Source organism: Echinops telfairi, unplaced genomic scaffold (genome assembly GCF_000313985.2).
Source record: "Echinops telfairi isolate 266 unplaced genomic scaffold, ASM31398v2 ScPeMD7_41;HRSCAF=154, whole genome shotgun sequence".
NCBI lineage: Eukaryota > Metazoa > Chordata > Mammalia > Afrosoricida > Tenrecidae > Echinops > Echinops telfairi.
Window position 1 is genome coordinate 1,219,978 of NW_022103939.1, and position 72,089 is coordinate 1,292,066.

A 72,089-nucleotide genomic window follows, 5' to 3' on the forward strand; every position below is an offset into this window, starting at 1 on the left:
CTACAGAAACTTGAACCTTTGGAAAAAGAATTTGAAGAAAAATAATTGTCCTGAATATTTTTCAAAAGAAGAATACAGGTGCTCTGAAGATACATATTCAGGGAGAAAAATCAGAAGTGCTAGCCAGGGGCAGCAGTTACTAGCCTTTACCAGTATTTCCAGTTCTCGTTTCCTTCCAGGAACTTGACAGGAGCATGCATGTGCAGCCTTATGTAGGTAGGTGAAGGGAGACGCCGGGCAGTGTAATATAAGATATAATAATAATTTATAAATTATCAAGGGTGCATGGGGGAGGGGGGAGGAGGAAGGGATGGGGAGAGGAATAAAGGAAAATGAGCTGATTCCGGGAACCCAAGAGGCAAGCGAATTTGGGGAATGATGAGGGCAACAAATGTATAGATGCGCTTTACACAATTGATCTATGTATTGTGATGAATTGTATGAGCCCCAATAAATTGATTTAAAAAATAATAATAATCATTATCCAAAAAAAAAACAAACAACATCTTTAATTTGAAATTGATGAAAATGCAATTAAGAGGCATTGATCATTACTGGCTATTGGAAAGTAAAATTCAGCAAGAAAAAGGTCCTCCCTGAGATGGATTGACCCAGTGCCTGCCACAGAGAGCTCAAACAGACCAATTGTGAGGATAGCTTTCGTTATTCTAAAATTTTAGTTTGAGTGTATTTTGTTGTGCAAGGTCCTAATGTCATTGGCTCCCAGGAAGAGGTTATTTCACCATTTAAAATAATATTTCATCATCTTAAAGGATTTATTACTTGTGGATTGTGATGAAGAACAGAGTCCTTCTTGTGTCTCTATTTTTCAGAAATGTGAGGTTAGAACAAATAGATTATTAAAGTTTCTTGAGAGGATAAAGAATGAGAACGTGTAACTTAGGGGGGCTTCCTGGGTTGTGCACTGAGCTACTAACCGCTAAGGCAGCAGTTGCAATCCACCAGTCACTGCCTGGAGAAAGAATGAGCTGTCTACCTCTTTAAAGATTTAAAGTCTCAGGAACCCAAAGGGCACTTTTACTCCGTCTTATAGGGTCACTACGAACTGGAATTTACTCAGTGGCATTGAGTTTTGAATCGCAACAGAGTAATTAGATCGATGAACTGAATAAAGGTTAAAGGTTTGAGAGTAACCAAAAGCCCAGTGAGTAAAGGGTGCATTTGGACAGCATCCTAGCAATCGGGTTGTTAGAGGGTTGGGGTTCTATCAGAGCATCTTTATTGGGAGGACAGAGATGGGGGCTGTGGTCTAGATGAATGGAATTCATTTATTTAGGAATCAATAGCTGCTCTGTTTTCTATTTTGTATATGAGTAGCAAGAGGTATAATACACTGAACACTGTCTTGTAAAATTAATGTTTAAATTTATATGTTTTTATTATGACTTTTAATATTGTCCTCTCTTTAGTGACAAGGGTGATAGTAGAAGAAATAATGATGAACATGATTTTCAGATTAGGCACAAAATGATAAATAATTTGAATTGTTTTAAAATAAAGTGGATCTCTGGTGTTTGTTGCAAGAATAGGAAGAAGAAATATGTAATATGGAGAATTCTGTCAGTAACTTTAAAATTCCACAGTACTTTAAGTGTTTGTCAGTATATCAAATTAATGGACATTTCTGTGTTAAGGCAAATTACATTCTATTGAATTTTTGAATTCAATAGAGGATAAGTTCTTGTTTCAATAAAAAGAGTCAGATATCTTAACCTATCAAAACCATACAAAAACACAAATATTAAAGTAAAACAGTAAAATATATGTGTACAATGATGACGTGTTAACAAGTAGGTGAAGGGAGAAAGATAAGCTCCATTGAAAATATGCTCCTGTCTAAAAAGAGCATGAACATGGCCAGGGACTGTTCACTACTTTCCAGTGACTCTTTTTCTTCTGTATGTTTAAAAAAGTCAAAATAAATCATCTAATATTTCTCATATATAATCGCCAATTATGATTATTCAATATCATCACATTATCAAAGGGACCAGGGCAGTGTGTATAACTAACTCTGGATTTGAAGGGAAGAACTCCATCACACGGTTACTTTTTTCCTGCGACACATTTAACAGGCAGACTGGAATTAACCAGGTTATCACGGCCTAAGAGTAGTGATAAGAAATGAAATCATTTGTTCTCTGAAAGTCATCCAATATGAGAGTGGTCTTCCCTCTCTCAGTAAAGTTCTCAATAACCCAGGTACTTGGATTCTCAATAACCCAGGGGCCACCTTCCTCTGCTGTCACCCAGGAATGCTTTTTCATTAGACCTGCTCTTCTCTTATCCACATTTCATTCTCACTTGAAGAGATACATGGCAGCCCACTTCACCCTGAAGTCCTGAGGCAGAGGAGCAAGGTAGCAATGAGGAAGGCCTGCCACACACGCTAGTTCTGGTTCTTAGTCTAACCTTGACAATGTACTCTGTTGACAATGTATTCTGTTACTAGTTTTGCGTTGTTTGTTCTTTTTTTATTTAGCTTTATTTTGTACTTTTAATACGATGGGCAATAAATACCAAAGATTTTTACTCCCAGGAATAAATATAATTTATCAAATTTAAACTATTTTATTTGCCAAGTAAATATTTTTAATATCACAGATACTGGTTAAGTGTCAAATGAAGGGGTTTTTCATGTAAAAGGTGACAAATTATTGTGACTATTTTTTCTACTCCTGAAGCTTACTCTTATGTACCCAGAAAGGCTCCTTGGTGCCAGGTTTTTTCTTTAAGTGAAAGCACCTTTAATGTTACAATGGTACCTCCTGTGAATCAGAATGTTAGAGAGGCTTTTAGGTGTGCTTATAGTATGTGAAAAATAATGGGACTTATTCCAGAAGTAAATTACCAGACTAGATTGACACTATGTGCTTCCATTTTGGTTTACTTAGAAATTAATACATTGCTAATAAATACTGATTTTTTTACACTGTCCAATTTGAAATACATAAATTATCAAAAACTTAAATGTAGTGAATTTGTTTAACCATGCACTGTTGAGAATGTATATTTATTTAAATTTTATTCTCTTATCAAGAGCATTATATAAACTAAAACTTTTGTAACTGTCACTTGGAATAACTAAAATAAATTACAAGAATCTTGTCTATTCTTTAAAAGAAAATATGAAAAAAGGTCTATTTTACTTGAGTATACATTTACTCATATTTCTAGTCATATAAATAATCTTTAAATGATGCTTCTAAAATATATAATATAGAACTAACATGACAACCTATCATAGTTTATCAAAGAGATGACAAAGTTGGCAACTTTTTCTTTGTTGTAATTAAATGTTTCCAAAAAGTTAGGGTCTAACACAGAATGCTGTTTAGATAACCTTGTCTAATGCTCAAATACTGATTCATTCCTTATGAAATAGTCTCCTTAACTTCTTATGTAGAAATTAAAATTTTTAAAAGAAGGGAAATGGGAGGAAACATCATCTTCTGGATTTAAAGAAAAACACATTAATTTTGGTATGTTTGTTTTTATTCTATATGCATCGAATTGATGAGGGAACTAAAGATTCCTTCAAATGAGCGTAGTGCTGAAAGTCTATTGCCAGAATTTCCCCAACACACAGAGCTCTGTAGTCATGGCTTATCCTTCCTGTAACTGGGAATTCTAGGACTTGACAACGTGTAGCTCTGGCCTAGCTTTCCATTTGGTCCAGTATGTCTTATCACATATTTAGGAGCATCGTCATCCTCTTGGTGACCCACACTAAGCATAGCCCAGGTTCTATTAACGGCTGAGCTGGGCCTACCCACTGCCACAGTCCCCCCAATGCTATTGAGGCATCTTGTCTTGGCCTCAACAAGATTACCTTTGGGGCTGCTCACCTCAAATGTTCTTTATAGACTTATTTGTAGGTACGGAGGGGTTAATGCTTGTAGCTATGATCTCTGTGTTGTAGTCTGCCACCCTCTCCGATACAATATAATCCTCACAAGAAAATGGTATCTGGTGTAGTAGGAATTCAGAGTAAAGTTGTTCTGTTTATTCCGTTGGTGTTTCTTTCTTCTTGTGAGACTCATTCTGTGGGCATTTTGTTACCCCCCCACTGACTACAAACCCATGAGCATTATGCATTTGGTTTATGTCAGTATGAGGTCCAACATTATTGACATCAATTCTTAGTTAAATCTTTTTGTATTATTTTGATTGCTGTCACCTATATGAAGGGTCTGCATACTGTCAAGTTCCCGTCCTTGGATACTAGGCATACAGATTTCAATACTGTGGTTCCCGTATATGTGTGCTATTTTGGCTCTGTTTACTCCAACAATGTTCTCTTTTGTAATTCATCAATTTGGTAATAATGTCTTGTATTATAGCCATATCCTCTTTCTAATTCATAGGTAATCATCTCCCCTTCTCTTAACCTCATTATTTACGTATTCAGAAGCAAGCCTCTCTGATATTGAGGGAAGATTGGGTGGGATAATCTTCCTCTCTAAAGAAGCACTTAATTTGGAGATTCTACCACTCTCATTCTTGTTTTTTGGCTCCCTTAAAAATGGGGGGTTTAAGTTCCTATGGATTAAATACTTTGTAGAATAAGTTGTTAAACAAGATGTTTCCTTTTGGTGTGAAGTATTGGGATAACTAATCTCTAATGCCAGGTCTGATTGATAATGTGGATGACTGATGGTAAAACTGTAATGGCAATTTCAGTGTGTTGGGGGACGTCCACGGACATGATGACTGCACTTAAGCTAAGCAGGCATTCTCCTTCTCTCCTTGGCCCCCTTGGAGTCCTCCCCATCACAGGCAGCCGAGGACAGCAGCATAGTCAGAGGTATCATGAATGCTTCTTTCTCTGCCCTCTCACCATCGGTCTGATATTGCATACAATAGTGTTGACCCATTAGCATCTACCTAATAGTGAGGTTTGAGTACAATAGCATCATGGTATAAATGGTTTCAGTAGCTCATCTCAGAATTTAATCAGTATAATAACACGTACTTTTTTCTCATTATCAATTTTTTAAGTGTGTGTGTGTGTGTGTGTGAGAGAGAGAGAGAGAGAGAAGGTAAGTATATTGGATACATAATTTTTGTCTGAAATCTCTTGTGAATGAAGCAAAATATCTGTATTAAAATTGGAACTGGTTAGAACTTAATCATGGGCTCTCGACCCACCTCTTCATCCGATTAAAAATTGAAATATAATCCAAATAAGATACAGCCTGACATTATATTTGATTTTTGGAACCTTTGTACTGCATGATACCCATTGCCATTGAGTTGATTATGAAAGGATGAGTCAACCAGGGCCCAGCCTAGCACCAATGAAACACACAATACTCCTCTGATTCTTTGAGGTTTCCTCATGTTCCACTATCACGACCTCAGCTCTGCCTTTCACTTAGGGCTAGACACTAGTACAAATAAGAGCTCAGGACACATGGGATCCAGGTCAGATACCTCCCTCAGGAACAGAAATGGGAATAGCGATACCAGGAGGATATGTGGAAGGTGGGGACAGGAGGAAAGGAGGGAGGAGAAGAGGAAGAGGAACCCAATCACAATGATTGACACATAACCACAACCCCCACCACCCCGGCTGAAGGGGAACAACAACAGAAACCAGGGGTTAAGGAAGGCAGAAGTCAGTATAAAATGTGAAAATAATAATTATTTATAAAGTATCAAGGGGTCATGAAGGTGGGAGGGGGAGGGATGGAGAAAAGAGGGGCTCAAATAGAAAGTAAATATTTAGAAAATAATGATGGCAACATACAAATATACTTGATATAATTGATGTATGGATTGTTATAAAAGCTGTAAGAGCCCTCAATAAAATGATCTTAAAATAAAATAAAATAAAATAAAATAAAGAGACCATATAAAAGCTCAACATTTTCAGCCAAAACAAGGTAAGAGGCCTAATCTGCAACAGGTCATCAATTGCTCATCTGCAAGTTCAGAGGGAAGCTGAAGAAAATTAAAATAAGTCCAATGAGCCACAAATACAACTTTTCGTATATCATACTTGAATTTAGAGACTGTCTCATGAACAGATTGGACACATTGAACACTGATTACCAAAGACTTCGGCTGCTGGGGTGACCTCAAGAACATCAGACACGAAGAAAGCAAAACTGATAGTATTGAAGGAAGAAGTCCCAGCTTCACTAGAGACTTTAGTGAAAGACAGTACTTCAGGGATTGAACTATCCAATCGAATGTCCAATAAAGTGATAACAGACCTGGAAGCACTTATTTGAACGCCAAGGCATTTGGAAGAGAGAGGCAGAAAAACGACACGTACCTTTCACAACAAAAACACGAGATACGAAATGAAATGAAATCGACACAGATGATAATATTGAAGCCAAGGGCTTCAGAAGTAGGTTATGCATTGGGTTCACAACAAGATCAACTGTTCAAAATCATCTGCTGCGGTGAGGGGGAAAGATGAAGCTGTCTACTCCCATAGTTAGTCTTGGAAACCAAAGGGACCAGTTCTGCTCTGTCTTATTGGGTCCCTGTAAATGAGACTAGGCTTGATGGCAGTGAGAGTTTGTTTGTTTGTTTGTTTGTTTGTTTCAGCTTTGGGGCTTCAGGAATGCATAGAATGGTGTATTGAATATCAACTAGGAGAATAAGTTGATCAGAAGGGCCAAGAATTCAAGAAGCTGAATTGTTGACTAGTCTGATATGGTGCAATCATCTAAAATTTTTGCAAGTAGCCTTCTCTCAAGCTAGTGTCCTAATAGCAAAAACACCCCAGTGGCTGGTGACAAGAAAAGTTACATCCTCCCTTGTTTCTCAAACCTTCATTGTTATCTGAGTGTGGCCAGTTCTCAGCCTCACCCACCTAGTGGTCTGTGACCCCAGCATGGTCTTCTAAACAGCCCCTGCTCTGTCTGATCAGAGTTGCATTCGCATGAACTGGGGTCCTAGTGTACTGCTATGCCTGTGTCTGTAGGATTGTGAACTCCATCCATCTGACCAGCATGATGCATAGTGCTAGATTCATGGCCACCCTTAGATAAAAAGAAACTCCTTCCATAACTAGCCACCCTGCCCCCAGAAGCCTTCAAGTCCAGAAAGACTTCCTTCTGGGAACAAACTCTCTGACCTCCAATACCCTCTGAAGTCAGCATGAACTACTTCCTGATCAGATGCTCTGACCTCACATAATATCCCAGCCAGTAGGATCTCCATAGATAACTAGTTGTCCCACTCCTTTATTCTCCTCCCACTCCCCAAATCATGTACTCTTTGCCTATTAGAAACAGAATATGAAACTATCAAGCAATATAATTAGTATTATATGCAAATACTTTTTTGTTAAAGGCTATTCAAAAATATTTGCAGCAGTATATAGACAAGGAGCTGCATAAATTTGAGCCAGATTCAGATTAGGACATGGAATGAAGGATATCATTGCTAAGGTCAAAAGGAACTTGGATGAAAACAGGAATACCAGAAAGACACTTGGATTTTATTGGCTACTAACTATCCAAAGGTATTAGAATGTGGATTATATTACACTATGGATGATTTTTCAAAGAATGGGAATTCTGGAATATTTATTTATGATCTTGTAGAACCTATATATAGGCCGTTTTTTGAACAAAACAAGACAATACTGAATGGGTTAATATTAGAAAAGGTGTACATTATGGATCTATCCTTTCACCATCTTATTCAAATTGTATTCTAAGCAAAGAATCTGAGAAGCATCTTTCTGGTGTTTTCTGCTTTTAGCTAACTTCCATCTGACATCAGGAATGATATCCCTTGTTCCAGGTCCTCTTCTGAATGAGGTCTGAATGTCTGGCATTTCCCTGTTAATATTCTGCTGCAATGATCTTCAATATATGACTGGAATATACTACTTCAATGATCTTCAGTATACTATTGTTGAATATCTTCAGTAAAATTTTATTTGCATGTGCCATCAATGATATTGTTCTATAATTGGAGCATTCTGTTGGGTCACCTTTCCTTGGAATGGATAGAAATAGGTAACTGTTCTTGTCAGTTGACCAAGTAACTGTCTCCCAAATTTATTGGCATAGATGAGTGTTTCCAGTGCTTCATCAGGATGTTTAAATATTTAGTTGGTATCCCAACAATTTCCAGTGTCTTGTTTTGGATAATGCTTTTAGCTAATGCTTTCAGCGCAGCTTAACTTTGTCCTTCAGCACCATTGGCTTTTGCTCATATGTTACTTCCTGAAATGATTGAATGTCGACAAGTTCTTTTCTTGGTACAGTGATTCTGTGTATTCTTTCCATTTTCTTTGGATGCTTCCTGCATCCTTCAATATGTTGCTCATAGAATCTTTGAGTACTGCAACTTTAGGCTTGATTTATTCTTCAGTTCTTTAAGTTTAAGATATGCTTAGTGTGTTCTTCCCTTTTGGTTTTCGAACTCTAAGTCTTTCCATATTTCATTATAGTATTTTATTTTGTCTTCTTAAACTGCCCTCTCAATTTTTTTGTTCAGATCTTTGATTTCATCAGTTCTTCAATTTGCTTTAGCTACTCCTGATTAAGAGCAAGTTTCAGAGTCTCTTCTGACATTCACTTTGATCTTTTCTTTCTATCTTCTCTTTTTAATGAACTTTCCTCATGAATGATCTTCTTGATGTCCTTCCACAGCTCATGGCTCTTCTCTTATTAGTGTTTGATGCAAAAAATCTGTTCCTGAGATATTCTTGAAATTCAGTTGGGATATACTCACAGTCATATATTGGCTTTCATGGGTTATTTACACTTTCTTGAGCTTCAACCTAAACTGACATATGAGAAATTGATAGTCTGTTCTACAGTCAATCCTGACCTGGTTTTAGCTGCTGAAATTGACATCTGTGGAAAAAGACAATGGGTTCTCCATTGTCTTTTCCCACAGATGTAGTCAACTTGATTTATGTGTATACCATCTGAAGAAGTGCATAGTTGCCCTTTGTGTTGTTATAAAAAGGTGTTTGTTATGAACAGGTTGTTGGCCTTGCAAATATTTATCATTGATCTCCAGCTTAATTTGTATGCCCAGCACCATACATTACAATTGCTGTTCCTCCTCTTTGTGTCCACCTTTTGCATTCAAATTGCCAATATTAATCAATCCATCTTGATTGTATGTTTGATAAATTTGGACTAAAGATGTTAGTTGAATTCTACAACTTCTTCATCATTGGCTTTGAGATTGAGACATGATTTTGAATAATAGCTGTATTGGTTGGATTTCCTCAAAAGTAGATAGATATACTCTTATCACAGAAATCATTGTACTTCAGAATAGATCTTAAAATGTATCTTTTGATAATGAATGCAGTGCCTTTCCTCTTGATATTGTCATTCCCAGCACAATAAGTTTTAGTGTCGAATGGATCGCTGAAGACAAATGGGTGCATAAGCAAATGTGGCGAAGAAAGCTGATGGTGCCCGGCTATCAAAAATTATAGCGTCTGGGGTTTTAAAGGCTTGAAGGTAATCAAGCGGCCATCAAGCTCAGAAGCAACAATGCCCACATGGAAGAAGTATATCAGCCTGTGTGATCATGAGGTGTCAAAGGGATCAGGTATAAGGCATCATCAGAACAAAAAATCTTACCATAGAGAGTGATGGGGGGAGTACAGAGTGGAGACCCAAAGCCCATTTGTAGGACACTGGAGATCCCCTTACAGAGGGGTCTCAGGAAGGAAACGAGCCAGTCAGGGTGCGATGTAGCAATGATGAAAATACAACTTTCGTCTAGTTCCTAAATGCTTCCTCCTCACCCCACTATCATGATCCGAACTCTACCTTGCAAGTCTAGCTAGATCAGAGGATGTACACTGGTGCAGATAGGAACTGGAAACACAGGGAATCCAGGTCGGATGATCCCTTCAGGACCAGTGGTGTGAGTGGTGATACTGGGAGGGTAGAGGGATAGTGGGTTGGAAAGAGGAAATCTATTATAAGGAACTATATGTGACCCCCTCCCTGGGGGATGGACAACAGAAAAGTGGGTGAAGGGAGACGTCGGGCAGGGAAAGATATGACAAAATAATAAATTATAAATTATCAAGGGCTCATGGGTGGGGGGAGTGGGGAGGGAGGGGAAAAATGAGGACCTGATGCTGGGGACTTAAGTGGAGAGGAAATGTTTTGAGAATGATGAGGGCAATGAATATGCAAATGTGCTTTACACAATTGATGTATGTATGGATTGTGATAAGAGTTGTATGAGCCTGTAATAAAACACTTTAAAAAAAAAGATATTTCCAGGGTTGTGTTGCACCCAGGTAAACTATGATCCATCATTGAGGAGGTTGCTAAGGTGTGTTTCTTCTAAGTGGCATATTAATTGGTCCTATTTATTATACAATATAAATATTTACACAATGTAAATATAAATATCTCTATTTTTTGACCTGTGCATTCAATCCTTTACATTCAGTGTCATTATTGATAGATATACAATCATTATTGTCATTTTGCTTTCCCTCTGTGTGTATGTGTGTTGGTTTCTTTGTTCCTCATAATTTTCTATGCTGATTTAATTTATTTCTTTTCATTTTCTTCTTTGATGTAATTTTATTGTCTACTAGGTTTTTGTGATTTTCCTCTTTTTCATTTTGATGAGGTTTTTCTGTTTACTTTGAGGTTGTTTTGTGATTTATTATTTATTTATTATTATTCCCAATTTTCTCTCTTGCAAACTATTTCACCTCCTCTCCCTTAGAATATTTTCTCTCTTACATCATTCCTGCTATTATTTTTTCAGACATCATGCAATTCAATATTTCAGTCATATCAAGAATTGTACAATTTCTACCACAGTACCCAAATGACCAATAACCATAAGAAATCAAAGCTTTAGTCAAAATACTAACAGACCACTTGAATCCAAGTTTCCATTACCCTGAGGCCACAAAAACTAGATGGGGCCCAGCTACTACATTTGACTGCTCTGACAGGGATCATATTAGAAGTTTCTGTGTAGAGTGAGAGAAAAATGTGAAATAAAACTCAAAGCCTTGAAAAAGGCCAGGCTTACTAGTAAGATAGAGACCAGCAGAATCCTGAGACTATGGCTCCTAGTTACCTTCCAAGTTTGGAAATGAACTCACCCATAGCTTATTTTTCAGCCAAACTGAAGGCAGATAGGTCTACACCATGAAGAGTAACACTAATAAAGTATGTATTTCTCTGTATACTAGTCAACAATTTGACACAAGAGGCAGCATTTGACCAAGGCCAATATTCAGAACACAGAAACATGTCAGAACAAGAGGTGGAATGAAAATGGGGAACCCACGTAAGAAGTGGAATAAATTATATTGCATTGTGGGGATTGTAATCAATGACAAAAAATGTTTGAATAGTTTAATACAAAACTGATTTTCTCTGTCACCTGCTATGCAAACCACCAAAGCAAATGAAACAACAAATTAGAAAAAGGTTCATATCATCATTAGAGATCAAGGAACTGCATATTAAAACTATAGCAAGTTAACATTACATTCCCACTACAATGGAAACAACTAAACATATACACATCAACACAAGCAAATACATACACTTACACAAAATTTCTAGTACTGATGAAAGTGTGCAGCTGTTGAAACATTTAACTATTATTGGTAGAACTGGAGAAAAATATACCCATTGTGACAACTGTTTGGCACTTTTCACTAAAGCTAATAATGTACCCTTCCTCTCACCTAGCAATTTTGTCCTTAGGAAATATAATTGATTGCAAATGTCTTCCTAATGATATGTACAAGAATATCCTTAATAGTGTTATTTATACTAGTTTAAAAACAGATAAAATCTAAATATCACCCAAAATATCTAAAATTGATGTATCCATACAATGAAATATAATATTATAAAATGTAGGAAACTATGTCTGTTTTGGGGGTGAGTAAAAAAGTATTACTACAAAATCATAGAAGTCTTTATTAAACAAAATATAAAAATATAAAATCATGAAGCCACTCTTTCTTCACAAATCCTCCATCTAGGTCTAGAAACTTCTGTATTTCTGTAGTATTTCTAGTTATCTAAGCCTTCTCCAAAGAATTTTATACCTTTCAATATAAACCATGTTAAACATATAGATTTGGCATCCTTGTGCAACTGAAATCATGTTACTTTAAAAGAATTTTTGAGTCTTTGGAACAAAAATAAGTCTGAGGGAGTAAATTTAGGGCAGCAGAGTTGATGAGGTAAGGTTTCTTAATGAAATTCTCATTGGGCAGTCTTTGATATTAAGCATTGTCGTGATGAGGGAACATTTTTTGTGCTATTTCCATGGTCTTTTGCTCATTAATGCTGTTCTCAAGCTTCTTAAAACTTCTTCATAATATGCCCCTGTGGTTGTTCTGTGTCCTACTAGAAAATCTGTCACTGTGTAGATTCCCACTCACAGTCACCCTAGGGGACAGAGTAAAATACATCCTGTGGTTGTCTAAGACTGTAAATCTTTACAGGAATAGAAAGTCTCATATTTCTCCCGGGAGTTGCTGGTGGTATTGAACTGCTGACCTTGTGGTCAGTTCCCCAACACTATGTTACTAGGGCTCCCTTTGAGAGCCCAAGAAACCTTTTCCATACCCCTCTGAACTGACCTCTCTGTCTTGAGTTTAACTGGCCCAGTAAGTAAATCGCAGGATCTACTGTTTTCCTTGGACCCTATGCTCTGGGTCATATCAGTAAGTTCAAGGCTCACCCCCTATTTTAAATTCATTTCATAAAATTGGTACATATTTCTCTGAATATCCAATTGTCTTCTTTAGTTTCAATCTTACTTAAGATTGACAGGAAGATAAAGCCATTGATCTAGCTGATCTTCATGCAACACTTTTGTACCCATTGACTTGAAAGCTGGCTCTGGCCAAACTGTTTGCAAAAAATTAAAAATGATGAATCATGTGAGATGACCACTACAGTAGTTTGCACGACAGTGGTAACTATATGGTCTTCTACCAGTTTCTGGATTTCAGGCACAGTTTCTTCATTTCTTGAGCTTGATAATCATCCCAATCTTCCTTTAAACATTTGATCCATCTTATAACTCTCATTTTATGGGCAATGTTCTCAGAATTTGAAAAGCTTCAAATATTTGGGAAGATACCCACTTGACTTTTGTTTAAATTTATTATTAGCCCTGACTTCAAAATACTTTTCTTCCATGGTATTTAGTTTTTAATACATCATAATGAAACAAAGATAAATGTGAAGCTGATAATATTTGGCTTTAGTCATCCACATATTGCCAATATAAATATATATATATATATAAACTGGAACTATAGTAGCAATAAAATTTGATTTACCCCTATGATTCTCAAAGTGATTATATGACTGATTTTCCAAGTATAGTTCTAATGCAAAGATACCAATCAAAAATATTACATATTGTGTTATTTAAATTATACAACAAACCAATCTGTAGTAATAAAATGAGAAAAATGATAACCTTGGAGACATGGAGGCTTCTTCAGGATTATTGGTAATGTCACAGTTTGGTCTGAGTGATGTTATAGTTACCCCAAATTAGCATTCCAGCACTATCTGGCAACCAAATCTTTAACAATTCCATTCAATATATACTATACTAGCCAATGGAGCGCTCTACTTTTTCAGGCCACTTTTCTAGAATAACCTCCATGCAAAAAGACCCTGGATGACTCCACAGGTGTTGGTCTTATACCTCTTTGAGATATCTGCTCAACCATGTGGATTCAGAGTTGAGGGATGGGTAACTTCCAAAACAGAGGACTGAGGGAACAAGCAAGGACAAAGATCAAGTGAGTCTCTGTCCAGACTCAGAGTTCCTTGCCCAAATTTAAGTTACCTCAGCCAAATAGCCTTCCCTTCATGAACCAGCTCTAGTCACTGGAAGAAAATTTAGGAACTATCAAGAAAGTTCAGGATCCTGTTTCTCTGGTAATGCATAAGTTTATATACTTGTAAAAATGTATAAGTGGTCCAATAAAATTCTTGTACTTTTATACATATATATGCTAAACTTAAATTTTGAAAAGGAAAAAAATCAATTAAGCACATACAGTGTGAATAACAAGGTAAACACTAACCAAATTACTAACATTTGATAGGATATTGAGATTCACCTGATAAATGAAAAGGAAGAAGTGCACATTTAGAAAGCACTGGATTTTAGCAGACACTTAATACTCAGAATGAATGAACAGAAAAAGGAAGGTTGTGAGCCTGTGAACAACGGCTATCTAGAACATTACACTTGGCTTGGAGAAGGCAATAGAAAGGTATAGAAATTTACCTCTTTGAGAGTGTACTGAAACATCTTAAATTCCAAATCATGTTGATGTTTCTATCAGGTTCTCAGTAATCCTTAGCACACACACAGAAGAATTCACTTTGAACAATTGCCTAATTATGGAAAAGTCTGCATATCTGTGACAAACCAGAAACATTCCATATAATGCTGATTGTCAAGGAAATTTCTCCAAATTCCTCTCTCCTTTTTATATTAGTCTTATTAGTTTCTGCCATAGAATACAGTATTAATTGAAATTTATAGATAAAAACAAGTAAGCAATCAAAAAAGAAATAAGAGACTCTGTGAAAAGCATTTAAAAAACACCTTGTCTTCCCTGATTCTTATAATATACATCAATTTGAAAATGTGGCCAACAGAGTTAACTATCTGTAAATAAAAGGAAGCATTTTGTTCGACATAATAATCTCTACTACATCTTGTTCTTTAGAAGTTAAACATAAACAAGCAAACAAACAAAAAACCAATCCTAAAGAAACCTTGTAAATAAATGACCTCAGACTTTATTATTCCAGGAAACTTCACTGTGATTTTTCTGATATTCATCACATTGTGTGGCTTGTAGTGTATTGTTTGTGGTTGCAAGATTCTGGAGTGGACAAATGATCTCGTTTCCACATTACTTTTGCATATTTATGAGATAATTTATGTTAGTCTTTTTTTGAAAAAGACACTTGAAACCCGCTCCCGAATCTGCTTGGTCCTGACCCCATAAATAACAGGATTGAGGGCCGGTGGAACAACAACATACAAATTGGCCAGAAGAATGTGAATATATTTGGGGACATTCCTGCCAAAACGGTGGGTCATGAAGGAAAAGAAAGCAGGTATGAAGAAGACCAGGATCACACAGATGTGAGAGCCACAAGTATGAAGCGCCTTTAGCCTGGCTTCTCGAGAAGGAAGACAGAAGACAGCCCGGAGAATTCTCACATAGGACATGGCAATCAGAATCACATCCACGAGCACCATCGATATAAGAATTAAGCCAAAGATCATGTTTACCTTTATGTTGGCGCAGGCCAGCCTAGCAATGCCCATGTGCTCACAATATGTGTGGGAGATTATATAGTGTCCACAGAAAGGAAGCCTCAGGATAAGAAAGACCATAGGGATGACCAAAATGAAATTGACGCCAAACACCACCACCAGGACAAGACCAATAGTTTTGTTAGTGAGGATCAGGCTGTACCGGAGAGGGTTGCAGATGGCAACATAGCGATCAAAGGCCATGGTAACCAACACAACAGTCTCCATTGCCGTGAATATGTGGATAAAGAACATCTGGGTGACACAGCCCCCAAAGCTAATCTCTCTTAAATTAAACCAGAAGATGCCCAACATTTTGGGGATTGTGGATGTGGACAGTCCAAGATCAATGGAAGCTAACATAGCCAAGAAGTAAAACATGGGTTGATGAAGGCTATTTTCAGTCTGGATCACAAACAAGATAGTGATGTTCCCCACGAGGGCAATCAGGTACACAGAACAAAAAGGGAGCCCAATCCAAACGTGCATCTCTTCAAGGCCTGGAACTCCTAGCAGGAGGAAGAAGGAGGGGTGGAACTTGGTTTCATTTGACTCAACCATCCCTTCTTTGGTTTGTGGTACCTGAGAGAAAACAAGCACATTGACAAAGAATTTAAACGTTCAAATGACATAAAATAAAGTACAATGCATTTATAGCGGCAATTAGCAGGAAATCATGAAGGAGAATATTTGCTAGTCTTTGAATTATGAATTCATTTAAACATTCAAAGTTAAATTTATTTTCTAATAAAAAAGCCAGGCAAACTTTCAAATTTAATTTTATCCTATTTTGTTGGTGTGAGACAAACTGTATTTAAATAAACAAAAAAGTAAATATAAATATGCATGTGTATTGTCTGTGTACATGCATATCAAGTAAGTAAAACAGCCTTAGAGTAAAATAAAGCTTAACATCAGACAATGATTCTGAACCTGGGGCCAATTTAAATACAGGCATCAGGGAAGTAGTTTCCAACAAACAAAGTCATATTTAAGTAGAAACATGAATGTAGGATGGGGATGATTTATCTTAAATGTGTTAATGAGAATGAACTTTGTTTTAGATCTAGGTTTACATTCCTGAAAGAGCACTCTTGAAGTGAATACAGCATGGAGTGAAAGTCGTGACAATTAACAGAGCCGTGATGGTGAACTGGTTATGTGAAGTGAGCCACCGGTCCAAGGGAGAGATGCGGCTTCCTGCTCCTGTGATAGTTACACAGTCTCAGAAATGCACTGGGACAGTTTTAACCTGTCCGGGTTGCCGCGAGTCAGAATGGACTTGATGTCAGTGAGTAGCAGCAGTAGTAAGGGTATGGACTAAGCATTGGACTGACTGCTCACCATAAGATCAGTAGTTCAATCTCAGTAGCTGCTCTGGAGGAGAAAGATGAGGCAGTCTGCTCCCATCAATTTTACGTTCTCATAAACCCAACATAGGGACAAAGGTACCTTCTCTCTGGCAAATGAAGAAACAGGCTTGTGAGAAGTATAGGAGGGAATAGAACTCTTCAACTTGCTATTATTTTTTTTTCTTTTTTCTTAATAAGCAGCTGGTACAATAAGTGGCTGCTCTTTGAGGTGTACCCTGAGATTTTAGACTCAGGGAAGCTTGAGTGAAATAGATGGATCAAGGAATTATTCACTCCCAAAAGTTTTATCAAGATTTCAATGGAGATTTCTATAGACATTTACTCCAAAATTTTCTCTAGGAAACATGTACCATGTATTAACAACATTCTTCGGTGTGTGATTTTAAGAAACCTGAAATTAAGAAGAAACAGGTCAAGAGACTTTCTCCCTACCAAAAACATTCAACACCTACCTGATGGCGCTGCTACATGATATGAAGTACTGTGGCTCATTACATCCCAAACTTATTCCAGAATAATCTTGGTTTGACCTTCTGTTTCTGCTTCTCATTTCTGATGCCTGACCTCCCGAGCCCCATCTTGAACAGCATCACTTACCTTAGTCATGATCATACTCCTACAGTATCTCTCCTGACTTCATTCTACTTGTCCACTCAACAAAGGAAAGTTTATACTTGTACTGCTGCAGGCTTTTCACTTCCGGCCCAACTCCCACACAACCACTCATCCCTAGGGTCGAGGAAGAAGTTCCTCTTCTTTGCAAAGAACAGTTAAGCCTCTTGTGACTTTATTTCTGAACCTTGGGATATAATTCTAATGTATTCCATTAATCTTCTCTAACCATCCTCACAGGTCTATACCAGAACTTCACTTTCGCCTAATAGAATTAAAATCTTTTTCAAATGTTGGCTTTGAGTTACAATTAGTGAACATAATTGGAATTGTATGATACAACCTAGCGAAATGTGTATAAAATAAGAAGTATAAAATCAATGGAATTTCTAAATGTTAGTAACTAGTAGTGACTGTGAGGCTTTCAAGATTTTCCGTGACCCACAACTCTGGGATTATAGGACACATGACCAGTTATGACCTTTTTAAAATGTTCTAGAAATTTGTTAGCTATTAGAAATTCACATATCCTGGGAAGAGCAATAGACTTTCCAGTCACCTATTATATATTGTGGAGGGAGACCAGGCTTTCTACTGCTATAAAGAGTTACTGTCTTGGAAACCCCTAAGAGCAGTTCTACCTTGATCTATAGAGGAGCTCTGAGTAGGAATTGATTTGATGGCAGTGAGTTTATGTTTTTAATTTTTTTTATTTTACATATTGCACTCTGAAATCATACAGAGCCTCTACCATCCCCTCTTCTAGGAACTATGAGAAGAGTGGCCTGTGAGAAGCAGCCCTACTCTACTGTGTCAGTATTTGGAGCTCATATATTTCTTCCCTTGTACTTTTCCTTCAGACAAATATAGATTAGTTTCCTACAGTGTAGACCAGGGGTTGGCATGTCTTTAAGATGGCAGAGCCAATCCTGTCCCTGACAACAATTTAAAAGTTATTTGAAAGCCATAAATATAGTTTTACAAACCAATGAAATCACTATTATCTGAATAAGATGGTATAAAATTTTTCAGTTGTATTCAGAGTCACGTTCACGTAGAACGAGCCTCATATGGCTCAAGTCACAGATTGAAAACCCCTGTTCTACACCATGGGAAACGAATCTATATTTGTGAATAGATGAACTAGTTTACCAAACTGCACAACAGAGGGGTTGGTGTACACCAAAACTGAAAACCAAACCCACTGCCCTAATGTGATTATGACTCACAGGACAGATTATGAGTGCAGGAGAGAGAAGAACTGCTCCTTTGGTTTTCTGACACTTTTCACGGGAGTAGAAGCCTCACCTTTCCTGATTCATGAACAGAGGCTGGGAATTCTCACAGAAAGAGTTGACCCACGTTAGTAAATGCAATAGAAACTGAGAAGCCTGTGACAAATACAAGGATAAGACAAATGGAACAAATACTAGAGAATTTAATCTTTTTCTGCCATGTCGGTTATAATTAGTCTGGTCTACTCTGTCATCATTCTTCCAGTATTGGTTGGACTTGTAACTCATTTGTTGCCAATTTTCATAGTATGCTGTAGGAAACAAAGTATTTCTCTGAGTTCCCAACCTACTGGTAATCTTAAAGGCTAACTCTAATTTATCATTCTGACCATTACCCCAAGAAGTGACCTCCATCAGGAACTCAAAACTTTTAAATTCTTACAGTTGAAAACCTTGCCATGGATATTAGAGATGACACTAGTGGATAGTTAACAATGAAGTGGTGACTACTTCCGTGGTACAATCTACAAAGGATAGTTTTACTCGAGGTGTGTATAAGACAAGTTGATCACTCAAACTGTCAGAAAAAAGAAGTGAACAGAAACACACAATGTGTCTTTGTGTCAGCCTTTCCAATGTTCTCCTGTTCCCAATATCTGTTCTAATGGAGATATAAAAATAGGTAGCTTTAACACAGAAAAAATTATTTTCTCACAAGTATTGTTGGTGTTGTTAGGTGCTATTGTGTTGGTTCCGACAGATGATGACCCAATATACAACAGAACAAAACACTTCCAGTCCTGTCCCATCCTCATAATTATCTATTCCTACGTTTAAGCCAACTGCGGCAGCCACTTTGTCAATCCATCTCATCAGGGCTCCTCTTTTCCACTGACTCTCTACTTTCTCAAACATGATCTCATGTCCAAAGTAGGGGACGCGGAAGTATTGCAGTCCTCACTTGTAATGAGCATTCGGTTGTACTTCCTTCAAGAGAGAATCGTACAATCTTGTAGCAGTATTTTCAATATTCTTCTTCAACACAATCATTCCAATGCATCAAATCTTATCTGGTCTTCACTTTTAATTTTCCAATTTAGACATGTGTATGAAGTGATTGGAAATATCATGGCTTGATGTGGCTAGTCTCCAAAGTGACAGCTTTGCAAGTTAAAGAGTTATTTTGAAGCAGATTTGCACAGTAAAATACATTGTTTGTTTAATTGACTGCTGCTTCCATGTGTGTTGATTGTGGATACAAGGAAAAATAAATCTTTGACAGCTTCAATATTTTCCCAATTTAATCAAATTATGTCTCCAGTCTAGGACTTGTGGGCAGAAAGCTGAAAGTTCAACTTCAGAGGGCCAGCTCTAAAGGAAGGCTTTCTCTCTCTCTGTCTCTGTCTCTGTCTCTCTCTCTCTCTCTCTCTCTCTCTCTCTCTCTCTCTCTCTCTCTCAGCTTTGTCAAAAGTCCTTGTCACTTTTGAATGTGTGTTCCTTGGCAATTTTCTTGTAGCTTTGCATCTATTACCCTTCATTTCTCCTTACGTCTTCGTTCTATCTATTTTTTTATGCCTCAAGATAGAGTGATTTAAAGAAAATGTTTTGGAAATGTTGATGGAACTTACATACAAATGTGTTCAATACAATTAAATGTTGGATTGTTATAAGGTTTGTAAGAGCCCCCCCCAATAAAATAATTAGTTAAAAAAAACATACTCTACACTACAGGTGATTCATTAACATAACAATGATGATCAATTCCCAAATTACATTGTAACATTAATTTTACTGGTTTGGATGTTCAACACATATTTTAGGGGGATATAATTCAACCCATAACAGATAAATTATTAGACAAATAAGCAACTTGCCCGACTCACTTCTGATTAGTTTGGAAACAGAAAATAAAGTCATTGCGATTGAGTCAATACCGACTCCTAGCGACTCAGCACAGGGTAGAACTGCTCCTGTGAGTTTCTGAGACGTTCACTCTTTACAGGAATTGAAAGTCCTGCCTTTCCCCTGTGGAGCAGCTGGTAGTTCCAAACTGCTGATCTTAGGGTTAGCAGCCTAACGAATAACCACCACACCACTAGGACTCCTTTTAGTTTGAAAAGGTCACATTTAAATGGAACAGTACTGCTAGGATGGTAATTAATCTCATTAAACATAAGTTGCTTCCAGCTTATGTTTAGAAGGAAACACTGTCCAGTTTGGTGCCATCTGCCCGATTGTTATGTATGGGTCAATTGTTGTCACTACTTTGCCAATTCATCTTGAATTGGATTGAAGAGAGATCCTTAAAGAGGCTCTTTCTCTTTGTCACTCTAGCACACACCACGTCCTTTTCTTGGTATTGATCTCTCCTCATAACACATCCAAAGTATGCAAGACAAAGTCTCATCATCCTTCCTTCTAAGGAGCTTTCTGACAGTACTTCTTCCAGGACACATTTGTTTGTCCTCCTGGCAGGCCATGAAACTTTCAGCATTCTTCCCAATACCATACTTGAAAACCATCAGCTCTTCCATTGTCCTCCTTATTACTTGTCCATCAGTGAAGACTTATCCTGTACCATCCATGTGAGACCTGACCTCCCTGTCTTCCCTGATCCATCATGATGTTCTTAACTTCCAGGGTGAATAAGGGAGATCATGGATCTAACAGGTGGAATTCTCTAGTTAAGGGAAATGTGTAATGAGCTTTATTGCATTGCAAACTGTACTTTATGGGGAAAAGCATGGGATGCAGAGACGCTCCCAGTGATTGTGGAATTGTTTGATACTCATGCACTGATCATTTATTACCTTCCATAGAACAGGCCCTGGAGAAGATGAAGACAATCAGTATTGCAAAAAAAATGTGCTTCTTCCTATGATTTTGGCATAATTGAGTAATTAATCCACAGCTGTGGCATTTGGATAATTATAAGTTAAACCCCCCTTGCCACCTTGAAGCCACCTGATAACTTGGATATCAAGTCACAGGTATTGGCTTCCAATTTTCCACATTATTGCATAACAGTTCAAGCATTAGAAAGATAGTGCTTTATTACTATTTTATTGGGGGATCATACATCTCTTATCACAATCTATGCATACATCAATTGTGTCATGCACCTTTGTACATTTGTTGCCATCGTCATTTTCAAATATTTTCTTTCTATATGAGCCCTTTACATCAGCTCATTTTTCCCTCCCTCCCCGACCCTCTCTCCCTCATGACCCTCAATAACATAAATTATTATTATTTTTCTATGTCTTACACTGACCACTGTCTCCCTTCACCCACTTTTCTGTTGTCCAGCCCACTAGGAGGGGATTATAGGTAGATCATGGTAATTGGTTCCAACTTTCTCTCCCCACCTTTTCCTTACCCTCATGGTATCACTACTCCCATTATTGGTCCTGATAGGTTGCTTATCCGTCCTGAATTCCCTGTGTTTCTAGCTCTTATCTGTACCTGTGTACATGCTCTGGTCTAGCCAGATTTGTAAGGTAGAATTGGGGTCATGATAGTGGGGTGGAGGGAGCATTAAAGAAGTAGAGGAAAGGGAAACAGGATTGTTGCAGACACAGTTGGGTTAAAATTTAGTACCCTGTCAATTGAGTTCCCTTATCATCCTTTTAAATTTCTTCTAGTTTTTAATGTTTTCTGCTTTCTTTTCAATTGAAGTTATGGTCTGTTTCACTTTGTTATTGTTGTTAGTTTTTAAATGTTTTTCTGTATATGAAATCCAAGATAGATAAAATATAGAGACAGCAATTGGATTACTGGTTCCTTGTGGGTGTGGCAGGGGAGGTTGGGGACAAAGGGAGAGTTAATGATAAGTACAAGAATGAAGAGAATTTTCTAAAGCTGCTTGTGGTGATGCTTGTATAACACTTCTTGATATGATTGAATTCTTGAATTTTATGTTATGTAAATTATATGCCAATAAACCTGTTTCAAAAAAAAAAGAAAACAAATGACATGTTTCATTGGGCAAATATGCTGCACAAAATCTCTTTAAAACGTTAAAGGACAAAAATGTCACTTTGGTTGCTAAAGTGTGCCTGACCCAAGCCAGACTCTTTCCCATTGCTTTTCTGCATAGGAAAGTCTGTACAATGACCAAGGAGAATTGAAGATTTCATTCTTGGTACAGAAAAGGGTCAGCAAAATAGAGGAAGAGCTTCTAGGACATGAACTGACACAGGGGAAGCCAGTGGGCTCAAACATGACAATGATGATGATGGGGGAGCAGGAGAGGACAGTGTTTCCCTCTGTGGTATGCTGGGTCTCTATGAGTCGGAGCTGACTTGCTAGGAACTAGCAAGGATAGCGGCAATGCCTGTCAGAATCCCACACTCTCTCTGTCTGTTGTAGTGCAGTGTCTTCTGTGTGATTGTGATGCTGGAAGCTGTGCCACTGGCATAAGAAATGTCATCAGGGTCACTCGTGGTAAATGGGTTTCAGTGAAGCTTCCAGACTAAGCATAGACTGGAGGGGGGGAACACATAAGGTGATAGATTTCTGAAGTATTAGCTACTGAAACTTTATGGAAATCAGCTGAACAATGTCTGATATAGTGTCAGATGATAAGCCACTCAGGTTGGAAGCCCCTCAAAATATTTTAAGCATCAAGTCACTGTTATGCACAACTCACCTATTGTCTTAACACTGAGCTGCCGATTTATTCTGCCTTTAAACTCTGCCCCAGTTCAGGGGTATCTTCAATAGAATCGATCTGTCTTGGGCAACTCCTTCCAATACCATTAACAAGAACTCTGGAATACTCTCCCTGTTTACTAGAGATCCATTAATAGGACATTTCAAGCATTTGAATTACAAGACACCACCCTCTTCATTTCAAATCTTGACTTTGGCTTTGGTTCATGCCAATAAATGGTTTCTATTTTTAGTCTACTAAATTCTGCAGCCATTAGTTGTTCAACTACAGATAATTAATGTATGGTGTGATAAACATTAACTGTATTTAAATTATTTTTAAAGGTACTATCACCAATTTTAAAAATTAAGGTTTGCTCTTTGTATTCTATAATACTATGGGTTTTTTAACTTTTCAAATTAAAATTTTTTATTGTGAATTAGGGAAACATTTGCAGATGATCAGTTTTACATTCAACAATTCACACACATTTTATTTCAACTCATCCATTGCAATCCTCTTAATGTATCTTCATTTATTCCATTTCCTCCGTGTTTACCATTTCTTTTCCTTTTTCTTTCCTAACCCTCTGACCTTTGTCCTTATTTAAATAATGGTCCTTTTATTTTTAAATGATTGATTAATCGAACACTTGGGTGAATTCATTTTCAGAACTGGAAGGTTACAAAAGGTCACAATCTTGAACATCTCAGCACTTTCTATCTCACTGGAAAGCACACTCTGTTCTATGATTTTTGAGTTATGTTCCACATTTGTCTCCCATTCTATCCCAGACATACTAATATAATACTTTTCAGAGCAATTGGCAGTGGTAGCTGGGCACCTTCTTGGTCTTATGACTTCAAGGTTGTGTAGACCGATATGTTTGTGATACTTCAGTCCACTGAACCAATTGTTTCCATGTGTCTTTTGATTTCATCAATTGTCTTTTTTCCAGGTGCAGAGAGACCAGTAGATGTGCATTAGGTGGCTGATCACAAGCTTTCAAGACTCCAGCTGCTACTCACCAAAGTAGGTTGTAAACCGTTGTCTCATGAACTACCATACTAATTAACTCAAGGTGTCCCCTGAGACTTTCATTTTAATCTCCCAGGTCCAGCAACTCATTCCTTCAAAGGGTTCGGTATGTCTTAATGTATTCATAAGTTTGCCTCCTACACATTCCACCACCCTCAAGGATATATTTGTAACAAAGGTAAATACACACCTACAAATATTATTTGTCAAATAGTTATATTTGTTGTATCACTTTTTTAACAAAAATCATCACATGCACAGTTCAATGACACTAATTATGAAGACAGTAAATTAGATGAAGGAATAGGCATGTGCTTATTGAGTGTTATTAAATACTGCTAGCTTGGTGGAGGCATCTATAACAAGTGAAGTTTTGAATGATCCTTGAAGCACGTAGTTTAGAAAGAGATTTTCAAAAGGTAGGGTGGAGAGAATGTCAAATGAAAATTACCAAAAAAGGAACATGTCTGGCATTTTTGAAATATAATGTTGGCATCTAAGTGACTTGGTAGCCTAAGGAAATGGTAGAGCATAATATTCGTGAGGAAAGCGGGGTTCACACCCTGTGGCACACGGTAAGGATATTCCTTTAACTCTCAATGAAGTGATAAAGCAGTTGAGTGTTTGAAGCTTTGGAATAGCCTGCCTGACTCATTTTAGCTGCTCTGTGAGAAAAGGGGAAAATAAAATTAGTTCGAAGGTTTTGTTCACAATGGTTTCGGAGCGCTCACCATGATCATGTTTGGGGTATTGAGAATTGGTCAGGTTGGGTATATATTGAAGATTAAGCTAACACAATTTTTTTAACTACTGAATGTGAATATGAGGGGGCACAATTCTTATCCAGAAATTTAGAGTTACTTTTTACTGAAATGAGAAATGCTATGAAAAAGCAGTTTCAGTGGAAAGTTCATTTTAAGTACATGAAATGTTCAATCTACATCAAGACAAAGATGTGGAGCATCTCTCTACGCAAAGAGTGAGATCTGAGGAAGGCTGAAGGTTGGAGGTATGAAGAGATGCAGAGCGTACTTCTGGTTATCAAATCGATGAGGCTTCAACGGGAGTGAGTATAGGTGCCACAGAGAAACATGTTGGCATGGGTCAAGGTACAACACAATCATGGAATGGAGCAGAAAAAGCAGCATACGATGACTAGCAGTGACCAGTAAGGAAGGACGATTAAAAGAACTCCAGCACGTAAATGAAAACATTTATCGGTAGTTAACAAGGAAAACGAGATTAACTTGGTCAAATACCGCAGTTGGATAAGAAATCCAGCTTGACCACCTTCAAGAGTTCTGAGCTCACAGTCCCTTACGAAGTTCTTCTGGAGAAATGGGCCATGAAACCCTGAGTCGAATGGGTTTTGGAGAAGTGTAAACTTTGAGTACTCAAAATATTTTTGTGAATTTCTGTTTCAAAAAGAAGTAGAGTTATATCAATCTGGAGGAGGAAGTGAAAGTGTGATTTTGTTACTGCTTCATTTGGTCATTTTAATTATAGTCAGAGCTATTGAATGACTATGTACTGAACAGAATGATGTTGATCAAGGGGAAATGAACACAGGAATGAGATAGCAATTAAATGTTTTCAAGAATATGTATAGTCAAGGATTTATGGAATAAACCACACCATTTCAAGGAGTGATTTTGTTAGCACAGGTGTGATTTATTCACAGAGTGATTACTGTTGTTATGAGTTACTGTCAATTTTGATTCGGACAGCCCCATATGTTGCACAATAGTCCTGTTCCTTGAAATTTCTTGGCTGCATTCTTACCATAGGACATTGATCTGACTTTTCTCCTGCACTATCTCTGGGGTTAGTTTGAGGTACCAACCTTTCAGTTAGTAATCGAGATCAAACTTTTTATACCACTTGGAATCCTTAGCAGGAGCATACACATTAAGTATATTTGGAAGGGACAAATGAATTATTACTGTAATGACTTCTGAAAAGCAGAAGGGTTGGAAGTAATAATATTTTCATGTGATTCTTTACATTATTTGATGCCTTTTAAAATAACCATTGATTACTATTAAAATTATAAACATTGAAATTATGCCTCAGATGTCTGTTTTAAATACTCTTGAACATTTGGAATCACCAAATATAATATAAAAATAAATAAAACAGCAAGAAAAATAAGAAATAGTTGTGAAACCATCCACATTGAATGTGCAAAGTCTCTCTAATAACAAAAAATAAAGTCCAAAGTCACAAGCCAAAGGATAAGAGAAAGGCTTACAGATTTTACTGAATATAAAAGAATGGTATAGATGGACAAGGAGAGAATACTTCTATAAATATGGAGGTCAGAAAATAGAGAATCAAGGACAAATGACCCCTTCAGGACCAGTGGTGAGAGTGGCGATACTGGGGGGGAGAGGGGAGGGGGGTTAGGAAGGGGGAACCTATTACAAGGATCTACATATAACCTCCTTCCTGGGGGACATACAACAGAAAAGTGGGTTAAGGGAGATGTCGGACAGTGTAAGATATGACAAAATAATAATAATTTAGAAATTATCCAGGGTTCATGAGGGAGGGGGGAGTGGTGAGGAAGGGAGAAAGTGAGGAGCTGATAGCAAGGGCTCAAGTAGAAAGCAAATGTTTTGAGAATGATGATGGCAACAAATGTACAAATGTGCTTGACACATGGATGTATGTGTGGATTGTGTTAAGAATTGTACAAGCCCCCCAAAAAAATGATTTGGAAAAAAAGAAAACAAGCTTTAAAGAGTTTTAACCGTGCAAACTGCCCAACATGAGAGACGTCATGAATAGCTCTTTGCACTACTCATGGGTCTGGAACGCAGGGGCTGGCCAAACAAAATTCTCTGTTTTAGCTTGATGTTGCGTCCCGGCCTGCGGGACGCACGAGCAAGGCCCTGCGGGGAAAGGCGAACCTGGATGGAGAAAAAAGACACTGGGACGTGGAGCAAGACAAAACTCTGATCAAGCTCATTTATTTGGGCAAAGCTGGGGTATATAAAAGGGGGAACTGGGAGGTGCATATTTTAATAAGGTGTGCGACACAGCATCCAATCCAACAGGTACATTAATGAAGCTCCAATGAGCGCCTGGCATTATTAACCAATGGGTGAAAAGGTCAACTTTACAACTGCCCATGCTACAGAGCACGTAGCTAGGAACGCGGAGGCAGGGTTGGGCAGGGATTTCAGGCAGGGCCAGTTCCCACAGATTTAGCAAATGAAAGACACACTTAACAACCAGGAAGCAGCCAAGTTCGGCTCGTGGCTGAGGCTAAGGCCTTAAAGGCCACCGGCTCCCAACAGCTTGACATGAGGAAAAATCAAGGAGCTTGGGTAAATGAAGAAAGTCCAGAAAATCCATATATTTAGAAGTGTGTTTGTATATCATGTAGGGTAGAAAAGAGTTTCTATTGTGAAAGTATTGAAGCAATAGAGCACCTTGACAATGAACACTAAAGGCTGCAATATTCATCATGGGTTTGACATTTAAGTATAAGTTGCCAATATAGTTGACATATATATATATAACATAGTTGACTTATATATATGTTTCTATGCAATATTTTTCTTGGTGTTAGCAGATTTTCAACATCTTTCCAAAGAGTAACTCTAATGAAGCCAATTATATGATTAACTACATGTCTATAAAAGAAAGAATGAATGGTGAACCAAGAGGTGAATGAATTGATTACTAATTACATTAGTAATTTAATCAATGCTCTGTGTAGTTTGCCTGATGATATGATGATTATGTTTTTAAGTCCATTTTAAAGAAAGGTTGGAAGCTGATATTAAGGGAAAAATACAACTCTCAAGTATGACTTTCATGAAATATGTTTTATTTTAGTAGACATATATCTAACATGAAAAGACATATATCTAACATATATTTAACAAGAATCCACAGAGCATCTAAATCTGGATTACATTAAATATATTCAGGAAATATAAAGTATGGATTTCAGTTAAAATTATATATCAATACTGGTCCATTTATTGTGGCACACATGCCATACAAGTGTAAGAAACTAATAATGAGGATACTGGGTATGACATACGTCGGTTTCATCTTCTCAATTCTTCTAACAACCTGAAACAGGAAAAACCATACTGAAAGCCATTTCAACACTGGGCTCATATATAGCCAGAGCAAAAGCCGCTTACTCTAATAGAATCTTTTTCTTCACAGAAGCCCTGTGCTCTGGCACCACTGTTTCTTCTTACACGGTGAACATATATCTTGACAGGAGGCCTGCATTCTCATGGTCTCACCTGTTTCGTCTCACCAGATATGTGACTCTGAAAATCCTTAGGTAAAATGCAAGTGTACCAGAAATGGATAGGTTTACTTCTTTATTCTGTATTCTTATTTTCAGCAGATAGCTACCGACAAGAAATATTTCAGCTGACAAGAAAACATTCAGATATTCATCATCATACTTGTCAAGACTTCAGATATTTTTATCAGAATAACATGCGTTTTTAATACCATTTCATTCACATCTTTTATAAATCTCTTCTCCATTCTTGCCCCCAATAAGCAATAAACTGACTGCACAATGCACTCGTCTTAAGTAAAGACAATCTTATCTCCAAATAAAAACTTGATCACCCCTTCCCGGATCTGCTTGGTCTTTACTCCGTAAACAATGGGATTCATGGTAGGGGGCAGCAGCAGGTACAGATTGGCCACAATAATGTGGATGTGGTGGGGGATAATATGTCCACCAAAACGGTGAGTGAAAAAAGTGAAAAAGGCTGGAACGTAGGTGATCACGATGGCACAGACATGAGACGAGCAGGTGCTGAAGGCCTTGTGACGAGCATCTGCTGATGACAGACTCACGACAGCCCGCAAGATCATCGTGTAAGAGACGGAGATACAACAGATGTCAAACACACCAATCAGGAGAGCAACCATCAAGCCATAAATAGCATTGACCTTGAAATTGCCACAGGACATCTTGGCCACAGACATGTGGTCACAGTAGGTGTGAGGAATGACATTTCCCAGGCAGTAGGGCAGGCGCTTGGTGAGGAAGGTGAATGGCAGGATGAGCATCACACTCCTCAGGAAGGTGGCAAGGCCAGCCTTGGCGATGACAGGGTTGGTGAGGATGGTGGAATATCTTAGAGGGTAGCAAATGGCCACGTAGCGGTCTAGTGCCATGAGCATCAGCACTCCAGACTCCATCGCAGTCAGTGTGTGTACAACAAACATCTGCACCAGGCAGGCATTGAAGTCAATCTTTTTGAGGTTGAACCAGAATATGCACAGCATATTGGGCACAGTGGTGGTGCACAAGGTGACATCAGTGAAGGAGAGCAGGGCCAGGAAATAGTACATGGGTCGGTGCAGAGCCTCCTCATGGCTGATGAGATACATGAGGCCACAATTCCCCACTACAGCGATGATGTACATGAAGCAGAATGGCAGGGAGATCCAGATGTGTGAAGCTTCCAGCCCGGGGACGCCATTCAAGAGAAAGAACCCTGGGCTCAGGCTGGAGCTGTTGGGCCCAGACATAGTAGCTGACAGGAGGAGTATTACATCCCTTGGGGGTGGTGGCTCTCTATAGCAAAATGATAATACAAAGATTAGTATAAAGTTTTAGAAACTAAATGTAAGAAAGTGGTTTTTATTAGAACTTAGAAATTTAAAAAAGGTTACCAAGTCATCGGAGTCCGATTATCTAGCTTCATATTCTGCCTCTTTATACATAGTTAGTGATATTGGAACGCTGTTTAAACTCTTATAGGTCAGTTTTCTTAATTTGAAGTAAGGATGATTATTATGTTAACCTCAGCAAGTGCTTTAAATTATACAGTAAAATAATCTATATAAAATTCTGGAACTGTGTATCATATACAATGAAGATTTTATAAAATTAGAAATAATTGCTATGGGTGCTATTTATGTTGGTACTATTATTATCTTCTATCTCCATGTAAAATATCTGATTTGATCTAACTTACCTTGATTAGTATATATAAATTCAAATTGAGCTGTTCAACAATGATCTAACCCAAGTCCCATTATATACATTTCCAGGAGAATTATAGTATGACTTTCTGAAGATTGTACTAATATTGAGACAAAGGGAAATGGCCTTAGAATGCAAATGCTACTAGGGCTTCTACAAGATTGAAATATGTTCTGATGTTTTAGACGGAAAAGAAATGTAGTCTCTGCATTGTTACCTAAAATACAGGGAATATCATCCTGCTAAATTCCTCCATGGTTTCCTCCAACCCTGGGTAATCAAGTCTTGTGACTTTCACACAGAAAATTGATCTCTATGAGATCTCACCTATAATGCTTGTACTTCTGAGGTAGCCAGAGGGAGCTCATACCACAATACTGGAAGGAAGGGACTAGGATTTGACAATACAGTGGGAGGAGGAATTTTTTTGGTTCTTCTGGACTAGATTATAAACTGAAATTCATCACCTACTCTAAAACATTCTAAGGATCATCCAAGATCAATATCATGTAGGTGAACAATCAACCTGCGATCATGAAATCAGAAACAAATCAAGTCAGAATAAGTTATTTCTTCTCCCATAGTAAATAAAATATGTCTTTCTACATATTTTCTGCCAGATGACCCTCAAGGATGCAAATACATTCTGCTACTGGGTAAGCTACTTGTAAATTTCCTTCATTTTACTTAAAAGAAGGAAACCTTGATTGCCAAGTCTCTTTTCTCTGAAAATACATCAACAGAATTTTTGTTGGACAGTCAGCCTAGGTTAAACCCTGCTTGTCATACTAACTTTAAATGTGGGGAGTAAGAACACTGCATGTCACATAAAGGTGAAAATGATAATTCCTGAATGAAACTTGCCATCTATTAAATAATTGATGCAGGTTATGTACTTGTTTACTTCTTTGTGTTGTTGTTAGGTGCCATCAAATCAGTTCACTTTTTACTTATCACATACGAGTATGCATTAATGGATCTTCATATGCTACATGCCATTCCAGTTTATAATAATACATTGTGAACAAAACAGACAAAATTATCTCCAGTCCTGGAGGTATATTTATTTTCATGTTGATTTATGTATTTAAGTTGATACTGACATTATGGTTATATGCTATATTTCTTATATTATAGATGAGGAAATGGGAGCCCAGGAAGACTCAATAAATTGTATTAAGCCACACTCATTAAAAATTGATAGTCAAGAGCCAACATTTAAATCCGTGGTTGTTTGACTTCAATCTGTATTTGTTGTCTCATTCACTGAACCTAATCCTGAAGAAAAGTTACATAAATAGCTTTTAAAAATCATGGTGAGATAATCAATCAGAAGAGAGAGAGCTTATTCTTAATTTAAATTAAAGAACAAAATAAAACCAACGTGTAAAGTCAAACTCTGAATGTTTATCTTTTGCATTATATATGTGTTTATCTGCCAACTGAAAGAAATGTAGCTTGACTCCACCAACAATTCTGCAGGACTCTGTGAGGAAAGATCTGGAAAGCTACCTTTGTAATGATTACGGTGATGGAAACCTTGTGAGGAAGTTCTGTCTCTTTTCTTATAGAGTTGCCATAAGTTGAAATCCACTCCAGGGGACACAACACTGGAGTTGGATGGGACGATTTATATAGGGGAGTTCTTTTTGGGAATTCTTCCTCCACACTTTCTAAGATTCAAATCTACTCTTGATTGAATTTCTACTTCCCCACAAAGAACATTCCCACTACAGCAGCTCTGAATGGCATTACCATTGCTGATGTCTGCTTTGATTCCTAGGGATTCTAGGCACAACAGACGAGACAGGGCTCCGTGCTGCACTATCCCCACAATGGTTGCTGTTGTGCCTCTGTCATTGTGTAACCGCTGTGTCCATCTATGTCAGTGACATTATCTCTTAATTAAAAAGAAAAAAACATTTGCAATATTTCCATTAGCATCCACGATTGCCTGGACTGCTTTATCTCGGGAAGAATGAGATAGTTTCAAATTGATTTCATCATTTTAAAAACTCTGCTTCCCTTCTTAGTCCCTAAACAAATGGACCTGTATTCTAGTTAGAGTTAAGAAAAAATATTGAGGTTCCCATTACTTGCATCTCAACGCTTTTCTTTCTTTCTTTTTTTTTAAGAAAAGCTTTGCATTTTAGGAAACTAACTGAAAATTGCTCAAACATACCTCAGTTTCCACAAAGACCAGGCTGTTGTGCATGACTGAGACTGTACTACCAAGAGTTCCTCCACAATTGGAGCTTACTCTTTGAACTTCTGCATCCTTTGAATACGCCCCAAACTTGAGTGTTTTAACCTGATTGGGTCTTCTCAGTTGGATGTCCCAGAGGTCTCTGGTTAGAAGGAAAAGGTCCTTTGGGTCTTTTGTGAAAAACAGTATGAATATCAAGGATAAATACCTTCTCCCAGGTGTGAATCCTGAATGATATGTCTGATAATCATTTTAAAATGATCTGTTTTTCATTTACATTGATTAATATAATAATTGTCTAAGCTTCTAATAAGAAAAAATTTAAACATTAAAATATATGAAACCATTCAGCAAACTAATATTATCATCCACAATATTATGAATATATGAAACATTTCTTTCTCAAGATAGAGTGTATAAATAACACAAATTTTGCATATAGACACAAGTTTATTTACAGTTTGGGAATGATAACGAAATAGTATTGCATCAATTTTTGTATATAATTCATTACATACTATTTCCTCCTTGTTATTTTATTATGGGACTAATCCTGAAAGGATTGGAAAAAACTTGCAACACTTTTTATTTCAGGTTGGTATTTATGAAGATTTCTCCTAAACTTAAGAAAATATTAAAAAGAACTCTTCAAGCAGCCACTGAAAGCATAACATAAAACACTCCTGGAGCACTAATTCTCATATATTGTTGATGGAAGTGTAAAATGGTCTGACTATATTGCAGAAGAATATCTTGTTAGGTTACACATGCTCTAACCCTATGGCCCAGCAGTTATATTCTTAGATTTTTAATAACAAAACATTGTCACCGTGATTTGTATATGGATGCTCACAAAAGCCATCAACAAATCCAAGAATGTGTGATGTATGTATACAATGGCTTATGACAAATAAATAATAAGGAATAAACTGTGTGTGGAAAATGTAAATCAATCTAAAATAATATAAACACCTAGACAGAAAACATATATTTTATTACTTTATTAATATCAAGTCCAAAACCAGTCACCACTAATTTAAGCTGATAAACATGAGAAAATAATAGTTTCTGAGATCAGAAAAAGCCTAAGATTTAATTATTACTTTAACCCAATGTTAGTTTGAAGTCCCATCTAGAGGCTAAAAGTATTAGAAATTGAATAAATAGTTAAAACCATAATTGTTTAAGAATATACAGGAAAAATAAACCCTGGTGGGTAGTGGTTACAAGTTGGGCTGCTAATTGCAAGGTCAGTTGTGTGCAACCAGAAACCGTTCTTCAGGAGAAAGGCACAAAGTGTAACTGTTCTGAGGAGGGGCATGTCATAAGAACAAATTGTTCTGGGAGACATCTGACAGGGTAAGACAAGACAAAATAATAATAATTTATAAATTATCAAGGGTTCATGAGGGAGGGGAAACAGAGAGGGAGGGGGGGAAATGAGGAGCAGATGCCAAGGGCTTAAGTGGAGAGCAAATATTTTGAAAATGATGAAGGCAATGAATATACAAATGTGCTTGCTACAATTGATATATGTATGGATTGTGATAAGAATAGTATGAGCCCCTAATAAAATGATTTAAAATAAAAAAATTGTTCTTAGATTGGGGCTAGAATTAAATGTAATCCCCAAATCCATTCATGTATCTATGATTTATGTATGTCTCTGGTTCACTTCAGAGACATTATAACATTTTACAGTAGAAAACATTATAAATCACCCACTGAGGCATAAGGTAATTCTATTAATAGTGTCATTAATGATCCAAGGGCATATAATTTAAAACACTGTTGAGAAAAGGAAATTATACATATATAGGCCAACTCTTTGTGATATGACCCTGCTCAATGATTACCCTCACGAAGAGATCACTGAAGATTGGAGTATTATAGCAAAGTGCAGTGAAGAAACAGTTGGTGCCCAGCTAACAGAAAGTAAACAACAGAAAAATGGGTGAAGGGAGACAGGATGATGTAAGATATGAAAATAATAATCTATAGTGGTGATGTACCTATATTTATATATGTGTAGCTATATATGTGCATATATTTATAAGGCAATGCACTGAAGCTGCAGACGGGCTGTGGGCCTTGGCTCATACCTTCCCTCAATACAAGAACACTTTGTTCTAACAAATTGGCATTCTGTGATGCTTACACCCCCCCACCCCTCCCACCCCCCATCCCCACACACGATCGCTGAAGACAAAATGGTTGCATAAGCAGATGTGGTGAAGACAGAGGATGGTGCCTGGCTATTAAAAGATAGTGTCTGGGTCTTAAAGGCTTGAAGTTAAACAAGCGGCCATCCAACAGTGTAGCAACAAGCCCACATGGAAGAACCACACCAGCTGGTGTGATCATGAGGTGTCATCGAGACTGGGCAACGGGAGTCAGAAGATTCACAACAAACAGTAAACAAACAAACAAACAAAAGTGCACTGGTGAGAATGCAGGGGAGTTGAAGCAGAGACCCAAAGTCCATCTATGGACAATGGAACATCGCCCCACAGAGGGGTCACAGGGAGGGGGTGAGTCAATCAGGTTGCAGTAGAGCACTAATGGGTCACGCAATATACCTCTGTTTCCTGGAGGCTTCCTCACCCCCCGCTATCACTATCTCAGTGCCACCTCCCAATCTAGACTAGACAGGAGCATGTAGGCAAGAGATAAAACTCACAGCACATGGAACCAGGAACAGGAATGGGAATAGAGATACCAAAGGGTGGGGGGAGGAGGGGAAAGTGGGGAGGGAGGGGGCACCAAACCCAGTGAATGGCACATAATCACACCCCCCAGCCAGGGGGAAGAACAGCAGGAACCAGAAGGGAAGGGAGACAGCAGTTGGAGTGAGATTTGAAAATAATTAACAATCTACAATCTATCAGGGCCCACAAGGGCTGTGGGCTGAGAGAGGAGGGAGGGGGGACAAAAGAGGAGCTGATCCCAAGGATTCAATGGAAAACAAATGTCTAGAAAAGAACAATGGAATATATGTATGAATATGTCAGATACAATTGATGTATGGCTTGTAACAAGAGTTGTAAGAGTCCCCAATAAAATGATTTTTTTTAAAGGAAAGAAAATAGTGATCTATAATTTATCAAGGGTTCATGAGGGAGGGAGGGTGGGAGGAAGGGAAAATGAAAGCTGATATCAAGGGCTCAAGTAGAAAGAAAATGCTTTGAAAATGATGGCAACATATGTACAGATGTGCTTGACATAATGGATGAATGTATAGATTGCGTTAAGAGCTGTAAGAGTCCCCAATAAAAGTATTTAATTAAAAAAAAGAAGGTATAGTGTCTTGGGTCTTAATGGTTTGTCTTGAAACAGGCAGCCATCTAAGTGAAGCATCAACTAACTCTACACCAGACTGCTTGAGCCAAGTGTTGCATATTAAAAAATCCAAATCCAAAGGTGAGAATGGTATCATACCTTAAATTGTGGACACTCAATTTGCCGAAGGCTATGAATGACAGCGGAAGCCCAAAATCCATTCTCAGGGTCCACACATGGATGAACCCTCAGTTGAAGCCCTTTTGACCATAGTGTAGGCATGTAAGCAGCCTTGCTGTCATACAGAGAGCATTCATTGCAAAGGTGATTATAGCATATGTAGTTAGGCTAAAATTTAATACCTTATCATTTGAGTTCCCTTTTAAAGTTGTTTCAGTTGTTTCTGCTTTCTCTTTTACTGAGATTTTTCTGTTTTGTTTAGTCATTGTTGTTTTTGTTGTTTATTTCCTGCTTGTGTTATTCATATAAAAGATTTTCTGTATATGAAATCCAGGATAAGTTGATTTATACAGACAGTAACATTAATTTCAGAATGTCACTGAAAATAGAGTACATAAACAAAACTAATTTAGTTAATAATCTTTAACATATAGTAGAAAAACAGGTTTAAAATTGGATATTATTATGAATTTGATGAAGGTTTTCATAGTAGATCATCAATTTCAAATTCGACTTTTTGTGCACATTTTGTTTCAAATGTGTTCAATTTCAAATGTATTCTTAACAATAGTTTTAAATGCCTAGGAATTAATTTAACAAAATATATTAAAGTCCCCACGATAAACTATAAAATATGATATGTCTAGGGACTGGAAGAGTAACTATGCTATAGAGACAATTTTATACCAAAATTATATATAAAGTCAATGAAATAATGATAAAATTACTAGAAAATTTTCTTGATTTTTGATTTCTAAAAATAAAAAGCTGGTAGTAAAATTTATTTTAAAATGTGATACTCTAATAATCTACACAATATTTTTTGGGCAATACAATAAACAAAATGTCATGACTGTAGAACAAACAGGTGTAAGAGATTGCCACACTTTAACCACTTTTTATTTTATTTATTTTTTAAAAATCATTTTATTGGGTATCCATAAAACTCTTTTTTTTCTGATTTTTTTTTGTTGTTGTTTTTTAATCATTTTATTAGGGGCTCATACAACTCTTATCACAATCCACACACACATCAATTGTGTAAAGCGCATTTGCACATTCATTGCCCTCATCATTCTCAAAACATTTTCTCTCCACTTAAACCCCCAACATTAGGTCCTCATTTTTCCCCTCCCTCCCCGCTCCCCACTCCCTCATGAGCCCTTGATAGTTTATAAATTGTTATTTTGTCATATCTTGCCCTGTCCGACATCTCCCTTCACCCACTTTTCGGTTGTCCGTCCCCCAGGGAGGAGGTCACATATAGTTCCTTGTAATCGGTTCCCTCTTTCCTACCCACTCTCCCTCTACGCTGCCTATTTCGCCACTCACACCATACAATCCATACAACCATCCATTGTGTCAAGCACATTCGAGCATCTTTTGCTCTCGTCATTCTCAAAACATTTGCTTTCTAATTGAGCACTTGGTATCAGCTTGTAATTTTCCCCCATCTCTCTCCACCCCCCCACCCCACGAACCCTTGATTATTACTTTTTTAAATTATTATTATTTTCTCATGCCTTACACTGTCCAACGTCTCCCTTCACCCACTTTTCTGCTGTCCATCCCCGAGGGAGGAGGTTATATGTAGATCTTTGTAATCGGTTCCCCCTTTCCACCCCACCCTCCCTCCACCCTCCCGGTATCGCCACTCTCACCACTTGTCCTGAAGGGATCATCTCTCCTGGATTCCCTGTTTCTAGTTCCCATCTGTACCATTGTATATCCTCTGGTCTAGCTGGATTTGTAAAGTAGAATTGGGATCATGATAGTGGTGGGGAGGACGCCTTTAAGAACTAGAGGAAAGTTGTAATTTGATAAGCCTATATAATATTAAAATGCATTATAAAGGTATAGTAATAGTAATAGTAGAGCTCTGGGACAAAATTCAGTGACCAGAAATAAATCCTTCCAATATTTGCAAGATTGGCACTGCTATTCAGTAGAGAAATACCTTTTTCTCAGTAAATGATGTCTGATTAGTTGGCTATCCATATAAGAAAATTAAATGTTGACTCCTGATTCCTAGCACACAAATGAATAAAAATAATGTGCACTGAAGCTTTCAATTAGAAGGAAAACATCGCGCATTTTAGGATATCACATTATATATATATTTATCCAGTGCCGAAAAATCTTTAAAGGGACATAATAACTGCTAATGCCTATATTTCTTTGTTTCTACATTAACAAATTAATATAAACTTCGAGAAAACATCTTTTAATCTAAATGGTGCACTTACTGTTTGTTATGGATTATATTGTATACTCCCAAAACATATGTTGATTCTTATCTCCTGTACATGTGAAAATTGCCCTTTTGTTGTGTTAATGAAGCCATGTTGTCCAAATTTGTGCAATAAACTGGTGCTCACACAATGTGTACCAAGTAAAGGCCAGAGAGTTTCCAAGACTGACATTTTGAAAGCAGAACACCAGGACTGTCTTCCCACTTCTCTGGGCGGTTTGAACTACTAACCTTTGCACTAGTAGTCGAGCACTTAATCATTTGTGCCACCCCCGGACTTCCCTAAAGATTATCGTTGTTGTTAATTGCCATTCCAGTTGGTTCCAACTTATAATGACCCTATAGAAGGACAAAATGCTGTGCCGTCCTAAGAATACTTGCTGTGGTAGAGCCCTAAAGATCACAGGCACAAACACCTCATGTCGGAGTTCTACGTGGTAGCACATGGAGTCGTCATAAGACAGCATCGACGCAATGGCAGTGGTGATGGTTTTCGGTTTCTCAAGGTATGTCTCATTGGTCTTTCCTCAAATACTCATTATAGTATCACGTTCTCTGTCTTTGGGCTGATTGGCATAGGTATTTTAGGTCTTTAAAAACCTCTGCAATTAGTACAGATTCTAGAGTTTATGTTATGCTTTATCATTGCACATAGGCATAAATTCCCAGCATTGAAAACATGATTAAGTATGACCTTCATATGTGATTTTCCTCTGCAATTTTTCTTTTGATAACTGTCTTCAGATTATTTTCTGGCTTTTAGTTTGACACTCTCTATCGTGTCGGAAATAATATGTAACCGGTGTTTCTGTGTGTTTGGCGGTGGGGTGGAGTGTGAATTCCTGTTCATATACCAACTGGTAGCCTGAACGGACGTTGCCAAACGCCCACATTTCTCTTGCTACCGGGTGCCGTGGAATCATTTCCAACTCAAGGCAACACTGTGGACATCAGAAGGAAACATCGCTGCCGGATCCCGTGTCAGGCTGGAAATGGGTGGGCTTGAGGCTACGGTTGCAGCCCATGTGTCCTTCCGGCTCCTGGACAGCCTGCCTCTTTTCCACTGACCTTCTATGTCACAAGCTTGTGTCATTAGCATATCAGAGGTTTTTATTAATTTTACTCCAATTCAGATGCTGCATTCTTCTCTAAATAATCCAGCTTTGGGGGTTATTTGCTCAGTATACAGATTGAGTAAGTCTAGTGAAATGATACCATCCTGTCACACACTTTTCCTGAATTCAAACTACTCAGCATCACCTTGTTCTTTTTGCGGGAACATATCTTGGTACAGATTCTGGATGCACAAAATGAAGTGTTCTGGAATTTTTATCCTTTAAAAATTATCCATAGTTAATTATAATCCATACAATGGATTGTCTTTGCATAACCAGTAAAACACAAGTAACCATCTTGCTAGTATTCTCTGATCTCAGCCAAGATCCATCTGACATCAGCAAAGCTATTTCTGGTGCTGCATCCTCTTACGAATCCAACTTGAATTTCTGTCATCGCCCTGCCGATGGACTGCTGCCACTGCTGTGGAGTGATCTGCAGCATGTGTTGTTGGTGATAGTATTCAGTACTTTCTGCATTCTGTTGGGTCTTCTTTCTTTGCACTGGGCCATAATTATAGAGCTCTTCCAGTTGGGAGCCAGGTAGCTGCCTTATGAATTTCTTAGTATACGCAAATGAGCCCTTCCAATGCTCCTTCAGCTTGCTGAAACATTTCAATTCGTATTCTGTCAATTTATGGACCCTTGTTTTTCACTAATGCCTTTAATGCAGCTTGGACTTCTTTCTTCAGTGTCATAGCTTCTTGATCATGTGCTACCTCTTGAAATGGCTAAATGTTGACCAATTCTTTTTGGTACAGTAATTCTGTGTATTACTTCCACCCTTTTTGATGCTTCCTACACCATTCATTATCTTGCCAATAGAATCCATGTGTTTCAATTTGAGGTTTGAAATTTTTCTACCATTCTTCCAGCTTCAGATACGCTGATCATGTTTTTCCTCTTACTTTCTAAATCCAGTGTTCGCATTTCATTGTCATACTCTACTTTGTCTATTTGGGCTGTCCTTTGAAATTTGCTGTTCAGCATTTGAAATACCAATGACATTGCTTCCAGCATCACAGCAACACACAAACTACCAGAGTATGACAAATTGACAGACAAGTGGTAGAATAAAATGACAATGTTCAATGTAGTAAGAACAAATGACAACTTCATGTCCTTTGATAGCACAAATAGATAAGCATTCAGCCATTAATTAACAAGTTGGTGGTTTGAATCCACCCAGGAGCACTTTGAAAGAAAGAGTTGACCACCTACTGTCCAATGACCAGGCACTGAATACGTATGAAGCACAGTTCTTCTCTGGTCTACATGCGGTTCACAAAAAACAAAGGAACCCACTGCCATCAAGTAGATTCCGACTCAGAAAAACACTGTAGGACTGAGGACAACTGCTCCTTAGGGTTCTGAAACTGTACACTGGAGTGCAAATGGGATTGCCAGCACCTGGAAAATGATAACATACATTAGCTTAATGCTTTAGTCACAGCATTATTTCAAGAAACTCTATTATATCTCACTGTCTTTGCATTTTTCCAGGGGATAAATATCATATTTCTCTAATTTCTTTTAATGATACACTTACATTTTTTAAATGCATGTTTTATAAGCGATTGGCAACAAAATTCACAAACTCAATAGTTTTTAATCCAAAACAAGATCTATTTAATAAATCTTTATATAGGAAATATAGGCCATGCACATCAGTCTTCAATTTTCAATCTTGCGGGCCCAGCAGTGATCCATATATAGCGTCTTAGTGCCTTCATGTTTCTCTGCCTGAGCTCAAGGCCTGGTTACAGCAGACGAGGTTGATGCTTATGTGTGATTTTATCATAGTGTAACATGTCTTTGAGCCATCAATACCTCTTTGAAGACAAATTATAAAACAAATTTTCCACTGTTAAAGAAAAAAGGAACAAAGCAAGAAAGGATGGCTATTATGTGAAAATACAGAGGCATGCCCTTTTCTCGATTACTTTACTTCAGTTTTTAAGATGAAAACTTTCAAATCAATGGTTACAGATTTTACAATTGTGCTATCTTGATAGAGAAAGAATTGGAATTTGGCAGGAATGGAAGGCAAAATTTAAACTCAAATTGCTGCAAAGAAGTGTATTGAAAGAATAGAACTGTTTTTGCTTATTTTTGTCCGTTTTGTCTTTTTTTGCTGTATAATTTGTTTAAATTTCAAATACTGTTATACACAATAAGATTGTGATGTTATTCTGGATATACATAGAATTTATTCTGTGTTCATGAAATAAAGAGGCGTTCCTTATTGAAAGGTGATTACTCTCTGAGTACTACTAAAATTTCTTTAAGGTAGCTCAGAGTGTGACAGCATCAGGGCACTCAGCATAAACTTGTTGCTTGACTGGAGCACAAGAATGGGGGAGATGCAATATAAAGCACGTAAATGGAATGTTGCAATATAAAGCATGTAAACAGAATGTTGCAATATAAGCATGTAAATGGAATGTTGGCATAGGATAGTTAGTCCAAAGCTACTGCAGTCAGTTTTGTGTAGTAATTTCTGGCAATAATTTGGTGAGCTTTACACATCTCTCATTTGGGTGTGTAGAGTATCAGTATCCAGTTAGTTTTTGTGGGGAGCAGGGGAGGGGTTCTACTCTGTACCAAGCATAATTTTAAGTAATTTAAATGGATTAACAAATCCTTACAAAAATATTATGAGGGAAATATCATTATATTTCATTATCTTCTTTGTTTTATAGATTAGAAACTTGAGGGACAAAAAGGTTAATTACTTATTTAATTACTTATGTTCACAGGGCTAAAAACTGGTAAATTTGAGAATCGAGCCTTTGTGGTCACAGGAATTGTTCTGTTGTACTTAAGACCATTGTGAGTCGGAACTGCCTCATGGCCTTTAACAACACAACAGTAGGGATTAATTAGTGAACCTTCAGTAGTGATGTGATAGTATTTTATTTTGAAAATATAGGCTAATTCATTTTGGCTTATATGAGTTACATTTTTACCAGTGACTATCAAGTTTCCCTATATCTAAATTTATCAAAGTTGCTAAGGCATCTATTTTATCTCAGCCATTGTGATGAGTATTATTGCATTGAACAGATTAACTATGGAACTTTTGGATACAATGAATGCAAATGAGGCATAAAATGGAAGATGTAATTTAAAAATTATTATTTCACTTTCATGCAGAATATACATTTTTGAAAAAATATTTTCTCTATTTGTATGATATATAGTGCACATGCAATAAATAAGAACAAATAATCTTAGCATTTCATGGGAAGGATAGTGTTGAGAAATTTTTCAACTGTGTGTAATGTTTTTTCCCAAGATAATTATAAATATCCTCTTGGCCAGGCAAAAAACAAAGAGCCTAATTTACTGCCATTGAATTGTACTGTTTCATAGAGACCCTGTAGGTCAGGGGAGAACTTCCCCTGTGGGTTTCTGAGGTTGCCACTCTTCACTGGAGCAGGTAGCCCCATCTTCCTCCTGAGGAGTAACTGGGGGTTCAAACTGCTGACCTTGCAGTTAGCAGCACAACTCGTAACCTCTGCAAAACTGAAGCTTCTCTGACCAGAGCAGATTGCTCATTCATTTGTTTATCAAATACATGTTGTGTAGCTCTAAGTCCTAGGCCCTGCTGTGAATCTTGAAATTACAGTAATAAAACAAAACAAAGACAAAATATTATATCCTTCTTCAGTCTAGGTATGGAGTCAGACATTACATAAATTGTGAGTGGGCAATAATTTGAAGTAAAAATACAGGGAGAGAGGAAGTGCTTTGAAACTAGAAACTAAAGGATAAGGAAGCATTACTCAATTGAAGAAGAAAGAGTATTTGATGATGGAATATTCCAGGCAGAGGAAAAGAAATGTGCAAAATCTTTGAGAAAATAAAAAATACAGGCTGAAATAAGAGTGTGGTTTTTTTTCTCATCCTTTTTTCAGATAGAGTGATAAAGCAGCTAATCAACTTCCATGCCAAGAAACAGAACAAATGTTATAAATATTTATGACTTTATTTCTATTCATCCTTCATTTAGATCACATTGATATAAATCCATGAATATTCTTCATCATCATTGTAAAGAGACAATAAAATTTAGATAGGTATAAAATAGGTGGCATAATGAGACCAGCAGCAAAAATTCTGTAGAGTTAGGAGTAGTGGTGGTTAACAGAGTCAATAAAAGAAGTTTTCAAAACCTTTTCCACAAACTTTAAGATGAGTTAAATGACATGACTTTCCTCTAAGAATAGGTCTTTAAAGGATTAGGATATGTTTTCTCTATTTTCCAATGTACATGACATTTAAGATTTGTTTAACATGCAAAATACATAGTTATCTAAGAAATACCATTACTTCCACAAAGTCTAGAAAGTGTAGCGATGTGGAATTTATTTTAAGAGAAAACTCTTCCAATTCAAGGGGCATGTTTCTTATTTTATTACTTTTACCATCGATAGAGTGCTGTAATCAGTTAACATTGTTTTGAATATTCAGTGAAATTTGCTTTGAACCATGAGATTATTTTGGTTGATTTTACACTGAAGAGATTCTTTTCAAACATTCTTTGTCTTTCCTTGTATTTTTATATCAACTCAGAATCTATTTCATTGCTAAGATATCTTTCTCCCTCAAAAGTATTTTGATAACTCCTTCTCGGATCTGCTTTGTCTTGACTCCATAAACAATGGGGTTCAGGGTTGGAGGAAACATCAAATAAAGATTGGCAATAATAATATGGACATGGTGTGGAATGCTTTGTCCCCCAAAACGATGGGTAAAAATAGTAAATAAGGCTGGAACGTAAGTTATAACAATAGCACATATGTGAGAGGTACAGGTGCTGAAGGCTTTGTGACGAGCATCTGCTGATGACAAACTCACCACTGCCCTCAAGATCATTGTGTAAGACACTGAGATACAAAACATATCAAAGCCTCCAATCAGGAGAGCTGCCAAGAGACCATAGATAGCATTGACCTTGAAATTGCCACAAGACACTTTGGCCACAGACATGTGGTCACAGTAGGTGTGAGGAATGACATTTCCCAGGCAGTAGGGCAGGCGCTTGGTGAGGAAGGTGAATGGCAGGATGAGCATCACACTCCTCAGGAAGGTGGCAAGGCCAGCCTTGGCGATGACAGGGTTGGTGAGGATGGTGGAATATCTTAGAGGGTAGCAAATGGCCACGTAGCGGTCTAGTGCCATGAGCATCAGCACTCCAGACTCCATCGCAGTCAGTGTGTGTACAACAAACATCTGCACCAGGCAGGCATTGAAGTCAATCTTTTTGAGGTTGAACCAGAATATGCACAGCATATTGGGCACAGTGGTGGTGCACAAGGTGACATCAGTGAAGGAGAGCAGGGCCAGGAAATAGTACATGGGTCGGTGCAGAGCCTCCTCATGGCTGATGAGATACATGAGGCCACAATTCCCCACTACAGCGATGATGTACATGAAGCAGAATGGCAGGGAGATCCAGATGTGTGAAGCTTCCAGCCCGGGGACGCCATTCAAGAGAAAGAACCCTGGGCTCAGGCTGGAGCAGTTAGTCTCAGCCATAATGATTCATAAAATGACATTCTTCTTTCTTTCACGGTAATTTCTTTCTGCATATCAGGAATACAGAGAGATGAAGGTAGGGACCAGATAAGAGGGAATGATCTAAACAGGAAGACTAAAACGTCATGAAATTTCCTCTTGTTCTGATAATCGGATTTTTTCCAACTCTAACAAGATAGTCTTCTATCTCTAATGTTTAAAATTAAGTAGCACAACTTTACATTACAGTATGATTTTCCTATCTAATACTTTGCTTACCTGACTATCCTCACCTCTACTATCCTCTTGCACTTTTAAATTCTAAGAACAAGACATAGCTGGCATTGCAATTGTCCTCTTCCTTCCAATAAGCTATTCCTGTTCCCTACTCTCAGATTTCCCCCAGCCTATTTCTCCATGGGTCCAGGCAGTAAAATCATGAGAGCATCATTATCTCACCCAAATATGACCTGTCCTTATCTTTACATTAACTTTGCAGTTTTAATGATATCTAAAACGTTGACATATTTGTCCTGATTTTAATATTATGAAGAATATTTCTGGTTCATGTCAGCATTGTCAATAATTTCTTTGATAGCTTACTCAAGATTATATATTCTAAATTTTCAGTAAAATAAATGAAAATAATGAATGATCAATTTAGTAAAAATTAAATGTTAACTATTCAAACTCTTTATCTGATATCAATATGTAGCTGTGATATCACATAGGACTTTCTTGAAAAAGAAAAAAATATTCTATATACCCCAAATTAGTAAGTTTTAGAAAATTTTAGTAGGTTTTTATATTAGACATATTTAATTTGGTCCACATGGAAAAAGCACATCAGCTTTTAGATAATAAAATCCTAATATGGAGGAGTGAATGGTACTAGAGCTTAAATTCTGAATATGCAGTTTTATGGATGAGAGTGAAAGTCCCAAATCCACTTGCCAGGGCCCATATGATTTGTGCTTCTGGTGCATCCCCTCTGATCATGGATCAAGGATGAGAATAGCTTTGATATCAAACCGAGTGGATTGTAGGGTGGATTACTGCAGATGTATGTGCCGTGGGTTCACATGTGATACCTTGTCATTTGATCTCTCTTTTGATGGAATGTATATTTGTTCCAGTCTCTCATGTTTTCTCTTTGATTGAAGCTTTTCTCTGTTTTATTCTGTCATGTTGTTGAGTTGCGGTTTTTTGGTGTTTGTTTGTTTTGATTTTGTATGTTTTCTGTGTATAGAATCCAGAATAGATAATTCTATAGATAAAGTAAATGGATTAATGGTTTCCTAAGGACATGCCAGGGGAAGTTATCAGGAAATACGGAGCTAACAAGAAGTACAAAAAAGAAAAAATTTCCTAAATTGATTGTGGTGATAATTACACAACTCTTTTTAACATGGTTGAACTTTTGAAATGTGTTATATGTTAATGAAACTGATAAAAACAACTAAGAAATTGTGGGGGGAAATATCAAATTTGTTCAGATACAATATCCTTTTCTTTTGGTTTCCTTATCTTGAAAAAATTTAGAATTCCTTTCTCTATCCCCAATTGACTCAAAATACCAAGGCTTATGAGACTAGCATAGGACCTGGCAACACATTCTGCTACCTATGACAAGTCAGAGCAGATTCGATGGTAATTAACAACTCGTCTTCAGTGTTAGAATTACAGCTTGAAAACCCTTGGAGTTTTAAGGAAAGGACTACCTTTTCTTATTTAATTTAAATAAAATCTCTTTAGTTATAACTGGAGAAGTGATCAGAAAACACACACTATCATATCTATGTGCTATTCTTTGATACTGAGAAAAAAAATGATTGAAAGATATTCTAAATTTACCGACTCGGGAATAGCAAATTTACCAAATATAGCAAATGATTACTAATTCAAATATATATATCACTTCTCATATATTTTACTGAGTATCTGCAATGTATAATCTTGAAAAAGTTATATGAGACATAATTGGAAAATTTTATATGGAATGGAGATTTTTTATTATCATTTTTAAGGCTAGACCAAAGTATTCATTTTTTGAGCTGCTGAAGTGGAAAGTTAAACTGTTAATGAGGACTGGTTAGAATAAAGAGATGATCTAATTACGCAGATGATTTTAGTGATAAAACTCATGTTAGGGGAGGAAAATTGAGGGATCCTAGTCATTAAAGGAGGACCCCTGGTGGCCTAGTGGCTTACATGTTGGCCTGCTGACCACAAGTTCAGCAGTTCAAAATCATCAGCCATTCCTTGGGAGAAAGATGTGGCTGTAATGAATTAAAATATCAGAAACTCACAAAATCAGTTCAACCTGTCCCATAGGGTCACTATGAGTAGTATTCAATTTGATGGCAATGAGTGAGAATGGAATGGTTAAAATATTTCTGTTACTTGAACAAATGAAATAACATAACGAGAATATTCAATGCCACTGAATCATACATAAGAAGCCAGCATGGCGTAGCTGATTACAAGGGACTGTTCAATCCCAACAACCATTCTGCGAGAGAAAGATGAGGCTTTCTGCACTGTGAAGACTTATAGCCTTGGACCCCTACGTAGATGCAACGGGATGAAAATGGGTTGGGTTTTGCTTTATAACTGTGCATGTGAAGGTTACTGACATGGAAAATATTTTGTTACTAGATTTTTAACGATAAAAATAAGAAGAAAATGATGCATAAGCCCCAGAATAGACCATACAGCAGAGTAAATGCCAAACATTCACACCATACAGCAGAATTAAATAGACATGTACTATGTGATACTATAATTCACATAGGTCTAAAGCCACCTAGTATATGTTCCTACATCTTCAGCACTCAGAAACTACTCCTGAAGTTGTGGCTGATCCTACTTACCAGAGTCCATAGAATTTGGAGGGAAGGAAATACAAGAAAAGTATAAGATTTAGAGCTTGACGGCCTCTGTTTCCAAAACTGATAAATCGCAAGTAAATTCTAGTTTCCTGTAAACGAGCATTCAGTCTCCCTCCTAAAATTTCGCAACTCGGAGAAACAATCATTGCCCAATTCTGCCCCAGATAAAGCTGAAGATCAAAATTTCCAGTGTCCTCAAGCTTTTATTTGTACAGCATGATGAAATTAGTTGAACCCATGGAAAATGGGACTAGGTCCAATTAAAGCACACAAAAAGAAACATAATCAATACCTCCAAAGAAGTGCAAGCAAACAAGAACTGCGTCGCCTCTTGCTAACATTGCCACTTGGCAACTGCCCTATATTCCAAGTTATGGTATTCTTAGCGAGAAATTTTTATTTTCCGAAGATAATAATATTTTTAGAAATTCCCCAAACTCACTTTAGGAGCAGGTACAATTAATTCCTTCTTCATGGTTGAAAATCCTGAGGAGTTCTTCAAATTCTCGGTTGACATCTGCTTACATAGGGGTTTTAGTTTCCTGGGGGAATCACTAGCAAGGTGTCTCCAGGTTTTTTGAGGTCCCCAAAATTAGAACCCTCGAGGGATCTATTAGAAAGGAAATGAACCTTGCGTATGATGGCAACAGAGCTGTGTTTAGAAGTTTTTGAATATAAAACGAACAAAATAAGTCAGCGTTTAAAGCATTTTCCCAGGTGGGAAATACAGCCACCACGCCTGGTGGTGATGAGCACAGCTTGACTTTTTTATTCTTCTTCTAATAATACAAGAAATGCATCCTTGGTGCAGAAAATCTGGAAAATACAGAAAAATGTAATCAAGATTTGGAAGTCACTTGTAATCCCACTCAGAAATTATCACAGTACAAAGAGTTATTTCATTTATTTATTTAATTAGTATTATATATATATAATAGACTGACTTTTAAAAATAAATTTCAAACCACATGGAGTTTTGTACCCTCTTACTTTTAGGTATAATATTATTTTTGAACAGCTTTTCGTAGTATTAAAAGTGAGTGGAAGATATAATTGAAAGGAAAATGTTATGGAAGTTAACTTTCTTTCTCATAATTAGCTCCATCAAAATCAAGACAATTTTGTAAGTGATTATACCATCCAGTTAGTCCATCCCTGAATAACTTGAGTGTCCTGGGAATTTAACCACTTCAATATAGTCTTTTTTTACATTGCTAACTGAAGAAAAATGGGTGCCCTTTAAATATTTTTTGAGATAAAAATAATGATAACTTCCTGGCCTAGGAGTTGATGCTGACTCATAGCAATCCTATAGGACAGGGTAGATCTACCCCTGTGGGTTTCTGAGGATATTCTGTCCAGGGGCAAAAAGCCTCCTCTTTCCCTCTCAGAATGGCTGGTGGTTTCAAACTTCTCACTTGAGGTTGATAGCCTATCACATAATCCATTGTGCCACCAGGGCTCTTGAGTTTAAGATCAGGAAACAAAAGGAAGTCAGGTTCCAAATTACTATTGGATGGTGAAGGCATAATGATTTCCCATTGAAAATGCTCCTAAATTTGTCCTTATTTGATTAGAAAAATTAGTAGAAGCATTGTCATGGTGGAAAAGGATTCTGGAAATGGTTTACTGGGCATTTTTCTGCTAAAGTATTGGCTATTTCTCTCAAAATACTATCATAATAAGTAGATGTTATTGTACTTTGGCTCTCCAGAAAGCCAATATGAAAAATGCCTTACATGTACATCAAACAACTATTGCCATGAATTTAGCTCATGGCTCATCCGTCTTTACTTTGGGCAAATTCTACCTCTTTGATGGTGGTTTGTCTTCAGGAGTGTACTGATAAAGCCATGTTTTATCTACTGTTACAATTCTTCAAATAAATGCTTCAGGATCGAAGCCCAACACTGTGGACATCCCTGGAATAGGAAACTTGCTGAACTTTAATTTTTCAGACAAAACTATAAACTGAGCCACTTGAGATGTCTATGATGACTACTTGTCTGCTGTCAGTTACTGGTCCTCTTCAGGAAGGGCATTAACAAGATTGTTTCCTCGTAAAATTTTAAGAATGATCTTAGGCTGCACGCTTCAATTGCAGCATCAACTTGTTCCTTCTGAAAATGAGTTATCTATTTGTAAACTGCTTACTTCTCTGGGCCATTATCCCAGTAAATTTCCTATGCAGCATCAATGATGTAATCATTCTTCCACCATCGCTTCCCCATGAATTTGATGTTTGCTCTTGTTTAGCAGACTTTATGGTGTCCTGATTAGGAGCTCTTTTGTGATGTCTTGTCCTTCTTAGTGCATCAAACTTCATCCTGTTTAGATATATCATATCATACTAGTACACCCTGATTCTGGTGCTACTCCCACCCCACCCGAATGAAATCCATAAAGTGATGCTTGATAAGCATTTTCCATGAAAATTTTGAAGACATAGTTTATTCTGACTGAGCGCTACTCTGTATTTGTCACAGTAAACATATTCTCCGCAGGGTTTCAATGACTGATTGTTCAGAAATAGATCAACAGGTCTTTTTCTATGGGTGGTCTTGAACTTCCAGCCTTATATTAGCAGCCACGCATGTGAATTGTATGTACCACCCAGGGACTCCTTCAATAAAATAGTGTGCTAAATTTAATGAAAGACTTCCTTATTGTTGACTAGAGCCCTGGTGACGTGGAAGTAATGTCTTGGGCTGCTATCCTCAAGGTGAACAACCTCCTGCTCCGAGGAGAAAGATGAGGCTTTCTACAACAATAAAGAGTTGCAGCTCCAGAAACCCACGGGGGCAGTTGTACCCTGTCCTGGGGGTTTCTATGAGTCAGAATCGACTGGATGACAGTGAGTTTAAAAAATTCTTGAATATTTAAATTACTTTTGTCTATCAAAAATAATTTTTAAAGCCTTATCTCCTCTGTTCATATGAGTGACTTTTCTTCTCAAAATAACTAGAAGTGAGGTTTAAAAGATTAAAAAGTGGACCTTGTATAAGGAAGATAGAAGAAGAATAGATCCATTTGAATTATGGTGCTGGGGAACCCTAATGTTGAAAGTACCATGAACTACCAAACAACAAACATATCTGCCTTTGAAAAGTATAGCTAGGGGGCTACTAAGAGACAAGGATGGTGAGACTGAGTCTCATGGACTCTGGACATATTGTCAGGGGAGACCAGTGCTTGGAGAAAGCCATCATGCTTGCTAAATTCAAGGAGGTGGGGCAGCAAAACAACAGGAATGCCCTTGGCAAAGTGGACTGACACAGTGGCTGCAACAATGAGCTGACACATAAGAACAATTGTGCGGCTGGTGCACGACCAGGCAGGGTTTTGTTCTGTTCTACATAGGGTTGCTATGAGACCATATTCAATAGCACCTCGCAAGAACCACAGCAAAGTTTAAAGGCACAAGCCATTGAAATTAGGTTATTAAATGATCAGCACAAATTATCAAGATAAAATTGTATTGGATATTACTTCTCTACACAGTGAGAGGACTGCATCTCTCTAAGTATTTATTATGATCACTTCATCCTGGGTAGGTAAGAATGGTTTTGTGCCCTTTGTTGGGAGCTGCGGCATCAACAACAAGGGCAAGTACTGAGGTCTTCTCTTGCTGGGAAGCACGGTAGCCACTGACAAGGCTGTAAGCAGCACGATAAACAGGACAAAAAGCCTGTTTGGGCACAGCTCTGGAAGTCAGCGCCTTTGGAAGCGCTCTTCTTGTGGAGGGAATGGTATTAGAAAAAGTGGGTGAAGGGAGCCGTCAGACAGGGCAAGATATGGCAAAATAATAATTTATAAATTATCAAGGGTTCATGAGGGAGGGGGGAGCAGGGAGGGAGGGGGAAAAAATGAGGACCTGATGCCAGGGGCTTAAGTGGAGAGGAAATGTTTTGAGAATGAAGAGGGCAATGGATGTACAAATGTGATTTACACAATTGATGGATGTATGGATTGTGATAAGAGTTGTACGAGCCCCTAGTAAAACATTAAAAAATAAAATAAAATGTTTTTTCTCAAAAAAAAAAAGAAAGAAAAAGTGGGAGTTGAAGGCAGGCAGCCACATTTTGTCATTAGACAGTGTGTCTGAGTCCAGCTGGTCACGAATGACAAGAAAATCACAGCCCGCATGCCCAATAATGGTTGCATGGATTTTATTGAGGAAAACAATGAAGTTCTTGGCGCTGGATTTTCTCACAAAGGTATTGCTGTAGGTGACATCCTGGATTCTGTTTTAAGGTTGTCAAAGTAACCAATGTGTCACTTTTGGCCTTATACAAAGGCAATAAAGACCATGATCGTAAGCTTTGATGATTACAATGGGGCATTAATAATTTCTCTTTGCCAGAAAAGCAAAATAAAAGAATGTTATTCTTGCTGGAGTGAGCTTATTTGAATTCACATTAACTTTATTAGTATTTATTATAAGTATGATTTAAAAAAAATGTTTTTGGAAAATTGTTTCATCCTTCTATGATTATTCATTCACTTCCTTGTGAATATTTTCTTAGTGGAGATTTTAGTGCTCATTTTATTTAAATATTCAGTAAAACAGTCCATTTTCAGTCATAGTTTGCAAACATTTTTCCAAAACAGATTTATTTTATGATTATTTAGATTTTATTTCATGATACCCAGAGTATGTTAATACAGGTAGACTAGAGACACAAATCCAGGGAGACTCATCTGGATATGACAGTTTTATATAAAGGGTACTTTAAGAAAGACTCCCAGCCCAGTTCAGATCAAGTCCATAATTTCGATATTAGTCCATATGTCTGATACAGATCCATAAAGTCCTCTTCAGACTCACAAAACACATGCAATGACACTGAATGCAGGATGATCACAGGCCAGTGGGTAGAAAGTCTTTGGATCCAGTGGCAGTATAAGCATCTCAGCGCTGGCAGGGGTGTCCACATGGCTTCTCCAGCTATGGGCACAAGCGTAGTTCCATGTGTCTTGTCAGTATAGGGTCTTCCAGGGTGTGAATAGAGAGAGTGTGTTTTACACCTCCAAGGTGGAAATACTAGAATTCCCAGAATTCTCAGGAGAGAGCAATGCCCACACAGAGGCCTCATTGGCTATGATCTGATTGACAGACTAGACTCCACCCCTCTGCTCATAATTCTCTCAAATTGATACCAGACTATTTAACTACCACACAGAGCTTGTATTTTCAAATCTTTAAAATAATTATTTTTTCCAAAAGCATTTTATTGGGAGTTAATACAAATATCATATGAATCCATAGTTCAATCACATCAAGCAATATTGCACACTTGCTACCACAATCAGTTTCAAAATATTCTCTTCCTTCTTGAACTTCTTGACATCAGCTCCCTTTTACCACCCCCACCCCATACAGTACCCCCAAGAAACCCTTATTCTATATGCTGTCTTTATAGGTTCATCAGTCCTGGGTTTCGTATACTGAAAAACAGAAAAACATAGAACACAAATTCAAGAGGATCACTCCCAATGACAAAATACATCTGAGATAAACCGCAATATGAACAAAAACAAACAAACAAAACACATAAAATGTGGAAAACCAGATCAAGTTCAACTTGCATCAGGAGGGGGATCAACTGACAAGGTTTTAACCATTCAATTTAGGTTTATCCCTTTGATCTCTTATATATGTCGTCTTTCTAATGCACTTTGTCTGGTAACCAGTTTCTTCCCGTCTCTCTACTGTGGAAAGAGGGGAATCCCGGGAGGCTTGTTTCCTGTGGAGATCTCACAAATGCATCTTGGGCTCTGGTCATCCACAGCCTTCTGTAACTGTACTCTTACAATCTAGGCTCTGATTGTAGTTCCTCTGTCGTCTTCGGATTATATGATTCACAGACCTTCTGTCACGGAAGGTGCCTCTTCCATGTGGACTTAGTTGACATCTCACTTAGATGGTTGCTTGTTTGAAGACAAGCATTTAAGACCCTAGAAGCTATTTTATCTGATAGCTGGGCACCATCTAATTTCTTCACCACATTTTGCTATAGCACCCATAAGTTCTGTGTTCGCTTCCTATGGGCAAGTATTGAGCTAGGGTCATGATTTTATTTTGCTTTGTTTTTTTAACAGTTTTATTGACATATAATTTACATATAATACAATTCAATAGTTTTATCATATTAAAAAGAGTTGTGTGATCATGTCCACAGTAAATTTTAGAACATTTTTTACTTTCTTGTATGAATTGTTATTAGGTCCCTATTTCCCTCTACCAACCTCTGCCATACGTCTGGGTAATTATTAATCCATTCACTGCTTCTATAGATTTATCTATCCAAGATTTCATATATAGAAAAACATACAAAAATCCAACAACAACAAAATAAGAAAGAGAAAACCCACAATAAAAAAAGCAGAAAAGATGAAAACCTAGTACAAGTTTAAAATGGGCATAAAGTGAGACCAAATGAAAAGGTGTTAAATTTTAAGCTAACCACATCTGAAATAATCCACTTTCCAGTGCACGCTGACTGATAGCAAGGCTAGTCACATCTTCGTTCTATGGGCATAGGAGATTCAGCAGAGGCTTAAGCTGCAGAGGTCTATGGGGATCCTGCAAATTCATTTGGGGCTTTCACTCTCATCCACGGCCTTTTACAAGCCAAGTGCTCAGGATTTGAGAGCTAATACGGTACCATCCCTGGTCATCAGTAATATTATTTATAATCACTATGTGTTAGACCAGGTTGACAAGAGAAACAAATCCAAAGACACTCATATGTGTAAGAGAGAGCTTTATATCGAGAAATAACTATATCTCAGGGAAAAAATTCCAGGCCAGTCAACTCAAGTCCATGTGTCCAATACTAGTCCATCAATCCCTTTGAACAGACACAAAGCCACATGTAATGATGCAGAATGCAGGAACATCACCGGCCAGTGGGTACAAAGTCCCATGAATCCAATGAAGTTGGTTCTGGTAGCTCTGCAAGTGACCCATCAGCAGGAAGGTGAAGCAGAAAGAGGGCAAGGAACCCAGGAACCACATTATGAGGAAGTCATGCCCACAGGGAGGCACCATCAGGTTGTGACCTGGTTGACAGACTAGACTCCATCCCTACACTTCAAGTTGACACAAAATTATCTAACTACCACACTTTGAATCACACAACCTGGTGTGCTTCTTCTTTGTGGACTTAGCTGTCACTTAATTTGTGGCTGTTGATTTTTTTTAAGTCAATTTATTGGGACTCATGCAATTCATCACAATACATAGATCAATTGTGTAAAGCACATCTATACATTTGTTGCCCTCATCATTCCCAAAATTCGCTTGCCTCTTAGGTTCCCGGAATCAGCTCATTTTCCTTTTTTCCCCTCCCCCTCCCTTCTTTCTCCCCCCTCCCCCATGCACCCTTGATAATTTATCAATTATTATTATATCTTATGTTACACTACCCGGCGTCTCCCTTCGCCTACCCCTCTGCTGCCCGTCCCCCAGAGAGGAGGTTATATGTAGATCCCTGTGATCAATTCCCCCTTTCTACACCCCCCTTCCCTCCTGGTATCGCCACTGTCACCCCTGGTCCTGAGGGGTTCATCTGTCCTAGATTCCCTGCGTTTCCAATTCCCATCTGTACCGCTGTGCATCATCTGGTCTACCCAGGTCTGCAAGGCAGAATTGGGGTCCTGGTAGTTGGGGGGAGGAAGCGTTTAAGAACTAGAAGAAGGTTGTGGGTTTCATTATTGCTATACTGAACCCTAAGTGACTCATCTCCCAACTACCCCTCTGCAAGGTATGTCGAGTTGTCTAGAGATGGGCATTGGGTCCCCATTGAGAACTATAGCATCTGGGGACTTAAAGGCTTGAAAGTAAACAAGCGGCCATCTAGCCCAGAAGCAGCAAAGCCCACATGGAAGCAGCACACAACCAAAGAGACCAGGCTGTTGGTTTTAAGACAAGCCTTTAAGACCCCAAATGTTATCCTCTTTGAAAGCTGGGCCCCATTTGATTTCTTCACCACACTTTTAGGTCCACCTCATAAGAACTAATTGTACTTAGATTAGGTTTGTTTAAATGAGAGCGCAAAATCCATTTATATATCTATGGTTGTGTATGTGGAGTAGAGAGCTCAATCTTTCTCCCGCAGAGCTGTTGGTGGTCCAAACACATAACTACACCACCACCAGGGTTCCCAGCACACTGAATAGACCGATTCAAATTATTTTTATTGGTATACATCATTCTATATTAATATTTCTAGATTTATCTAATCTTGCTCTTTTTGTAGCTCACGTTCTTTATCTATAAAGTAGATAAAATCAAACATCCCGTAGGATTAACATAAGAGTTCAATAAGCAATATATATAACAATATTACAGTGACTGACAAAGTTTATGTGTTTAATAGATGACATTTAAGGAGCAGTAACTTCATGATCTGTTAGTGTTTTGGTGGAATTTTAATAAAAATGCACTTAAAATATTTTCTAAATCCAAAAATATCATTCCAATGTAAAAAAAATTATTAATGACATCCTAGTCCTTATCTTACAATTTAAAGTCAGCAAAATCATCTTTATCATTTTAGTACTTTTTAAAATGTCAGGGTTTACTTTCAAACCTGTGAAAACCACAATATAAAAATACATTGCTTGATTATTATTTTTCACAATCATTTCACCTATATCACTTAATATTAAAATATATTTTTCATATTAACAGATCATAGAAATTTAATATTCATCAATATTAGTATTTTTCTACCTGCATATCTAGTTACATCCAGTTTCTTATAAAATTGCTTTGTTACTCCCACTCTCTCTTACAGTGGACTCTTTTGCTCAGTCCTTTTTTCACACAATTTAACTATTTCTGAATATACCACACTGGCCACTCCATGCCCATGTCCTATTTATTGGCTAGATCCAGAAGTCTAAATAAGGTGTTTCTTTCTCCATTTTCCCTTATTAAGGCCCTCTATGAAAAATACATATGTACACATTGTGTCTTGGCAAATTATAGAGATTTTCTTTAATATCCTTTATCCTACTTATAAACACAATCCTCAAACAGCTGGGAAATGGTATCTATTCTTTTAAGTATTTCAACTTGATATTAATTCCCAGGAGTACTTTATAATGTGATCATACCTCATTCAGTCTTTTCTCTTTTTCTTTTACTTACTGGTATAGTTTAATAAATCTAAATAATTATCTGAGCAGAAGTATGTCAGAGACCAAGATTTTACTTGAAGTTAAATAACCTAACTAGTCTATCAAGTGTGTTCATTCCATAAATTCTTACTGAAATTTAAAGTATGTGAAAAGTAGACTGTTCCATGTCTGCTTCATCTTTTCTATTGAATGAGAGGTCTTGAAAAATTATGAGGTTGTTTAATATATTTTGTGGAATTAAATCCACAGTATTTTATCCTGCAGTGAGTTCATTTGTACTGATTTTCGCATTCCCCCTCTATAATTTTTTTCTTTTTTTATCATTGTAATAATTGGATAATTCTTGACAAAACATTTATTTCATAGTCAACATAGCTTTCTCTTTAAAAAACAACTTGATTACTCCTTCACGGATCTGCTTGGTCTTCACTCCATAGACAATTGGATTCAAAGTAGGGGGCAGCAAAAGGTAGAGGTTGGCAATAAGGATATGGATGTGGTGAGGGATGGTGTGTGCCCCGAAGCGGTGAGTGAAGAAGTTGAAGAAAGCTGGAACATAGGTGATAACAATAGCGCATATGTGTGATGTGCAGGTGCTGAAGGCTTTGTGGCGAGCATCTGAAGATGACAGATTCAATACAGCGCGGATAATCATGGTGTAGGACACAGAGATACAGAACATGTCAAACCCTCCAATCAATATGGCAGCTATAAGACCATAGATAGCATTAATCTTGACATTGCCACAGGATAATTTGGCCACAGACATATGGTCACAGTACGTGTGGTAAATAAGGTTGCCCCGGCAGTAGGGAAGGCGCTTGATCAGGAAAGTGAATGGGATCATGAGCAACACACTTCGCATGAATGTGGCAAGCCCAACCTTGGTAATCACGGTGTTGGTGAGGATGGTGGAATATCTTAGAGGATAACAAATTGCCACATAGCGGTCCAGAGCCATGAGCATAAGCACCCCAGACTCCATGCCTGTCAACATGTGTATGAAGAACATCTGTACAAGGCAGGCATTAAAGTCAATCTTCTTGAGACTGAACCAAAAGATGCACAGCATATTAGGGACAAATGATGTACATCCACTAACATCTGTAAGCGATAATAGGGCTAGAAAGTAATACATGGGCCTATGCAGGCCCTCTTCATGGCTGACAAGATATATGAGTCCACAGTTCCCCACCATAGCAATCATGTACATGACGCAAAATGGCAAGGAGATCCAGATGTGTGCAGCTTCCAGTCCAGGAATCCCGTTGAGGATGAAGTATCTTGGTGTAAGACTGGAGCTGTTGGCTCTATGCATGATGGCCAACTAGAAGGTATATTACTCTCTGCACCAATAAAGGTGTTCTGTGCAAAAAGAGACCACCATTGTTATTTTCAGCCAAAAGCAAAAGGTGAACTCATATTTTGCCATAATATAAATTATGCAGCTAAGAAAGTTTTAATCTTTTTGTACACAGACTATATTGCTTGATTGTGGTGAGTGACCCTGATCCTGTTACAGAATCAACAGGATGAAAAAAGCCATATTCCAACTCAGGCAGCCCCTATGTGTTACAGCACAGAAACGTTGCAAGTGATTCGATGGTTATTATTTTTATGAAAGCAGCTTGGCATTCAGGCCTTTCTTCTTTTTCTCTCTCATTTTGCTCAGTGGGTTTGAGCCCACAAACTTTGGGTTAGCCAAGAAGTCCAACCTGTGCTACCCAATCACTCAGTGAAGTGAAAACATAATACCAAAGAAACTCTGTCTACAGGGTCGCTCTGAATTGAAATCAGCTTGATAATAATGGGTTTAATTTTTATTACTATTATTATTTATTTGTATGCCAAAAAGCAGGACAACCCACCAAAAACCCAATGCCATTAAGTCCATTCTGACACTTGCTATCTCATATATTGCATAGTAGAACTGCGTCAAAGATTTTCCTTGGTTGTAATCTTTAAAAAGCAATTTTCTGGACTTTACTTCTTCAGAGCTACTGATTGGATCAGAACCCAAATCTTCAGGTGAGCAACCAGTCATGAACCACTTTTGCCACCAAAGTGTCTTTGTCTGTATGTACCTATTCTTATTCCCAGTCTATCCCTTAATTCTTGCTTTTGTTCCCTTAGCTGATTTCCATATTATCACTCTGTTTAATAAATCTGGTTCTCCAGGCACTAACCCATGTAAGAGGAGGGCACTGTTTTTATCTCCACCGGAAAGGGAGAGAGGAACCAGATTTCAACCTGGTGCGCCAAGACTTGAAAGCAACATACTGGCATGAAGCAATGAACCAATAGGGAGGTCAGCAGGGCCAGCCCCAATCCCAGCTACATGAACCCCCTCCCAAAAAGAATGCACTACAGAGGACAGCACTAAAGCTACAGCTTAGGGGAGAGGGGTGGGTCTGCTCAGAACACACTGGAGCAAACAAAGAGGGAAAGAGAAAGAGAGAGAGTGGAATGCATCCTGGCCCACCAAGCCCCAAGGACATTATTCCAGCTCAGAGCAGCCAACACACAAAGAAGGCCATAGGGAAGGCCCCATCAGGATAAATGGAGTCCCCTCACTGACCCATAGCCATACAGGGAACAACACTGGAGACCATGTGGGAATTGTGCCCGGTCTGACCCCACCCCACCAGGTGAAACATGCAGGAAGTGCAACATAAGAACAAGGGGAACAAAGCAATGAAGTCCCTGAGCAATTAAAAAAGTAGACTTTGGGGGCAGGTCTTGGCACCTCATCCGACTTGCTTGGAAAATATTCATAAAGGTCAACAGACAGACCTGGAAGTATTTATAGGCTTTCCCTTTTTGTTTGTTTGTTTTTGTTTTTTTCATTTATGTCTATATAGGATAAGCAGGATAAATAATCCCTGGGAGGAAATATGGGACTGAGGGTTCTGTGAGTACATGAGAGAGGAAGAGGTGGGGGAAAGGAAGAGGGGAGCCAACAAACCCAGGTACAAGGGAACAACAAGTGATCTAAAATTGATGATGCAGAGGGTGTAGAATGCCTGGTGGCGCTTGATCAAATGCAATGTAGCTGAGAGAAATTATCGAAAGCCAAATGAAGGTCGAACATGATAGTTGCACAAAGGGAAAGTAAAAGTAATAGAGGTAATAACTAGACGGTAAAGGACATTTATAGAGATATAAATAAAGGCACATATACATGTAAATATATTTATATATAACAACAAGGACAAATACCTATATACATATAGGCTAACTATTAAAATAGCTGATGGACATTGGGCCTCTACTCAAGTACTCCCTCAATGCAAGAACACTTTGTTCTAATAACCTGGCACTCTGTGATGCTCACCTTTCTGGCATGATCACTGAAGGAAAAATGGGTGCATAGAAAATGTGGTGAAGAAAGCTGATGGTGCCCTGCTAACCGAAGATATAGCGTCTGGGGTCTTAAAGGCTTGAAGTTAAACAAGTGGTCATCTAGCTGGGAAGTAACAAAGCCCACATGGAAGAAACACAACAACCTGTGGGATCAGTTATCAGGCATCAAAAGACCCAGAAAAAACAATCATATGGATGCGAATGCGGAGTGGGAGTGGGGAGCAGAGTGGAGACCCATGTGATCATAAGGTATCGATGGGATCAGACATCAGAAAACACAAAACAAACAACCATTTCAATGTGAATGATGAGGATTGGAATGGAGACTCAAAGCCCACCTGTAGACAATTGGACATCCCCTCACAGAAGGGTCACAAGGAAGGGATGAGCCAGCGAAGATGCAGTACAGCACCACTGAAACATAGAACATTCCTCTGGTTTTTAATGCTCCCCCACCCACTATCATGACCCCAATTCTACCTTACAAATCCGGCTACACCAGAGCATGTACACTGGTACAGATAAGAGCTCTCAACACACAGTATCCAGGACAGATAAACCCTTCAGGAACAATAATGGGAGGGTGATACCATGAGGGTAGGGGGAAGGTGAAAGGAGAAAGGGGGAACTGATCACAGTGATTGACATATAACCTTCCACCCCAGGGGGATGAACAACAGAAACATGGGTAAAGGGAGACAGCAGTTGGTGTAACATATGAAAATAAAAATAATTTATAAATTATCAATTGTTAATGAGGAAGGGAAGGTGGGGGAGGGAGGAAAAAGTAAGGAGCTGATAAATGAGCTCAAGTAGAAAGAAAATGTTTTGAAAAGGATGATGGTAACATATGTACAAATGTGCTTGACACAATGGATGTATGGATTGTTATAAGAGATGTAAGAGCCCCCAATCAAATCATTAATAACTATCTAAATAAATAAACAACCCTGGTTCTCTTGTCCTCTGAAACCCCTGCCTGACAAATATTTATTCTTCCTCCAAAAAGTTTTTTCATATGTTTCCCTCAAGTTACAATAAATTAAATATGGAAACACCTATTTATTTTGCAAAAATATTGTGGGATTCAGCCTAAGTTATCTATAAGCCTAAACCTGACACGTCTCGGTTTTCAAATTAGAATTATCAAGAATAGGCAGCCAGAGAGTTATATAATGTTACAACTTACAAAGTATAACCATGAACATTTGAAGTATTTCCCTAGAGAATATAAAATTGTTTATTTCTAGTATATATGAAAAATGTTTGTAACATTTATGGTTAGCCGATAGCATTGTGAAATCATTAATTCTTATAGGGTCTTGATTTTCATCATAGTTCTAGGTAGGTCAGCACAAACTACATAATAATCATACTGTTATGTTTTATTTTGATGTATTCTTTTCAGTCCTCAAAAACTATAAAAAATGTATGGTAAAAAAAGGAATCCTTATTAATTTGTTAGGTCTTCACTTTCCCCCCATGACTGGGCACTTTAATGTAGCATGAACTCTTACCTGATTGAAATCATGACTGAAGCGTCATTTTTTCATTTTTGAGAAAATTCTTTAACCTATATATTTATAAACTCCTTATTACTTGTAATTACTTATTTTAAATTATAAACTTAAAGTATTATACTTCCCAAAGCATTGTACATATTATTGTATTTTTATATCACCTATCATATTTTAACATAACCTATAAACAGTTGTAATGAATTTTCATTTTCTTTTTTGAGAAGAATTAGCCTAGTCTTTTACAGTAATTGTTCTTTTACTATTAGTTTTCATTATAAATATTTTACAATTGATGCCATGTGAACATTCTCAATGTATAAACAGATCTCACTGCCACTGAGTCGATTCTGACTCGCAGGGACCCTGTAGCACAGAGCAGACCTGCTCCTGTGGGCTTGAGACTGACACTTCCTGGAAGTATAAAGCCTCATCTTTTGTCCTGAAGTGACTGAGGGTTTTAGCTGCCAATCTGGTGGTTAGCAACCCAATGTCCAACTACGATGCCCCCATGGCCCCTCAGACAAGTACTAGAAGTTCTGACGGAACTGCAAGAGCTCTTTTGGATGGTTGAACGAGTTGAAAACAACTGACAAACTCTTTAGCTTAAGTCTTGCTCCTTTTCAAACCAAAAGGTGAAAAATCATGAATTCTATTTTTCCCTCATTTTTAAACTATATCCTTACTTTCAACATGATCAGACTCCAAATATTATGTGAAAATTGGCATTAGGTAAAAATAGAGGATGACCCCCTGAGATTACAAAATAGAAGACTACTACCTCATTACATAGCTGCCAAATCACATCATCATACAACTACCAACACACACACACACACACACACACACACACACACACACACACACACCCCATCCTTACATAACTACCAAACCACTAGAACAAAGGCCCGGGCAACTTGACACATAATCTCAACTGTTGTAGCAAGTGTAACTCCTACTTTGGAGCCCAGTATCCCTTACTGTCAGATTTATATCATTACTGTACAGAATAGTTAGAGATGAGATTCTTTGCTATTTTTATAACTACCAAATATCATATAATGAAATAGTCAATACATTAGGGGAGTAGTTATTAAAACAATAAGTGGAGGGAGTTTTTATTAAAAAATAAAACTGTCCACATCATTTCCTCTCTGGGTGCCATTATTTTTTATTATGGTTTTATAAGACATCCTGGGCTAAACAATTAATATATTTTCACTTAAAATATTTTAATTTCTTTTATCTCTGAAATAGCATTACGTTTATGCCATATCCAATCTTGGTAATGCTATTTTTACAGTTTTTACAATTATCATTTATTTTCTTTCTTCCTTTTCTTTTCTCTCCCTCACGGCCTCTCTCCCTCCGCCCACGCCCCCTAAATACAAACCCTTTATGATGATGCGTTAACCAAGCAGAATGAGGTTTTGAGTTTCCAAAGAGTGTTAACCTAGGTGGTGCTGCTCCTCAAGCCTCAGTGTCTTTGGCTAGGAGGCAGAAGCGATAGGAGGGAGAGTAAAAGAGACAAAGATAGAAAGGACAAGGGAACACAAAGAATAGTTTCCTTCCCTAATGAACTTCTTAGTTTTCTATTTCAAACTGTGCTCTGAAAAATTTACTACTTTCAGGGGAAGAGAAATACGGTAATTTAAATATAGATATTCTGCAAAAGCAGCATTACTTTTATCTGGTATAAGAAGTAAAAATTAGAAAATAAAAATAGAGAAACTTGAATGAAACAGATTGAGGTTAAATTCATGACCAATCATTAACCCTGTAAATATAGCAACACCAACTCCCTAAAACAAAATACGTCATACTATCAAAATTAATATTAACATCTCTATTATAATTATTTTACTTATAAAATAAATGCAATAGAAATATTTTCTAGCCATTTTCAAAACCTCCAGCGTTCTTTCATCTCAGCGCAAAAACGAATACCCTTACAAGTGATTATAAAACCCTACACGTTTAGGACCCTTTCACATCTCAGACTATGTCTCCCTCTGTTATAACGCTGACACTTGCAGTCCATCCATACCTACGTGAGGTTTCTCACACTCAAAACATATTAGTGCATCTCAGGGTCTTTGGACTCTCTGGTTTCACTGTCCGCTTGGTTCTTCCTTGATGCACCCTGATGCAGTCTCTGAATGGTTTCATGCCTCCACTCAGTGAAACCCGAAAGTGAAGTTTTCCATGGTCTCACACACAAAACTACACTCTACTCTTGCTAATATTGACATTGCATATTTTACATTCCAACTTGTATTTACAAAAATTAGTATAGTAAATTGTTACTTAATTTAATGTAAAATATATGCACCTGTGATTTTAGTTGCATATGATTTGTATTGATTTTGTTCACTGCTGTACTTCTTGCAGTATATTTCTTGACATTTATGGGTGCAATAAATAATGTATGGTATGAATTAATAGCTATATGGATAAACAAATTTCAACCCATATTTTGATCCTCCTATTTGTAACAAATATCTTAATAAATTAATGTTTTTATTAAAAAATAAGCAGGCATCTGGAGGAAAATAAAGTTTTAAGATGTCTAGAATTTTAAAGATTAAAAAAAAAGAAATGAGATATTTACAATTGATCAGAGCATGTATGTAGTCCTGGTAGGGTAACTGAAAGGTCGGAGTTTCTAACCCTCTAGCAACTTTTTTGAGAAAAATATTTGGTAATCTGCTCCAGTAAAGATTATCGCCTGTAAACACTATGGGGAAGGCCGACTCTGTGCTAGAAAATCACTATGAGTTAGACTGAACTCAATGGCACACAGCAGAGTATATGGAAGAATACTTACTAGAATTGTCTCAGGTCATTTTGCAACCTTTCAGAATTAACCTCCTCTATTTACCAAAGGTAAAACCATGTTTTCCTGTTATTATACAGAAATTAGCTGGTCTGTAAAAGTATTTGCTTGGGTCTTGTTGTAATCACAACTCACAGTGATCCGATGAGACAGAGAGCAATGGCCCACGGACTGTCAAAGACACATTCGATGGAAACAGACTGCCCATCGTTCTGCCCTTGAGAACAACCCACCTTGGGGTTAAGCAGCCAAACACTTTACTGTTGGTTTCCTCTCGGTGTCTAAAAAATGTTTCAGTCTCCTTACTTCCTCTTTCTCTCTCCTGTAGGCAGTTGAAAATTTCTTTGATTTCAGAAGTCTAAGAGATGGGCTACTTTATGCTCTGGCTCACATACTTGCTTTTCAGTAGCAGGGATGGTCATCTTATAAGATGGTTTTGATTTTCCTTCAGAATAATCCAAACTCACCCTGCTGTCAGATTTTAAAAAATCTTCATTCATAATTAATATTACTTAGAGACAATTGCAATGCCGTTGGTTAAGTCTCTTATACAAAAATACTTATCTTCCCAGGGGATTTTCTCAACAGCAACAACAAAAAGATTGGGGCTTAACTAATAGATGTCCCATAGGTCTCTGATCAGAGAGGCACTTAATATTAGTTTTACTCAAAGGAGATATGTATTTGAGTATGTATGAGCTGCTGCAAAGTGTGTTCCTCTGTGGGGAAAAGGTATCCATTGAATTTTAAACATGAGGTTTTATTTACCCTCCCAGAAGACACAAGTTCTAGTTTCATAGATTTGGCTTAGCTCTATCTACATGATGTATATAAGTGTCAAAACTTTCTAAAACATTTAAAAAAAATACTAATAATAAACAAATTCAGAATCTATATACAGAGGACTCATTAAAATAAAATACATTTCAAAAAAATAAATAAATAATAAAATAAAATAAAATACATTTCCCACAACAAACAGGGTATGTGTTCATTTTGAAATTTTGCACCATTTAATACAGTATTTATCCTTCTTGCCTTCTAGCTTACTTTACTAGCTCCTCTTCAATGTTAGGAAACAAATAAGACTGAAAACAATGTAATACCATCCCCTAATTGTGGCACATTATGTATCAGGGAAGAACAGTGCTTCAAACAGTTTTCAGAAACATTGATTTTATTTTTTTGAGACACGTCTGTATGAGTTGGAGCCCCCAATCTTCTAGATGAAGTTGAGTACTTGACCATCCATGCCACCTAGTGAAATCTCCATGATACTCAGGCATTATCGTGTATAATAATAACACCACAGGCCCTAGTAGTAACTGAGTGCCATCTATGGGAAGGTAAACCTACTGAGGAGAAATTTGGTGCAGTCGCCTGTCTGTCTTCTAGAACAGGCAGCTACAATAAGTGGGTACCCTGCAAGTCTGGACTTTAGATTGCAGTGAACCAACCTACGTGCTAAATCATGCAACACAAAACAAAAATTTTCTTTATAGGAAGAGTGGGAATCCAGAACCATCAGTAATCTGATCCAGAACTTTGGACATGTTACAGCAGTCCCTGGAAAAGGATGCTGTTCTTGGGAAAGCAGAAGGTCAGCGGGGAAAAAAGGAAGAGCTTCGTTGAAATGGAGTCACACAGTGGCTGCAACCATGAATTCAAACAGAACAATTGTGTGGATGGCTTAGGACTAGGCGGTGCTGGGGTTGTTTGTGTGTGTGTGTGTGTGTGTGTGTGTGTGTGTTTTGTCTGCTGTGCATAGTATAGCTCGGAGTCATAATTAACAACAATATAACAGGTTTTTGTCCCAGAGCAGACAGCTACATATGTAACTGAAAGTCTCAGAAGGCAATGACTGGCATTTAAATATGCTAATATTAATCACATAGTGCAAAGTAATATCTAAATGAAACAAATAGTGAACTAATAAGTAGGAGATATGGTCCAAGTCCTAGTTTCTGCTAGAATGTTCCTCAAACAAGGAAATGTTTGAATGTAAATATGCTTGCTTAAAAACTTTACCTCTTTATGCGTTTTTTCTTGAAAACTAAATTAGGTATACATATATGCTTTTAAGATTGCTTCATTCCTTGCCTTGACTGGTATGCAGAGTAGACCTACCCCATAGGGTTTTCACAACCATGGTCTTTCGATAGCAGACCAATGAGCCTGTATTCCCAGGCATACCTGGGTAGGTTTCCAACAACACCTTTCAACAAGTAGTCAAGAACTTAGCCATGTGTATGCAGTAGGGACTCTACTTATAAATAGTAGATATATATTATTATATGCTATATACTTATGATGCAGTTTATAAGTTACACAGGTTAAAACAAAGTCAGTTTACTATCTGTTTATAATATGTGTAGTTGGGGTGTGCCAAGATATACAGTGAAACCTTAATTTCTCTATGCTCATGAGTGGACTTATGAATAATAAATAGACAAGGATTCAATTGATAGGGGGGTATCAAAGAAAGTTCTCTGTTTTTCCCATTATAATAGAACCCCGGTATTCGACTGCATCAGTACTGGACATAATCAAATTTTGATGCTAAATCTCAAGAAAATTTTGCATCAGAATCTGACCCAGCCATGTAATTTTTGCAAACAAAGGCAATTCATGTTTCAGTCACTCGGGATTAGTTGATGTTAGTACGTATTGTTTAAACCTTTTGCAGCTGTATTCCAAGCATTTTGCTATAATTTTCTTAGTTTTTGTGGCTTTTTGTACTGTTTTAGATTAAAAACATGTATCCTAAGAAAAAGTTTTTTGAAAAGAATCATCATGATAAGGAACTGGTTAACCATGTTATCAATATTGTTGATGATAATTTAGTAAACCCTTTTGGAAAACAGTTAAGGAAATGCCAACAGCAGACCATATTAGACAGATTGATTTTTAAGAGAAAGCCAGTCAGGTCCTACTGAAAAAAGGCAAAGAAGGGGAAAAACTGAAAAGCAGCTACCAGTTGATTTTCTGGAAGAGGATTCCCCTTCCAAACAATGACCCTCTCTCCATCCCTCCTCTCCACATCCGTGTCCACAGATCCAGATCCTCCTCAATCTCAAGGTATGGGCCAGAGTGTAGTTGCTAAGAAAACTTTTTTAATGTTGTGTTTCTTATTTAAATTATAATATTTAACTCTGAACTTATAAACTTTGAAATTTCTGTGTAATGTTTTGTAAAAAAAGGCAAGGTTAGAGTAAAAACTTAGTGGTCAAGAACAGATTAATCCATTTTCAGTTATTTCTTATGGGATTGCATCTCGAAGCTCCTTCTAGAATGGATTAGCATTGAGGTCCGTGGTTCTACTGTATATGAATGCAACCGTTTCAGTTTGAAGCAAGTGGGATAAAATAAATACATGAGAGCTTGAAAATTTATATTTATTATGCCTTTTTTGAGAAAGCCTCTTTGAGGCAAATTTGGCCTAAATGATTTTCTGATTACTTTCTGAAATAAGCCAAATGTCTATGATAATATAAAATTTCTGTAAACTCAAAGTGCCGTGAAATATGAGTCTCCTAGGCCGGGGCTTCCATAACAAAGGGCTCAAACATAAAAATACTTGTGAGAATGGCGTGGGACCAGGCAGTGTTTTATACATAGAGTTGCAATTAATCAGAATCCACTTGATGGCTTCTAACCGCAGGCCATGGCTTGCAGGACTGATGGTTGAAGTTCAATGTTAGTTATAACACATTTGGCGATTGCAGGCAGAAAACAGGTTTAAAGGCATGCATCAGTTGTGTATAAACGAGGCTTTCGTGAAAAACTTGACCTCAGTTTTAATTATTTTATTCCACTCAGTGGTCCCTGAAGGGTACAATTGGTTTACGTTCAACTACCAACCTAAAGATTGGTGTTTGAAATTACCCAGTGATCACACACACACACACACACACACACACACATACACATGAGAGATCTGGCAATCTATTTCCATAAATATTACAAACAATCTTCCATGGAGATGACCCTACAGAGCAGTTCAACGTGTGAACACATAAACGTGTGTCATAACTGCCTCCGCGGCAGTGGGATTTTAACATTCTACTCAACCACTCTGTTGGTTCTCGGTGGTCTGTTGTCATAATGGAGCCTCAATCTCAGAAAGATTATAAGAATGATTCCTCTTGCAAAGCAATGTTTCAAGTTTTAAGTGGTATAATTCGCATAAATATGTATCTATGGCTTTAATGTTTTCTTCGATTAACATCAAGAAAAGTATTGTTTGATATTTTAACATTAACCCCTTGTATTTCAGGAATAAACATCAACAGATATTGTCATTATTATGTGTCATCAAGTCAGTTCTGTCACATAGCGACACAAGAATCCCACCCTGTCCCAGTGTGACCATCCTCACACCCCTTGCTGTGCTTGAGCCCATTGTCGCGGTCACGGTTTCAGCTCATCACACTGAAGAGCTTCTCCTTCTTGTTGACCCTCTGCGGTAGTTAGCATGATACCTTCCTCTGGAGAATGACCCCTTCTGAAAACATGTCCAAACTGTGATATGAAGGCTGACTGTGCTCGTTTCTAATACTTCCCTCAAGACAGGTGGGTCCGTTCTTCTGTCAGTCCATATTTTCAATATTCTTCCTCAGGCATCAATTCTACTCATCCCTACTCTTTGTCCTTCTTTAGTATACCTAAGACTCGATTGAGAATACTGTGCCTTCAGCTCAGCACCCCTTTAGGTGGCGTCTCTAAAGAGATCTCTTTACAGAGTGCAGTACACCATTTGATTTCCTGAACTGCTGTGTTGATTGTAGATCCAAGTAAAAGATATAATCCACAACTTCAGTCTTGTATCTGCTTATCATAACATTGTGTATGGGTAAACTTGAGGATTTTTGTTTTATATTGCATTATAATCTCTATACTGAAGGTCTGAAAATATAGATACTGTGCAATAAACTTTATTTTTTTAAATAAACATTTTGAGTCTCAAATTTCAAGAGTTAGAAAAGGGAAGAGGGATTCAATATGTACTTTTAAACCGCAGTGTATTCCCTTGTTCAAATCAAACAGCTGTGGTTTAAAAGTACAGGGAATGGTATCCTTCTATATTTTCAGACCTTCAGTATAGATTATAATGCAATATAATCAGAGATTAAATTGTGAACTCCTGATTTGCAGAAGGCTATGGATGACAGTTGAAGATCAAAATCCACTTGTGAGACTTACATAAAGATTAAATCTATATTCGTTTCCCTCTGACCATAGTGAAGGGATATGAATAGCCTGATCATCAGGCTGAGTATTGTAGAGATGATTATAGCAGGTTAAAATGTAACATCTGATTTCAATGGTTAAAATCTAATATCTGATTTGATCCCCTTTTGACATATCTAAAAGTACTATCAGTTAATTTTGTTGGTCGTTAAGATTCTTTGTTGGCAGTTGCTTTTCTTTTCGACTTTTAGGTTTGTCATTCTGTTTGTTGTCTTGCCTGTATCATTTCTACTCAGATGTCCTTATTTTTCTGAGATGTCCTCACTTATTTTTCTTTGTGGTTCGCTTTGCCCTAACTGTTCTCAGGATCCCTCCCTATCTTTCAAATTGACTAGTTTGAATGTCCTGGTGTTATTCTTTTGAGGCCCTATCCTATCTGGAAACCTCTTAGCTTCTTCAAGAGTTATTTTCTCCTCCTCTGTGATATTAGGGACATTTTCTACCACGATTTCTCATACTATTTTCTCTGTAGATGTTTCTGTGTCTTCTTGCTCCAGGATCCCAGTGAGAAATGCCTTTTTTCTCATGGTAGTATCCCTCATTGTTCTCCGACCTTCTTTGGTTAGTTTACATTTTTGTTGATTGATTCTCTCGTCGGTTATAGTCAGAGTGTAGCTAGAGCTCACTGATTCCATTTTCTGGTTTCTTCCATTCTCTCCCTCTGGTCTTTTACTGTGCTGCCTAATTCACTTATATTCTTCTTTGGGTTCTTTCGGTTTAAGGATTTTAGGTTTTTTTCATTTTCTTCTGCTGTGCTGATGATTTTTCCTCAGATTTCTTGAAGGGACTCAACATTGTCATTCTGAATTCTGTTTCTGATAGTTCCAGGGCTGTGTTTTCAGAGTACCCCTTTGTGTTTGCTTGACTTTGAGTGTACTGCAGCATTGTGGTGCAGCCATTGGTGATTTGTGAGTTGCGGGGTTGTGCAAGGGTAGCTGGCTTTGTCTGGATATGTGAGAGAGGTGTAACAGGAACCAGAAAGCATACAATAGGGAAATGGAGAAAGGGGGAGAGAGATGAGTAAGTGAGGAAATTTGGGAGGGGAGAGGGTCAAATAAAAGTAATGATAAAAATCAGAAGTGGCCATCTGCATAGGTCAACAAATTTATAAAAATAATGGGAAAATATATTTAAGAGGGGACATCAGAATTAATAGATTTCATGGAAATGTATTTCAGGAGGAAAAGTGGATGCTAGAATTCATTTACTATGAAAACATGGCTCTCCTAGTATTTGAGATACCATGAACAGAAGCGCTTTGAGCACCATAGCAATGCACAAGCCACCACAGTACAACACATTGAGAGCGGAGTGGTATTTGCTTCCAATGTATTAGTAGGTTTAATGTTTAATATTAACACTTTGGTTTTTATTAAACTTTATTATAAGATATATTGACTTGTAACTTTAAGTCTTTAAAAACAGTTTTATTGACACGTATGATTGAATTGTATGATGTGTGGAAGAACTGTCAATGAAATTATTAAAAATAAAGTAAATAAAAGTGTTTCAGAGAGAAATTAATTAATTAATAAAATACATTTTCTAACAAGGTGCATTGCTTTCAGTCAGTTTCTTTGATCTTTTTCCCCTCACATAACTTTATAAACCCATAGCCCTGTATTTTGGAATGATTAATGCCTGGGTTTTATCACACAGAGAAATGATTTCAACTCTGTTTGCTCTTTTAGAGAAAGAAAAAAAAGCCCACTGATGATTTGTGCAATGTTAATTTAGCTAATTGTTAGAATTGTCTTCTTGTATGTTGGTCTTTAGATTTCATCAAGAGAAGAATTGACACTCTATTTTGAAGTGAAAGAACATCCGGGCACCCAAGAGGCAAGAGAATTTTGGGAATGATGAGGGCAACAAATGTATAGATGTGCTTTACACAATTGATCTATGTATTGTGATGAATTGTATGAGCCCCAATAAATTGATTATTAAAAAAAAAAAAAGAGCATCCTTTACTCTCTAAATATTATCATGGGTGTATGTGGTGACAAACAGTTACAGAGTGTATGGTGGACTCCTGCTGGTCCTGGCACGGTCTGACTCTACATGTAGTTCTGCTTCCCGACTACCTTCCCTACTGACCCCTCCTGAAACAGGGCTGAAAATATACAGAAGTGTTTGCTCCGTAGATAAGTGTTGACTTTCCTATTTGCTCACTTGTTTGGTTCCACTCCAGCACCTGAGCACACCTAATTTCCTGAATTCCTCAGATGACAGTGTTTCGGGAGTTATAATTGATGACATTTCTCTAATATTTTAACTATTGCTTTCAGACTTTCATTTTATGT

At 37.5% G+C, this 72,089-nt stretch overlaps 4 protein-coding genes across 4 annotated transcripts; all 4 read right to left on the bottom strand.

Annotated features, from left to right (window-relative positions):
• Nucleotides 1-14,946: 14,946 nt before the first annotated feature.
• Nucleotides 14,947-15,891, bottom strand: LOC101639935 (olfactory receptor 52E4-like). The gene has a single exon (XM_004717106.1). It carries the CDS (start codon nt 15,889-15,891, stop codon nt 14,947-14,949), a length of 945 nt encoding a protein of 314 aa, XP_004717163.1.
• Nucleotides 15,892-28,811: 12,920 nt separating this feature from the next.
• LOC101639614 (olfactory receptor 52N2) lies at nt 28,812-29,780 on the bottom strand. The gene has a single exon (XM_013008435.2). It carries the CDS (start codon nt 29,766-29,768, stop codon nt 28,812-28,814), a length of 957 nt encoding a protein of 318 aa, XP_012863889.1. The 5' UTR covers nt 29,769-29,780.
• A 13,518-nt stretch (nt 29,781-43,298) lies between these two features.
• On the bottom strand, nt 43,299-47,728 carry LOC101646446 (olfactory receptor 52N2-like). Its single transcript, XM_004717047.3, has 2 exons — nt 47,653-47,728; nt 43,299-44,847 (listed from the first exon to the last, which is right to left on the bottom strand). The coding sequence occupies exon 2, from the start codon at nt 44,798-44,800 to the stop codon at nt 43,838-43,840; it is 963 nt and encodes a 320-aa protein (XP_004717104.1). The 5' UTR covers nt 44,801-44,847; nt 47,653-47,728; the 3' UTR covers nt 43,299-43,837.
• A 9,447-nt stretch (nt 47,729-57,175) lies between these two features.
• On the bottom strand, nt 57,176-58,138 carry LOC101646131 (olfactory receptor 52N2-like). The gene has a single exon (XM_004717046.1). It carries the CDS (start codon nt 58,136-58,138, stop codon nt 57,176-57,178), a length of 963 nt encoding a protein of 320 aa, XP_004717103.1.
• Between the last annotated feature and the right edge of the window lie 13,951 nt (nt 58,139-72,089).

Excerpts from the sequence above, each read along its gene's own strand:
- LOC101639935 (XM_004717106.1), bottom strand. The coding sequence starts at position 15,891 with ATGGTTGAGTCAAATGAAACCAAGTTCCACCCCTCCTTCTTCCTCCTG.
- LOC101639614 (XM_013008435.2), bottom strand. The coding sequence starts at position 29,768 with ATGTCTGGGCCCAACAGCTCCAGCCTGAGCCCAGGGTTCTTTCTCTTG.
- LOC101646446 (XM_004717047.3), bottom strand. The coding sequence starts at position 44,800 with ATGGCTGAGACTAACTGCTCCAGCCTGAGCCCAGGGTTCTTTCTCTTG.
- LOC101646131 (XM_004717046.1), bottom strand. The coding sequence starts at position 58,138 with ATGCATAGAGCCAACAGCTCCAGTCTTACACCAAGATACTTCATCCTC.